This window comes from Talpa europaea, assembly GCF_964194135.1.
Source record: "Talpa europaea genome assembly, chromosome: 1".
Taxonomy (NCBI): Eukaryota; Metazoa; Chordata; class Mammalia; order Eulipotyphla; family Talpidae; genus Talpa; species Talpa europaea.
Window position 1 is genome coordinate 102,216,581 of NC_140073.1, and position 58,378 is coordinate 102,274,958.

Below are 58,378 nucleotides of genomic sequence, written 5' to 3' on the forward strand. Positions count from 1 at the left end.
GAGAACATTGTCTGGCTGACACCTTGATTTCTGCCTTCTGCCAGAAGACTCTGCCAGACCTGTGGTCGATAGCATCCATACAGGGATAAAGGGGATTGTTTGAAATCACTAAGTTTGTGGCAATTTCTTAAGCAAAAATAGAAAATAATGAAAATGAAGGCAGATAATAATATAGCCATTTCCCCCACAAAATGGCCCATATAGAGAGATGAACTATTTGCTGAGCTGTATTCTGAAATGAATGATAGCACGGCGATTGCTAGCTTGGCTCTGCCTATACACTCCAGCCTGCTGTCCACATTACTATAAGCTCCACACTAATGAGTATGATGGGTAGATTTTTTTTAACCTTTGCCCACCAATAAGATGTGTAATTGAGAGAATAATATATTGTCTTCCTCTATAAACAATTCAAAGCAGAGTAATGATTTATTTATTCTCACATTTGTTCTGTAGCACAATGAAATCTTTGATCAAAACCATGGCAAGTGTTAAGATGGTAATATTTGCAAAGAATATGGAATCAAATATCAGTACTCATTATTCAATTTATAATAGTTTGAATAGTCCAGCTGAGGAAATGTAATAGGCAGTTCGACCCACTTTTTGTATTGTTTCTTTGGTGAATCACTTCCGAAAACCACTACAAAATTCTTTATTTTGAGACAAGGCAAGTCTAAGCTTTTGTGTACCATCATTGTTCCCCAAGCCTGGAAAATAAAAGGGAGAATTAAATGCACATTTGATAAATTATTTTGAACAAAGTAAACTAAGCTGAACAGAATTTACTCACTTGGCCACATGTTTTGCAGATAATCTCGCCATTTATTTGATAGTCAGCAAACTTCATGTTAAGTGCTATGTTTTCTCTCACAATGTAGCGCTTCCTGAAATGTTCAAGGAGTCAGAATCATCCTCAAGAATTCACAAAAGACCAATAGGCAGCCCATGGGTACAAAGTGCTGGACCTGACGCTAATTGGTGAGCATACATAATCCCACACCCTATTCCGCTCCTCCTCCTACCTCCCCCAACTATCAGGGAAATGGCCCTGTCCACATACACCTCTCAAAGGGAATGGTGCCTTTTGTGTCTTCTCCCAACTGTTAATTATTTTATATAGACTGAAGTTGTTGGAATATTTGACAATAGATATGACTGTACATAACTGATGTACTTCGGACCAAAATGGTTTTGGATTTTACACATTTCTCTCCCTGTCCCTGTGCAGTAGCTTTAAGAAATTGACATTTGAAATAGGGACATAACTGGGGGAATAAAGGAGAGAAAGTTCTGGAAAATGAGTCTCATTTGTACTATTTTGGAAAGTGTGTACAATACAATCTGCTTCGCTCTTTATAAAGAAACTTAAAACTGAGACTTCCTAGACATACTTGAAATCTAGTGTCATATTGACGTGGTGCATCCCCTCAATTACGTGGATCTCGTCTGCAGAGCAGGCTACCACACTGCAATTTTTGCAGAGAAAATTTACTGATGGTAGGTTATCCTTGAATTGCTTTGCAATAATTTTCTTGGCTTTCATTTTCTTCTCCATTACACTTTGAATCTGTAATTCCAAAATCTGCATAGAAAAAAAAGATATCAAATTTTTCCCTAATAGTTTCACTGAAATGAATCTCATGGGATTCAGAGATCTTAGATAGTTATGAAAATATATACTTGGCCCTTGGTCTGGAGATAAAAATAATGAGGTGATGACCTTCAGGGAAACAATGAATTTCCCACCTAGTATTCATTCTTCCTAGGAACAGAACTATAATTTTATTCTGTGTGGAACCGTGCTAGCTAAATGACTAGATTCCCAGGTCAGTGTCCAGCAAAACTTAGGAAGATGTTGAGGAGGATTTCCAGAAAGTCTCCTGTAAGTACAGACAGCTGACACATATCCTTTTCCACCTTCTTCCTCATTCCTGCCTAGAGTGAACATACAGCATTTCGAGTTCTAAAAGCTATCTTTCATCTTGAGAATGGAAGCCAAATACTGAAAGGACAGAGAAGACAGGGAGAGAAGAGGCCTGGGCTCCTCATGCTATATCTCACAGCTATTCTATGGGCCCAGATTGCCCCATTCTTTAAATGAGAGAAGCCATTAAACCATTATAGTCTAGGCTTTGTGACTAGTGGCAACATTTTCTCATAACAGAAAAAATCTTGTTTATGAGAGATATAAAACTTGACCTAGGGGCTTTCTAGTGCTCATACCTACACAACCTAGCAGATGTAAAACCTATTTCTTAAATAATTTACCTTCAAACTGACCCTCTGACTGACAACAAATTTATATTAAATTGTGAAGGAGACCATTGTTTTTCTTAAGACCTAATTAATTGTTAAGTAAAACTCTCAGTACTGATGAGCAAAGTTGAATGGTCCATCTCTTTGATACCCTCCCCCTAGATCCCCCAGCTCCAAAGTTTCAAGCCTTGATTGAAGGCAATCAAATTTAACACAGAACAGAGAACAAAACCTGGCAAGCAAACTTATGGGCTATACAATAGTTTTAATCAGACAAAAAATAATTTCTTATGTAAATTATAATAATATAATAACAACATATTCTCTGGCCTTAAACATTAAATTAAGGCATTTGTGTAAGATACTTATTGTTCAGTGAGCTGATTAACAGATGTTTTGGAATAGGATCATATTCATGTAGGCAATTAAAAAACACCTATGTGTGCAACAGAGAAAAATAAAAATAAAACTAAGGTCAATGTATGGACATGTAAGCTAGACACCAGAAACTAAAGGGTAGTTCTAAAATAGTAAAGAATATAATGTAATTAGAGAAGAAAAAAAACCTTAATAAATATATGGGAGGCATAGCTACAATCAGACTAATTCCAATTAAAAGAGAGTAATTCAGCAAAAGCTATTGGGTCAACAGCAGGACAAGTGTCTCAGCTCTTCAACTTGCTCCCAGAAGTCTGTTCTGATTGACAAAACTTTTGGTTCTATATCCATTCTGTATGTGACAGGGAGAATGGATGTCACAATTACAGTCAACTTTCACCATTTACCAGCAGTTGCCTGAACACTGCATTGAGAAGGATTCTCAAATTAGAAGAAAGGAGTGTTGCAGGTCAGTAGCAACATCTGCTGGGAGCTCTGAGCAGAGTGCTGGTATGCCAAATCATTTCCACCTGCTCTGAATTTATCTACCTGGGGTAGTTTTCAGAGGGCAGGTCTCTTAGTCGAAAGAGATCTAAAAAGGTAGTTCAATCTGGGGCCCTGAAAGGGAGTATGTCTTGTTTCAGAGATTATGTCAAAAAATTTGACACATAAACCTCAGAACTAGTGTAGAGTTTACCCAAAACAAATAGTCTTGAAACACCGATCTTTGAAAATGTCCATTTGATTCATTCACTTAAGATGTTAAGTATAAGGCAATAACTTTCCAGTGGAATTACTTGGCCACAAATGTTTGATTTGACACTGCACAATGTTTAGTTTGCCTTATATTTAAGGGGGATTTTTTTAAATATAAGTTTGTGTAGAAACCTGGCCAGGAAACCTTGGAGTTGGTTATAGCAATGCACACCAATTTGAAAGCATCCCTTTCGTGAAACTCTATTTAGGGTAGAGCCAATTCCAATGTTAAGAAACTAACATTCACACCCATATGCAAGGGTGTGAATTTTCTTCTAAATGGATTGTTTGCTATTATAGTAGTTACAGTCTTTAATTCAGTGGTATGGGGGATTTCCTGAAATACTGTAGAAATACATTCTTCCCTCACTGCATTCCTCTCACAACTCAAATAACTCTAAGTTAGTAAACTGAGATGCAATTAGACATACTATGTATTTTCTTATCATTCAGCTATAGCCTCAAGGTCATTCCCTCCTAAAGACCTTACCTCCCTAAAAAGCCATTGGAAATATTCATCTAGCGAGTTATTTCATATTATCCTATTCTAATTCTTTAATATTTTTTTCTAGATATGTATTTCTTGTTTTATTTCTATTTATGTTTTCTCCCCTACAAATTTCAACATGTACATGCTGGAACATAAGCTTCATGCCACAGGGGTCTATCTGTATCATTTGTCACCATGTTCTGTTTCTAGAACATTGCCTGATGCACAGCCATTCCACAAAGGTTTCTAAAATGAAAAAAAAAAAAAAAACTGTGCTAAACAAACAGACTGGACCAAGATAAAATTACTAGGTTGGGTTGAATGAGTGAGCTGCACTGGTATTTCTGGATCAAGGGCAGTTTAAATTTATATTATCAAAATTCATGGTTAATTCCACTGGAACGGCTCCCTAACAATTTCTGCTCACCATAGATTTGATTCTCTGTATGTGAATCTGAATGAAGCAGAGTTCATCAAACTGAAATTTGTAACTCAGCACAATTTCCGTCTGGAGACTTAGCCACAGAGATACCAATGACAACCACATGCAGACATTTTAAAATGAAAAACTAAATTCAGAGAGAGGGCCAAAAACAATACCTTATGAGCATACTCCTTTCGTTCCATATTTTGAACACGTTCTATAGCTTTGTACATCATTTTTTCTCGGAAATCATTAACTGTTTCACGTTCAAAAACTCCTGAGTTACTGTCGCCAACCAAGACATAGGTGCTCTCATTGGCTCTGGCTCGACCACGGGCCTGAGAACATAAAGAAATGAGGTGTGTGCAATGCTGGGCTGTGCTGTGAACGTTCTCATTTGGGGTCCGACAAGGTATTTGTTGCTCAGTGTGTTCCAGCCTTCAAACAATCTCTTTATTTTCTGTCAAGTCAGTTTTCCATTTTTGGTTAAGTACTCAAAATGCACTTTAATGTCCAACAGTGTTCTAGAATGATGATGGTTAGGTCCCCGCAGCAACCTTCAAAAGCCCCAATAACCAAATATTGCTCTGCCCAGGCTTCTGATCTGTAGGGCCCTCTCTCAAACCCTGAGAACCATTACAGTGACTTGGACTCAGGAGCTTCACTCACAGAAGGGATGAAAGGCGAGGATGGAAACCTCTGACCTTAATAGCAGGGCTGGGGAGAATACAGCTCTTTTCCTGGCAGACTACATTGTATTTTGAGCACATTTTCCAGTGAAACCATGCTAACATGGTAATACTGACATTCTATAGCCCTGTTTATAAAACAACATTTAGGTACATTTTGAGTAACAGAAAATTTTGTGACCTAGTGCAGAAACCCAATTATCACCTTTAGTGTTATTTTCATGAAAAATACATTCTGAGTAATAATCCACAGACTAACAAGCAATTCCTGAAAAACAATTGCTTCTTAATTTGATAACTATAGGGTTATCTTAGTCTTCCCAGACTTCCAGTCAAGGACACAATTTTTAATTTATTTATATACACACACACACACACACACACAGACTTTAGTTAATTTGTAGGAAGAATAAGTATCTTTATCAATCCGTCTGCAAACAGTATGGGTAAGAGAAAAATTGAAATTGAATGAAAATTGGAATATTTCACTCCTTTTTCCTTTTTTCATTTATAAATCTGTTCTCTGCCCCCTACATTTATTATTAAAAACACAAAGAAACTTACAGAAAATTTGAAAGAGTAAGGGAGGAATATGAGGAAGCAGCAGGGCTCCCTAAGGTTGGGTTTGTTAATTTGTCAGACATTTGTGGACCCTGCAACTCAGATTCCTGGCCCAGTTGGGGGCTCACAGACATGCTAGAAATCAGGAGGCAACTTCTGACTCTGACAGATGGGGCCAGAGTCGTGTCCCTAAAAAGTCTTAGGACACAGAAATCATAACCAAAGAGGAATTGTTTAAAAATACAGCAGGAAGTTGGTTGTCATATGAATTAAACAACAATCTAAAAGGCACACAGCTCTTTAATATTGCTCTTTTAGCAGAAAAACAGATTTTTTTTTAAACTGAAGAGAAGCTTTATGCTGTTTTACTAAAAGAATAATTTAAAATAAGAATCCCGAAGCAAGAATTAATATATCAGAGGTATGTGAATGTACCTGGACCATGGCAATTTCATTAGTGACGAGGCCATACCGGATAACAATATTACATTCTTTGATATCCAGACCTTCTTCTGCTACTGTGGTAGCGATAAGCAGATTTATTTTTCCTGTGCGAAATTTACTAATGACTTCTTTTTGTTCATTCTGCAGAAACATTTTAATAAATTAAATCGTGTGATGCTAAACACATTAAATCTTCTAATTAGAAGAAATAATAAATTACAACTGGTCAGTGTAAATCAAAGGATTAGATCATACATGGATTTGCTGCCATCTGTTTTTGGCATTGAACAAAGACATGATGGTGAGACAACATTTGATTTCCAATCTGGGATTACTGCACAATAACAAAAATATTTCCATCCTCCAGTCTGGAGGTGGAAAGACCATCATTTATGCCAAGGAAGTGAATTGATGGACAACTTGGGAGGAAGAAAGAAGGAGACATTTTCAGTTAGAAGAGGAAAAGGCAATGAGAAGCCAGAAGGGGTTTTGTTTTCACGTCATTAACTTGAGAGTCTTTGAGAGACTCTGAGAATAAGATACAGTGACACTTTTTAAAGACTACTGAGTTTTGAGTCACACAGAAAATATATACTGTAGATTGCCTTTGGATACTTTAAGAATCATTCAAGCAATGAAGGTATGGAACATTCCTTAAAGGGTATGTGAAAAGTTGAAAACACTGGCAACTGCCAGGGTGAAGACCCTGAAGTCTGGAGATCAGTGAAACACCCTCTAGCTTTGTGATTTTTACTGAGGTAAATATGTTATCTGTCCACAGGATGACATAAATAAAAAAGAAATAATAAGTTATTAAAAACAATTTAAGTGCTTGCTCCGGCAGCACATATACTAAAACTGGAACGTTAGAGGGACGATTAGCACGGCCCCTGCGCAAGGACGACACACAAATTTGTGAAGTGTTCCATATTTTTCAATGGAATACTACTCAACAATCAAAAAAGATAAACTCATGCCATTTCAGCAACATGGATGGAGCTGGAAGGGATTATGCTCAGTGAAATAAGCCAGAAGGAAAAAGAAAAATATCAGATGGTTTCACTTATGGAAAGAATGTAGGGGGACCAAATAAGGGATCAGGAAAAAAATAATAACAAATAAAAAACCAAAATAAATCAGTGACATTCTGCAGGGGAGGGAGAGGGATCAAAACAGGAGGGGAGGGGGAAGAGCACAAGGGACTATGGTGATGCATCATGGGTGAATTGGTGGTGGGAATTTTATAGGGACGAAATCTGAGAGGAGAAAGCAAACATTGTACAAAAATGAACATGATGTAAAATATATATTAATTAATTCAAAAAATATAATTTAAGTTATTTAAATAAAGACGTCTGAGTTTTTGAAAGTCAATTTAAGTAAAGAAATTAAGTATGCATTCTTGGTAACCCTTGCAAAGGAGACATGGGTGAGCTTAAACCTATACTAACCTGGAGAGGGGTGACTTATGTGCATATCCACTCTCATCAAAGCTGTTGATCTAGACAGCCTTTGGTGTATTGACTCTATCTCTGCCCCTAGAGATGAAGCAACAATAAGACTGTTTGTTCTGCTGCCCTTTTCCCTTCTTCTCAGAGACTACATATTTGACTCTGTCCTGGGGAAACCTGCAGAAATCTCTCGTCCTTTCTAGTCATCTCTCATAATTTCTCCCTCTTGACTCATGTCCACTTAAAAAAAACCTTATGTCCTTGGATTTTAATAGAAGATGTTTGTGCCTGGATTCAAAATTATAACTTTAATAGTGAAAATTTCAAACAGTGTTAAACCCTCAAATCACAACAACTAGATGCCTAACTTCTTTGCAATTGAGTCAGTCATCTCAATTTACAAAGTGAGGCTTGAGGAGTATGCAAAGGGTTATGTTTATATTTTGGCATGCAGTTCTCAAGATTTAAATGGATAAAGAGCAAAAAAAAAAAAAGTAACCTGAAAATGTACTTTCCATTTGTACTCCACCTCTCTTTAAAGAACAGCTGTGGTCACATACAACCAAAGTTAATAATAGAAAGTTAAAAACAGGATCAAAAGTGAAAGAGTTTGGATATATTACTTGTAAGGATTAACACAGGAGCTGTGAGAAGGTGGTGGCAGAGTGAAAATGCTGGGCTCGCCTCCTCCACATACTCATAGCTAGGTTGCAGCAGAACAAAGTCAGTAACTCTTGAAGGAAAAAAAAGATGGTTGTAGTATATAAAGGCCTCTCACACAAACAAAACCTGAAGGAGTTTGCCAACTGTATACCTCCCCTACATGAAATGTTCAAATCTAAATCAAAGTGAATAAAATCTAAAAGTCAATAAAATCCACAAAAATTAAACATGGAAATAAATAGAGGCAGAAAACTAAAGACAAAATGGTAGTAGCAGAGACCCATATGTCAATAATCACTTTCAGTGTAAGTGGACTGAACTCACCAATCAAAAGGCACAGACTGGGTGGCTGGATCTAAAATCAAAACTCAACTTTCTATTGTCTCCAGAAGACCCACCTAAGCACCAAAGATAAACCTAGTTTCAAAGCAAATGACTGGAAAACAGCTGACCCCAGAAATAAACCCACATTTATATGGCCAGTTAATCTACAACAAAGAAGCCAAGAGTATATATTCAATATTAGAGAAAGTAAAGTCTCTTCAACAAATTGTTGCTGGGAAAACTGGGCAGCCACATGCCGAAAACTGAAACTGAACCATTCTCTCACTCCAATCACAAAAAGTAACTCAAAATGGATTAAAGATTTGGATTTAAGACTGGAAACTATAAAGTCCATAGAAGAAAACAAGGCAAGCACTTCACAACATTGGTTTCAGGGATATCTTGGGGACTCAACTCCAACAGTAAGGAAAACAAAAGTAAAAATAAATAAATGGGACCACATCAAGCTTAAAAGCTTTTTTACAGCAAAAGAAAATATCATTAACACAAAAAACACATTCCACTGAATCTGAGATGAAATATTTGAACATTATACATCAGACAAGGAACTTATATCCAAGATCTACAAAGAACTCATACAACTCAACAAAAAGAAAACAAATAACCCAATCCAAAAATGGAATAGCTAAGTAGGCACTTCTCTAAAAAAAGACTTGCAAGTGGACAACGGCACACGAAAAAATGTTTAACATCACTTATCAGAGAAATGCAATTCAAAAACAAAGTTAGATACCACCTCAGTCCAGTGAGAATGGCCCATATAACAGAAACAACAAATTTTGTCAAGGATTTGGAAAGAAGTGTGGTACACTGTAGGTGGGGATACAGACTGACCCAGCCCCCAAGGAAAACAATATGGAGGTTCTTTAAAATATTAAAAATTAGATGTATCATATGATTAACAATTCCACTCTTAGGTTTCTACCTGAAGAATACAAAATTACTTATTCAAAGGAATATATATACATACACATATATATACATATATATATAATCTTAATGTTCATTGCAACACTATTTATAATAACCAAGTTATGGAAACAAACCAAATGTCTATTAAGAGAGCAGTGGATTAAGAAGATGTATTATATATACACAATGGAATACCACTGAGATATAAAAAATATGAACTCATCCCATTTTTGACAACATGGATGTAAGTAGAGGGGATTATACTAAATGAAATTGTCAGAAGGACAAAGACAAATACTGGATGATTTCACTCATATGCAGAAGAGGTGGGGGAGTGAGCAAAGGAATTGATGAAACTAAACCAAACAAACCCTAGCAAAATGACTGCCTAACTGAGGCTACTAGAGGGGATGGGAAGGTGGGAGTAGGAACAAAGTGGGGAGGGGGAGCCAATAGTCTAGAGTAAAGAACTATGGGTTCTTTGATGTTGGGGTTGGTGAGGTAACATACATCTATGGAGATGTGAATCTGTTCTCCTAAATCATATATGTGTTGTAAACCAATTTTACCTCAAAAAGAAAAAATAATTAAAAATAACAACACAGGGGCTGTGAGAAGGAAATTCAATTTTGCATGCACCTTTCCTGTCAGTCAAGGCTAAAAGGGAAACATTACATACTCAAGCTCTCCTTTGTTCAAAAGAAAAGCAGTACTTAATCTGGGATAAATTTTAGAGGCAAACAACTTTAAAATGAGTACATATAGAGAGTATATTAAGAGTTATATTGGGGCCCCCCTGATGGCGCAGTGGTTGAGTGCTGGGCTGTGAGGCTGCCCGCAGCCTCTGCAGTGCCGGTTCGATCTCGGCCGCTGGCGAGGGTCCTACATGGCGCGCAGACCTTCCCCTCCGCAGTGTATTTCATCAGTCTGCCTGTTCTGTTCCCTGCTCTGGCTCTGGTGAATTATTTCTCTCTCCCACACTTCTGACTGTACCCAGTGCTTGTATAAATAAATAAATCAATCTTAAAAAAAAAAAAAGGTATATTGGATAATTTCAAGAAGACTTTTTTCCTAGCAAATACTAAAACAGATTTAATTTGTTCTATTGGTCTGAATGATCATGACAATTACAGAATGAAAATGTCCCTTCATCCCACAAGCTTCAGGATTAATATGACCTAAAGAGAGCATTCTATTCTAAAAATACATCATTGTTTATCCCATGCTTTCAATGTCTATAAATGCCTTTATTTCTTCTCCTAAATTTTTTTATTGTGCACACAATAACTTGTATAATGAAATGAAAACAAACCTAAACAAAAACTTTAAAAGGAAAAGAATATTGTTCACAGTCCAAATATCTTACATATCAGTATTTTAATTTTTTTCAAGCTCCTTTACAGGTCTCATCCCATTCAAAAGCACATTTTATGCAGTTCTAAATATAATGCACATATTTTTGTTGGGATTTGACTGTTCCATTTAATCTTAAAATGTAACTATTTTTCCATTTTGTTATTAGACTTAAATTTCAATCATTTTGCAAAGGAAATTCAATTTAAAGAGATCCTTTGAGTACGCAGGGAAAAAATGATTCTTAGGACATTGTTTAGCCCATCAAATACACAGATTAGATTGCGTTAAACTCACAGTATGTTTCCAGAATGACTCATTCTGTAAAATTATTTGTGAACTGGTGAGAGAATTGATTAAGAAAATACTATAGTTAAATTGGGAAGAATAACAACAACATAAGAAAATAAATTTAAAAGGAAATGTATACCTGTGTCATAGGCTTAAACTCACTGCTGTGTCCAGCTCCAATCAGATGGTGGGCTTTGACCCCTACTTCAGCAAATTTTTCATTTTCAGAAATCCACTGGGAAAGCGCATATGCACTTTGTCGTGTTTTTGTGAAAATTATTCCTCGTGCTGATTCTTCAGTCCTTGTGTATTGTTCCATTATCGTGTTTCTTAACTTGATCAGCTTTTCATTTTCATATTCTGTTTTTTCAGCCAGTTTTTTCAAACTCCTTTTGTTGCCTTTAAGAAATAGTTAATTAAAATTAGCAACTAATGTGATTAATTACACTGAAATATTTTTTGTAACAAGGAAATAAAATGTGATTCAACTACTGTTAGTCTTGTGCAATATCTAATCATCAACTCAGTTAATTTAATTAATTTATTTATTTTAATAGATAAATTGATTGCAGTCATTTTGATAATAAAACCCTATGAACAAAGGGACTGTGATCATATAACAGATGGCTAATGTGGTCACATTAAAAAAAAACCCAATATGAGAGGGATTTCTTTTTTCAAAATGATATTTTGAGAGGAACTTTTGAAAAATTCTTCAAATAGAAGTGGGTTCAGGTTGAAATGGTAAATGCATGAGACAATGTGATAAATATTATGTTGACTCTCACCATAAAATAAAGTTATAAGAAATTTATCTGTTTCATGCAGTTTCATAAGTTTCTCAGGGTTGTCTTCATCATGTCCATCTTTATTACCATCATCATGGCCACAGTTACCACCATCCTCATCACTGTCACTTAGAACTATAAACTTCTTTTGTTTCTCATCTTTATAGAAAGTTTTGAGGTGATTATATGCATCAATCATGCGGATCGTGTCATTAATTTGTAAGGCCTCATTGTACTTCCGCAAATGTTCTGCACAAACACGGTCTCTGCGATTTCCTTCTTTTGCAGCTGTGAAAGAATATAAGTATAGTGAAATGACCATAAAACATTCCCCTAAATGTGTGCTGAGGTCCTGAACATATTCAAGATATTGACTCCAAAATAGGCTTCCTGGGGCCTCTTTGGTGGCTCGAGGGGTTAAGACACAACCTATGAAGTTATCCATGGCCACTGCAGCAAGAGTTCCATCCCCGGCCACAGAACTACCCACATGGCGCTACCCCATTTTGCCCACTGCTCCCCTCAGCAGTGTATTTCAGTCAGTCTGCCTGTTCTGTTCCCCACTCTGTCTCTGGTGAGGTGAATCCTCTCACCCCCCACACCTCTGGCCTGTGCCCCGGTTCTTGTATGCATAAATACATAAATCTTTTTTTAAAAAAGTGTCATGGCTTCTAAAAGGGGGCAAGTTTTTCAGCTCCTAGATTTATTGCCTGAACTCTGCATCAGCAGAATCCATAGCTGAGCCATGCTGACTCTTAAGAATGACATGAAAAACATAGATGTGTTTGCATTTGGAGACAGGACTGTTAAATATTTACCTTAATATTTTAAATGTACAATATGTGAACGATTTTGGAGATAAAAAAAAAAAACATGAATTTGTGTGTCTCTCCCTAGATAAGGAATTAGCACTTGTTTATCCTTATTCTACTCAGAACACAGAAATTCCATTTAATATTACATTTGCTTTCTGTTTTCATGGGAATATATGCCATAGCAGAATTTTGGCATAAATACAGAATAAACCATTAGGTTGAAACACAAGTTACCTTTTTTTTCCATTTGAATGGCCCATTGTTCATAAGGTTGAGTTCCAAAATCTGACATTGGATTCATTTGGCAAAAACTCTGAATTTGTGTCATTATTTTTAGAATCTTGTCTTTAAAAGGATCCTAAAAAGAAATTATACACTACTTCTTATATGTCTGTATTGTTCAAGGAAGAACATTATTAAAATGATTTTAACCTACTAATAAATTTGATTCTGAATTTTTTGGGGAATGATTCTTTTTTTAATTTATTTTTGTCTAGACAAAGCAATTAGTTCATCTCTGATCATCACATGTACATTTCACTTTAAATTTAAAATGATATTGCTTGAATAATAGGTATAAACTAGTCTTTATCTCTTTCAATGTGTTATCACTAATCAAATAAATATAAGATTTTAAGCACATACTTCTCTAGGGTCATCTGCAATTTCAAGCTTTTTGCATGGCTCTTTTATTTGGTCTTTGAGTTGAACAATATTTTCTTTCACAGTTTTAATGGTAAATGCATCAAGATTGGCACATATCTGGAAGAGAGAAATTTTTTCAATATTCAAATAATTATTTCCCCAATTCAACTGTTCAGTGTTGATAATTCTTTTTCATGTGAGACATAGGTAGCATTACTTGCTAATTACAAATTTTTACTGTTGTTTTATTGTGGATCTGATAAACTAATAACCAATTAACATTTGTCCTAATATTAAAAAAAAAGTTTATAAATCAAGTTGGTGGGACAATTTCAGAAAAGAAGTGTACTTATTTTCATTTTCTAAATGCCATTTTCCAACTGGAAATCGGGCATGAGAAGAGTATAACAACTTGAAGAAATCTGCAGAGAATAGCTCTGAGATAATTATAGTGCATGGGGGTATATAATTAAAAGGGCCTTTTGACATCCCTGAGTCACATTACTATCCTCTTCTTTAACTAACACAAAGCAACAGTAGGACCTGTACCTCAAACTCATAAACCTGGACCTACATTGAAATTAGTTCATCTCACTAATAGTAAATTATATATTGGAACAAATAATTGTGCCTCTGTCTACACTACATGATTTTCACTGAATTCCATTTAAAGTATGGCACTCAAATTACAAATGCAGTTGTTTTGGAGACAATATACATTTTGGGTCACATTGGATTCATTTAATACTTGAGATCAACAGTTGTATGTGCTATTGCCACTTTGGGGTAACTAGCAAGTAATATATATTTAATTAAATAGTCTTATAGCTCCAATATTGCATTTAATTAGAATTATCTAGAACCTAAGAATCACGTAGAACAACAGAAAATTTGCAATTTTGAAACTTATGGAGTATGAAAATCAGAAGTTTTCAAGCATATTTCTGTATCAAATAGATCATTAAGTTTAATGATAGAAGTAGATATTTAAAAGATGGTATTTCATTTGCCACAACTTTTCATTAATTATATCAACTCTCCATACCTTTGGGGATACTGTTCCATATCATAGATATTTATTAATGTATTTATTTATTAAGGCATATAACTGTTTTGTAGAAGATTGAGTAGATTTACCTTAGCTAAAGGAAACATCACTTTACTGATGATTGTGGAACACTCCACGATATGTGGACCTAAAAACCCAGAAGCACCAGCATTCACCTCAGCTTTGGGTTTTTGTTGTTGTTGATGTTTATATGAAGTTAATGACTTACTTTTAAAATGTGCTCCTCAGCTTTGGCTTGCTTCTTGGCTTCTCCAACACCAGGGGAGGCTGTTAGTCCCAGTATCTGAGGCAGAAGAATCACTGGTTTGCCTGCTTTTTCAAGCGTATTGTTTCGCAATTTCTGTTCCAAATAGCGCCTCATGATGTTATTATAAACTGCTTCTTTGTTGGTGTGGTGGCATTCATCAATGATGATAAGGGAAAAGTCTTAAAAGAAAATTCAAATGGTTCATTTATCCAGGCCATCAGGACACAGTGGAAAAATTAAGTTAGTTGATTGAGATGTCACTGGGCCATCTTTTTTTAGGCACAATAATGGCACAGCCTCTTTTGACTTTTTAAGCAAGAAATGTAACTATACTAGTCACCTTAGTACAGAAATTCATACATATCAATCATGCAATGATCACCATTAAATTTTATGCCCATTTAATTGATGGATTTTGGAATTCAAACCCTGACTTATTTCCAGAAATTCTTGATAATACTTTAGTTCTTTAATAAAATTAATTTTAAATTGGAGGGTTTTATTTTTATGTCAAATGAAAACCACACCATTTAAACAGGGATAATTTTGTTTTAGTTTTACATTGCATTTATTATTATAAATATTATCATGATTATTTGTATTTCTCTCCCTATATATAAAGAACTCATCAATATCTAGAAATAAGTCAATATGAGTGCTTGATTTAGTAATGTATTAAGTGCTTGAATTAAAAATGTATCAAACTGTTTTCTCAAGGAAGCAGAGCAATTTAATAAAACGCAAGCAATGCAGGACAATCTAACCTAAGTTAATCCTTTCAAAATCAACATTTAAAATATTGGTTAACTAATACAGCCTCTGTTACTATCACTTATTATTATTATTACTTATTTTTCAAAAAGAAATACTTCAACCAACCTGACAACTGGACACCAGCATCTTCTCCTTTTTCTGAGTTTACAAGTGAGTTTTCCAGAATTTGAGCTGTACTGATAATAACATCACCGAATTTGACAACTTCTGGAAATGATATTTTCAACTGAGTATCACCACTTATTCTCTTTATAATGTACCATTTCTTCAAAAATGGATTGAACTCTTTGCGGAAAAGCTGTTCAACTAATGGAACCTTTAGAAATACCAAGATTTTTTTTTTAAAAAAAGAGGGAGAGAGCATGGTTAAAACTAAAGGATTATTGATCAAAAGCCTACTCTGTGCCAATCTTTAACAGAGACCTTCACATTACCAGTTAATTAAGCATAACAACCTATCCATCATTCCATTCATTCAGTTGTCAATAAATATTTATTGAATGCTTACTAAGCTCTGACACTTTGGGTCACAAAGATATTTCCCTTACATTGACCATGCTAAACCAAACCAAACAGTTATTACAACACAATGTAATTATTCTCCCATAGGAATATATACCAAGTATCTGCAAAGAAGAAACAACTGACTGCTCAAAGAAAGGGTATAGAAAGAAGTTTAGACTTGTAAGCCCTGGGTTAGTGAAAAGATCAATCAAAACTAAGGTTGGAAAAGAAACAGATTTTGAATTTCCAGAGCAGGGACAGTTTGTAAAGGGCAGTTAATATGGGAGTATTTTCAGTTTAGCACAAGAGCTCCCAGGACCCTTTTGAGTTATATTGTACAGTTGATCTACTCCTGTTATTTGTTTTGGGATTGGGCCAGGGGTAACACGCTGAAAGGATGGGAGGGAGCAGAGAACCACAAATGAAACTGTAAGGACTGCCTGGGAGAAGGGATGTGGGGTGAAGGAATGAACTAGAATAGCTTTAGTGGCTGAGCAAGAACTTGGCTAAAAAAGTGAAAACTTTTTCTGAGATAACTGGCATTGTCTAATGTGTTGGCATTGAGCTGTGTTGTGTTGACTTGAAGTAATTAATCCACCGTATCTTCAAATTTGCTAATAGGTCAATAGGAAAATCTTCACGAAGGCTCTCACCACTAGTAAGACCATCCCTGGAACTGGGAGAGTGACTCCACTGAGAACATGAAGGCCAGGGTCGAGGGTAAGGGAGGCATGACCCCTGATGAGCAGATTCTCATCTCTCAGGCAGGCAGCGGTAAAATGACCACATTCTTCCTGACTACACAATGCACCTAATCTGTCAGAGGAGCGCCTGTAAGTTCCTAAGTCTTGCATGCCGTTGCCTTGCATCATAGCCATCTGCCCCAACTTAAGTTCATAAATTAGCATTTTCAGTAATAGCTAAACCTGTTCAATGTGTTAACAAAGGTTTGGCTTCTTGTTAGGAAAAAAACTCAACTCCCTTCCCCCCCAAAATAAGACAGTTCTTTCTGCTGACTTTGTTTATCAGTGCCTTGTAAAGATGAATTGACAACACAATGCTACACATTACCAGCCATTCAGAATAACTCCTGGATTAAGGACAAAGAATGACTGAGCCTTCTTATCTTAGGAGAATTTACACAATGGAAGCCCAGGTACATACAATGTGGCAAATAGATAACTAGCAAGAAGAGTTTCAAAGGTAAGCATCAAAGAATACTCATTGTATTCCTTATGATGTAGTAGCCTGAAATGTAATCAGTGGCGCCCTTTCCGCTGCTCTGCCCATCATATGTTATTCATCTTTTCACTTGAGGTGAGAAATGAAAAATAAGTGAAAAGGTGATCCCCATGGCAGGAAAATAGTGTATGAAGAACATTGCTTTTGTATTATTATTTAGTAAAATGAAGGTTTCAAATGCAAATATGGAGGAGGAAGTGGAATCAGAAAATCCCAAGGAAGCAAGTGGACTTAAAATTAATAACCAGGCCTCCCTGGTGGCACATGGCACAGCCATGTGCTATCCACAGCCACTGCAGCACGAGTTGGATCCCCGGCCAGGGAGCTACCCATATGAAGCAGAAGAACTCTCCTGTCTTGCCTGCTGCTCCCTTCAGCAGAGTATTTCAGTAGATCTGCCTGTTCTGTTCGCCATTCTGTCTCTTCTGGCCTATACCCCAGCTCTTGCATGCAAAAATAAAATAAATCTTAAAAAAATAAAATAAAATCAATAACTAGGTTTGGTAAATAAAAGAACATGATATAATGGAAAGAACAGTAAGAGTGGTTACTTTTTAATTGCTTTATAATTTTTCAGTGAAGGATTTAGTCTATCTGCCACAAAATTGCCTGAGGGGCTTGGAAAATACAGACTCCGGGACCCCACCCCAAAACTATGAACAAAATCTTGAAACTGAACTTTTATGGGCTTCCAATGTGATATTAAAGTCTTTAAAATTTGAGAATCATACTCTTCTCTCTTCCACAAAGTGGTTTCTCATTCATTTTCCTGGAATTATTATTTTCAGTTTACTCATACAAGGCAAAGAAAATAATCTGAGAAAGAAATCAGAAAGAAAAATTCTGAGGAAGAAAATGGAAATTAAATTTAGTGGAAAGAGAGCATGATCCAGAAGAAAGTAAGTCAGTTCTAAAAACAGCTGCTCAGACTACTTGCTTATTGTGTGACCTTGGACAAGTTACCTGTTCATCTCAATTCTCTCAATTTCCACATTAATAAAATGAGAATAATGTCAACCCACAAGAGAGTTGTTGTAAAAGTTAATTGAAATAGAGGTTGACACACTGCCAGTACTCAGAAAACTTCCTAATATTTCACATATCTTTTTACTCTAATGGTGGAGTATGGTGGAAAGCGACCAGTTGACTTCAGGGAAAAAAGGTTCAAGTCTCAGATCAGCTGCTTATTGTCTGGATAATCCCTGGCAGGCCAGTTAAAGACTCAGTCTCAATTTTCTGATGGGTAAAATGGGGATATTTATGGTCCCTCAAAGACAAGCTGTGTGGCATTAATGAGATAAAAATAAAGTATAATAAAGTGTTGACTTAGATTATGAGTACACATCACTCATTCCCTGGACTGCAGATTCCTTGAGGATGGGATCTACATTTTTCTTTAAATACCCTCATGCTGCTGAATGATTAAGAATAGCTATACCATGGAGTGACAGTCACCTGAGGTTCTGCCCACAAAGGGTAAGTCAAGACCTTCCAAAGAAGTAGCATCTTCTGCTCTACAGAACAAAAATAAGTTGTGGCAGGAGGTAACAGGTGTAGGAAATGCTGATACTCACTCTGGGTGGTGTTGACGTCCTTTTGAAGGACACAGGGAGAGCCAGATGCAAGTCTGACATGGCTAATTGGGAGTGTGTGGTCCTCTTGGAGCCTTTTCCTGAGATGTGACAGAGTGCCTGCCAAGACTAATCAAACCCAACTGCTACCCACTTCTGCTGAATCATATGGGGCTGCATTACAGCATCTGAAGGAACCTGGGATTTATCTCTTGTGATGTTGAAGCCCTAGATAGGAAATAGAAAGTCTGGGAACACAGGTGGTGTTTTCATTTTTCCTGCGTTTGAAGGCTATAAGTTTGGAAAGGATGAAGGAAGGGAGATGGAAGCAAATGGTGTTAGAGTATAGGATTTTTCTTTTCTAGATCAAGGGTTATAATACCTTGTTATTGGGATAAACACAGAATGCAGGTCATGTTGACTAACTAGACCAGAAATTTTCTGACACAATCAAAAAGAAGTAGAGTTGAAATTACTTTAAAAATTCAAAGAAATAGGATAATAAAGTAGTGATGACATAGATGGAAAAATTAGTGGAGGGATTTTCCATAATTCTTGGGGAAAACAATAGAGAAACAGATCAGGAATCAGTTTTCTGTCCTTGAATGTCCACAGTACAATGCAATGAATATGAATAGTTATGAAGGATAATTTAATACTTAAACATAGCTGTGAATTGTGGGCTCATATCAATCATCTAGAAGCAATGGGATGAAAGATTTATGATCAGAATATGACATTAAGAGGAGTTATTATAAAAAGGAAGGTACATTACACTTATAACAAAACATGAAACTTGAAATGGCCTATCAACATAAAAGATATGAAAAATAAACATAAGTATTGTATTTAGGGTCAAAAGTTAACTACACAGGGCCTCCCCAGTGGCGCAGCAGGTTGAGCCCAGCGCTGTGAAGCTGTCTGCAGCCTCCTCAGTGCAGGTTCGATTCCCGGTTGGCCAGGGTGATTCCCACATGGAGCGGCGGTAGACCTCTCCTGTCTCGCCGGCTGCTCCCCTCAGCAGTGTATTTCGGTCCTTCTGCCTGTTCTGCTCCCTGCTCTGTCTGGTGAATTCTCTCACCCTCCTGCGCCTCTGGCCTGTACCCCAGTGCTTGTATAAATAAATAAATCTTAAAAAAAAAAGTTAACTACAAAAAGTTAACTACAGAAAAATAACTTACAAGAGTACTAGTTTAATGGACTTTCAAATGAAAAGGAACAGCAGCCCTTGATGAGTTTGTGGCTGCTGGCACTGGTGACAAAGGCAAACTCAGTCATGGACTAAATGCCCTATCTCACCAGTCCGATTGATAAGATCACATCCATAATACTTTGTTCAACCCTGGGCACTGTGTTTTGAGAGTTTCTTAGATAAATGTCTGGGAAATGTATGAGCACTGAGAATTATGAAATGTCTGGAAATCATATCTTATAAAGAACAGCTAAAGGAACTGGCAATATTTATTCCATGGAACAAACAGAAAAATAACATGGGGTTGACTGATACTATTTTTTCTATGTGAAAGGCTGTCACAGACAAGAAATACATATTACATATATTATATACATACATATATATATATATATAATAACAAAAGAAAGAACTAACCAATGAGTGAATTCTAGAGAAAAGATTTTGATGAATACATGTATGGCTTTCTGAAAGGGTCAGTTCGAAGAATGAATCCAGCTGTCTTGTCAGAAGAGGGATCTCTTTAATATTAGAGGTTTCTCAGTAGAGGTGAGAGAACCACTCTGCAATGGATGAAAACTTTGCTGGATCTTGAAGGTCTCTTTCAACTCTAATAGTCCATGACATTGTGGCTTGATAAGAAAAGTGAAGAACGCAGAGGAATCAAAACTATTTCCTAGGTTTTGAAACTACATGTTTTGGAAGAGATGGTGTAGCTAACAGAGAAACAGGTAAGAAAGGAGGGTCCTTTGCAAGGGTAGATAATGAAGATAATGAAGCTAAATTTTAGGAACTGCTTAAATGTTATGCTTAAGTGGTTTTGAATTAGTTAACTTCTTTTTTTGGACCTGGCACTGATTAAGGAATTCCCTTTCATTTAATTTGAAAGGTGAGGAAGAGGAATGGGCAAAAGGACTAATATTTAATGAATCATCCGTAGGCGGTAGATAAATATCCAGTTTACTACAGAACAACTATAGAGAATAGTATTATTTTATACACTCAAAATAAATGATACTTGTCTGAGGTCAAACTAAAGGTGGAAAGAGCATTCAAGCCTACATTCCTTTTATTCCAGAAGGTAAAAACCTTAATACAGGGAATATATGAAAAGTTACAGAAATTCAAATGTATCACCATTATGCAAAAGAAACTGATGTTCTAATAGTGGCATTCAAGTATATAGGAGAAGGTCTTTAGACTTTATAGATACATATAGAGTGCATTTGAATGCATGATTGAAAATATTCAGGTCAAATATTCTGACTATATTTCTTTAAGATGAACTGAGAAGTAACTTGTAACTAAAAATTTTGGCATAATAGAAATCCAAGAAATATAAGAATTGTATAGTCTATTACTACAATTCCTGTAAAGGAATAAATGAGGAAATAATTACAATAAGAAACAGGGAAAAAGACTGTCTGGTGATGAAAAGTATACTCAATTTTACTCCATGAATTGATGAAGATTAGTAACCTCCCATTTACAAATGTATCATTTAATAAATCCATTTATCTGAATAAACCTCAAATAACTAGATGTTGTTTTACACTGAAGGACACTTACACCTGTTTATGAAGATGGTCTTCAAATACCACAAGATATTAATTATTAAAGAAATCTCAATTGCATTTAATTTTTTAATTATATACTATGTATGTGCATACACACAAATACTTAAAATATTTATCTACTAAACTTGATATAAATCAGTCAAATATTTTCTCTTTATCTTCAAACCAATACACACACACACACACACACACACATACTGGATAAAGAGAACTTGTCACCTTTGACTAAGAACTAGCAGTTAAAGAAAATCTAAAAGGCAATATTTGATCTTAGATTCCAGTGATATTTCCAGATCAAATGCAATGATAAATTAGTATCCATCAACCTGAAAGAATATCTGAGTAAATATACTCTTTATACATAAATTGTAGCTATTTGATTTAAAATTCTGATTTTAGGGAAACATTCTATTTTAAAGGCTAATAACTTAGGTCTCAAGTATAAATGAAAAATCAAAGATGTAAAATTATTTATGCTGACATTACTTCCAATTAAACTTAATGTGTGCGATGCATTGTTACAAAAGTTATTATACAGAAGCTTCAAAAACTAAACAAGGTTAACTGCCCATTCAATACCTTGTTGACAAGAACTATAACTTTCCCAGGTTCAGAGGCTTTTTTCTTCTTGTCCAAGTGGTCCTTGGCAATGTAAACAGCCACTCTGGTTTTCCCACTACCTGTAGGGAGGCATATAATGATATTCTTCCCCTCCAACGCTGGTTGAGCAACTTCCATTTGGTAAGGCCTGAGCTGCAGTTCTGGCTCAGGGGATGATCTTTCCACTTTATTCTCTTCATCTGAAGGCATTTAAAAGAAAGAAAAATAAGGAAGGGGTCAAGAAAATAATCAAAGCTAGGAAGCCTGAAATTGGATATTGGCCTCTTGTCTTTTAAATTCCTCTTCATGGGGGTCTAAACCAATTCATTTCTATTTTCTGTACCTGCTGTCTGTTTGCATTCGTGGAATACAACCTAGGTGTTTTACCATTGACTTGGCTGGGCAAGGGGTGGTGAGGCCTGAATGAACAGGATGGAGCACTGGGAGGGGGAGACTTTTCATAAATGGGGTAAAACAAAGGGGAAATTTCAAAAAGGGCTGTGGGACAAAAATGGCAGCTCATGCATCAAACTTTGTGCTTTTTGGTTAACATTATGCCTCACTCTTTTCTCTTGGCCCTTTTGCCCACAATTGAAAGGAATTGGAAAAGTAGAAATCTTTACACCTTCTTGTTCTATATTCCCCTTACTTTTCTTTTTCACTTTGAAAGCACAGGTTCATTAGGGAAAAGAAAAAAGAGATAGAGGTAAGCAGAGAGTCACTGCTGCTGGAGCTCTTTTTATTATTTTTAATTAATTTTTAAATTTTTATATCATTGTTCATCTTTGTACAATATTTGATTTCTCCTCTCAGATGTAGTCCCCATAAGTCTCCCGCACTGCAGCACCCGTGAACTATCACCACAGTTGTTTGTGCTGTGGCTTTTGAAAGGGAAAAATGAAAAATGAAAAAGAGAAGCTTGCTTAGGACACAGGCAGATATTCTTGGAACATGAGCTGCCTTCCCTTTACTTTTTATTTCAGTAAAGGGGTAGCTGATGCTATGCTCCTTCATTTGCAGAAACTTTATCTGACAACCAAATACCAAATACCCATATGTAAGGCAACAAGATTAAGCAGAAGCAATATTTAGGGAGAAGTGTGAAATCTCCTCCCATGCTAGCCTTTAATTGGTAGATTTTCACTGGTAAGTGAAAAACAATTTTGTTGATTTTCACTTCATTGTGTCTAATTTTGCCATTTATAGTTTTGAATTGAGATCTTTATCACTTCATTATCTCTCTCTCTCTCTCTCTGGGAATTAATATTTTCCTAAAAGTCAAATCACAATATAATATTTCCAATTAACATAGATTTCTAAACTACAAATACAGATAAAGTGAATATTAACATGCATTCATTTCAAGTACTTTAAAAATCATTCTATCTTGGCTTAAATATATTTTGTCTAGAAGTGACTATATTTATTATACTAGCCAAGGGGAATATATCTAAAAATTCATAACTTATCATGTGGAATGCAGTAAAATAAATATTATATCAATTTAAAAACCCATCTTGCGCTTTAAGTAATCGCAAGAAAAAAATGAAATGACAGCACTTATCAGTATTTCATTACACATGAGGTAAGTGTTCTTTCTCTTATCAATGATTGCAATAAAACTAAACTAACATAATCCCATTAACTTCAAAAAAGTTGCTGATGATTCCATTTCAGCAACTGAATGACTCTATTTAACTGGGTTTTACCTTGTTGTGATAGTACTATCTGACAGGTAGGAAAATTCACACCAAATACCACTTAGTAAGAGTCATCTACCAATGTGACAGGAAATTTGCCTTCAGTATGGCTGAGTAAACACAGATGCAACCCATTTAAGTTATCACTGGGTCATCTGCTGATTCATTTGTTATGAATTTTAGGAAAATTCATTCAAGATCACCAACATTTAAAAATATGTATTTACAAGATTTCTTTCTGTGCTGTTTTGAACTCTGTTGCAATTATAATAATTCATCTTCAGTTACATTAGGTTCAAATTCATTTTAAATTACCACTACTTCTGTGCTAAGTTAACTCATAAAAATGATCAACATTCTAATATTCCATCTATATTATGTGCATTTATCATTTAATTTTTCCAAGTGTGTCTGAATATTAGCAAAGGAAAATGCATTATAAATTGAGTTTAGCACCAAGACCTATGAGCTTACTTTTGTTAAATTATTATTTGATCTAGGAAACTTGTTAAAAGATCTTAACAAATTCTCTTTGTCTAATTTTACCTTAGGTACATTTTTGCATAGATTTAAAAAAAATTATAAAGTTCTGCTACCTTCAAAATAGTTGCATGTTATTTTTTTAAAATAACCATTCTCTGCTTTTGTATTTTTATGCTTACTACTATTTCCCTGGGTAAAAACATTAAAAAGATAAACTTACAGCCATTTCTAAGTTTCTTTCCCAGGATTCTAAAATTAAGTCAAATGAAGTGAGTAGAACATCAATATCACTTATGCATGTTACTACTTGTTTGCTGTACTAATAAATTTAAGAGGAGTTAGAATGTTAAACAGGCTATCATGTTCAAAATTTAATTCTAGGACTGAAACTATGACATTTTATTGTTACTTAACCAATCACAGACCACAAATTCACTCTGCAGTAAATATTTACTGTCTATTACGTACAATGCACTCCCAATAATACAAACCTTGTCCTTGTGGCTTCAAAGTCTAGGGTACTACCTTGCTGCCCCAAAATATTGAGCTAAGTAGACAGAGAGTTCATAATTTTCCTTATTTTAGAATAAGGTTATAATGGGTAGCCCCAAGTTTAAGAGAGAAGCACAGAGTGAATATGGAAAAATTTTAGAGTTGGAATCATTGTGAGAACAGCATCCAAAGAAAAAGAACTGGGTGAGTGCTAAATATTCAGCCTGATTCTTGCCTTATCACATCCTCTGACATAGAGATGGAAGATTTTATCCACATAAGCAATGAAAGAAGATTTTCTGTTCTCTGTCACCAGAAGGAGAGAACTGGGCTGGTGTCAGTGAGCCAGGAGCCAATTTCCTTTATAGAAAAATGTTTGGGTTTTTATTTGTTTGTTGTTTGTTTCTTTTTGGCTCTCTTTGAAAAGCAAAATCAATTAAATGCAATAATGAAAATGGTATTTAAAATATGCACAAGCTTTGAATAACATTGTGCCCTTCCCCTACAACAAACACTGATTGAAGAGTTTAAAATTATACTGTACCATATAAATGGTCAAAAAATGAAATCAAATAGGGCTTAAATAATAACATTTTATTGGAACTACACCATGTGGCAAATTTCATTCTCACATTGATTTTGACAGCTGAGTTATTCTTGGAGAGAAAAGGTCTGTCACTGCATGTGTTTGAAATCGACAAAGTATTCCTTTACCTATAGTATGTAACCACGGAAAAATACACCATTCCAGCTGGACAAATATTAATAGGTATTACCTCGAAATAGTAAGGAAACACTTTATACATATCAGGCCAATGTGTATTGCCAAAAATATCATCACTTTGTGAGAAGCAGTGTGTATCTCTCTGAGAATGAGAAACAGAAAAACAAAAAGCCTTCCATGGTGTAATTAGAATAAAGTTCAAAGTACCACTAAATATGTTTTACTATGGTATAATCCTTGCACAAGAGAACCTCATGGTATGGCACTGGGTCATGTCCATAATTCTGGTGATTCATCATGGATGTTTTTGAAAGTGGGCAAAGAATATGTGGAATAAAGTTGCTTTCATGTCAACCTCAAAGGTTAAAATATAATCCCAAACATTGTAAGGTTTTTCGATGATTCAATATGTGCTTAACAATTCACACTCTCTCTATATCCTTATTTGAATTTTGATTCTGTTTCAGCCTACATCAGGCACCTGAGAGAAAGGAATTTCAGAATTTTATAATTTCAGAATTTTACTACCTGCTATGCAAAACAATTATTTGTTCTTAAGCACTAGCCCATCTCGAACTTCAATGGATGCCCTCTGAAAATGTGTTTGTCTTCAGATGGATTTGCCTTTGAAAATGTGTTTGCTTTTTAAAAGCAGGTTGCATTCAGATTTATCACGTCTTTCATGCCACATTGAGGACTGAAAATCAGTAAATAGTTATATTTGCTAACAGCTCTAAGTAGAACAAATGCCCAGCACACACAGAACACCCATTAAGAATTTAGTGAATGAATGCTGTTGAAAAGCCCTTACTTAGACAAACAAAACTTAGGATAATATCCAGAAGCTTAAAATAATCCATAAAAATGTTAAATATTAGCTAAAATATATATTGAGTTATAGCATCAACAGCATTTAATAGACATGTCAATTATCAAATTTAACAATTACATAATAAGCATAGAAAAATGAACATATTCATCAGAAATAAGCACAGGGCAAGAACTTAAGAAACACTAAGTGAACAATACATTATCCCTTTTAAATTAAAATTAAGAGTTAACACTTGGTGAATTGGGTTTCTTCAAATCAACTTCTTCAGGAGAAAAAGGGACATTTAAATAAAAGAGGCATAATTTTCCAACCTGGAAAATTTCACGACTAATGACCACCTTTATGTAAACTATTTTGCACCTCTAGGTATGCTGTGGATCTTAATTTCTAACATTCTTTGGAAACTACATGATAAGTTGAAGAATCTGACATTTTCTAAGGTTTTTCTAAAACTCAATCACAGAATAAATAAAGAATAAGGTAATTATTTCTTAACCTGTCAGTTAAAAACTGCTTAGCTGGTCACATTGCAGAGGAATATTTATTTTGTGTGTCATTTACGACTTTTAATTATGAAATATTTCAAACATACAGATAAATGTAGAAAGGATTCATCAACAGACATCCAAGGATTCATCAACCATTCCTGAAATATGTTAACATTTTAGCTCAGCAGTAGTCAAGGAAATGTACAAAGAGAACAGAAAGAAATGATTTGAATTGATCAATCTGACAAAAGTAAGGAAATCTGATAATATGAAATACTGCTGACGTGTGGAAGAGGCACTCTCTCACTTACTGCTGGTGGGGTATACAAATAATATGGAGAGCAATTTTGGAAATACCTAGTAAAGTTCTCATATAGTGATGAAAATATTTTGCAAACTCTACTCCTATGCCAGAGATATTTATACAAATTGGAACTCTTAACTATATGTATAATTTCTGGTTTTTCATTTGAAAAGGGACTCTTGTTATCTGTAGTTATCTACAGTCACATTCATGGAAGGCATTAAATTTTTACCTAAAATATATTTTAATTTTAAAAAAGGAGAGTTTGGGAATTAATGTAGAAAATTGGATGTAGAATTTAAATACAGTCAGATTAATTGAGCAGATCCTATAAATGAAATCGATGATATGATTCTACAGAATATGGCATATGCCAGACCCAAAGATATGTACTGGATCAAAATTAGAGCGCTTGACTTTGGTAAGTTGTACTTTTACAGAAAGTGGATGGCAAAGTTCCAAAACTACTTCAACTGTAGAAAAGAATTGCTTTAATTGCATAAATACATTAGGGAGGGTATGAACAGCCCCCATGCTTTCCACTATATGGCGTCTTATTTCACACTTTTTAAGGTTTACACAACAGTTAGGCAGTACCTGATTCACTTCCCATGGTGCCTGAATCACTGCCCATGTTGCTGTTATGTCCAAGACTTTCATCTAAGCAGCTGACACTTCCTTCTGCCAAACTTGTGTCTGATTCTGCAAAGGAAAACATTTTTAAATATTTTAAAAATATTTCTGAGAATAAACGTATTTTAACTGCACACCTCTACAGCACACAGTACATACAGTTCAATGCAAGTAGGGAAGGCACACCCAGACAATTATGAATAAAAGGTAAGAGTTCCTGGCAAGCTACAGTTAAAACCTCCACTACGGATGAGCAGCTGCTGGGGAGTGAATCAAAAACATATCCCTGCTTAAAGTTCCACACGTATAATATGAGAGCTAATGCAAATTTGTAAGGATTTATGACTTTTGTCTTCCCCCATGGGTAAATTTTATCCAGAAAGATTTAGGCTTGTTAGAGTCACTTAAATAAAAAGTATTATATATAAACTGTTGACTTATTATCCCAAAAAGTGGAGGGTAATTAATGAAATATGAAGAATTAATAAAGTACATGATCTGCTAATTGGTTATGAAAACAGCCGTTCAGGGATAACATCACTTTAAGATTTCAAAAAATAGTTTGCTCAAAAAGAATATTATTAATGTCTGCTATTGCAGTTGTACTAGAAGCTTCTGTGAGTTTGGAAATTTTTTTTTCCTTTGCTATGTTGAACTAAACTTCCATCAAAGTCTTAATGGCTAATATGAATGACAAGGGCATGCCCTAACTTACATATCCTGATTTTCTGTTTATTGTATTAATTCCTTTTGAAAACCTCTACCTCAAGAGAAGAATTCCTTACAGTTTATTTCTGTGGACTTACATACCCATCCATAAGAATTGGAACTACTACTGACCTGGGAAAAATAAGTGAAATGGGGTTTAAATTGTTGACTTTGGCATCAGAAGGACTTGTAAAATTTGTCCTTGATGTTGCACTGAGCCTAATTTCCTCTCATTTAAAATGGGTTAGTACAATTTACCTCACAGGATTAAAGTAATATTAGATACAATAATCTCATAGCACTGTTGCTTAATTGCTGGTGATTAGAAAATGATATAAAAACCAAGTAGTTGGTATATCACACAGGTTAAGAGTTTTACTTAATAATACTCTTCATACAATTCATAATATCTCATAATATTTATAATATTGCTAGATAAGTATTATTTCATGCCACAGCTCCCCAAAATACTGAATAAATGACATTAAAGTAGCTTTTAGCTATTTAAAACTAGCCTGAATGTCATACAGTTAAAGATGGGAACAGAAATGGGTAAAAATGTATATGCATTAATCAAAACTTCTCCGGAAAGAGACAACCTAAAAATTATCAAAACTATAAAGTATTTTTTATTCTTGAACCACTCAAATGTTTTAAGTGAGGTTAAAGTTACATATTATAAAAATCACTTTTCTTGAGTGTAGTTAGACGAATTTGACAAATATATGCAGTTTTGTAACCATCATCACATTCGAGATTTTTCCATCACCTCGAAAATCCTTTCAAGCCCTTTTGTTGATAATGTCCTCTTACTATCTCCTGGAAGTCACTCATTTGTTTTCTGTCCCCACAGTTTTGCCTTTTCCAGAAAGTCATATAAATGAACTCATATGATGTGTAACCTTCATGTTTGGCTTCTTTAACTTAGCATAACATGTTCAAGATTCGTTCATGTTTATATCAGTAATATGTTCCTTTTTATTGCCAACTTGTCTTCCATTGAGCATCTGTGGCATCTACGACATCTCCCTTCCAACTTGGATAAGTCTATTTAACTTGGGAAATATAATGGAATTATTGTCATACCCATCACATAAGACATCTTGCTTAAAAGTTAAAAGAAAGCTGATAAGAAATTTGTAGAAAAATTCTCAATGGACATACATACTGTTTAAGGATATTAGCACAACATAAATATGCTAATGTGAAAATACTGTGCTTATCAGTTGTCGTAGATTAGCTCTAAAACTCAGAATTTGAGGAATCCCTTATGATCACACGGGAAAACCTGTATATCTCACTGAGAGATTTTAAATATGGCACTTTGCAATTCCCAGAGGTATGGCTTGTTAGGAGCTCAGAGGCGAGTGTGGGATAGAACTGTCAAGTAGAAGAGCGTTTTGGGCAGATGTACTGATGAAAAGAGAATATGATTTGTAAGGAAAAGGCAAGGTGTAAAATGAGATGTGGAAAATGTCATTGCAGGGATAATTCTAGATTTAGAAATATAGGCCAAAATTTTGAGGCAAAGAAACAAATTTAGATGTAATTTTCATTTGTTGTTTTAAATGTGGTTTTGAGGATGAAAGACAATATCAAAAAAAATGAAAAATACCAACAAATATAATCTAAAAATCCACCCTGTATTCTTTAAGTTGCCCACTAAGTGTAATAGACATAGAAACTATATTTGATTTTCATTTCATTTTCTAATCACTAACAGTTAACCATAATCTTAAACCTACCTTGTGGATGTAAAGTCAAGATTTTCTGCAAGTTTTGTTCTGACATACATAAAGTCTGGGGAAGCTATTTAACACAACGTATATGAGTAATTTATGAATATTAAAGAAAGTTGCTATCAAAAATAGGATATTATTTAAGTCTATTATCTAGTTTATTTTGATATTACAAACAAATCTGCAATGCGTTAGGATGACACTGAGCTCAGTGTTTTCACAAATGTAACCTAAATTACTTTCCAAACTCTCAGCATCCTATGTGGTAGATACACATTATCCCCTCCGTTTTGCAGTATAGAAACCAAGGTTCAGAGGGGTTAAACGATCTATTCAGGTCACACAGCTAGAATGGGGCAGAATTGGGAATCACTGTTTTTCAAACCCAAGCCCAATATTCAAATGTTTACTACCTGACAGCAAAGGTGGCTGATAATCTGTATGAAGCTCTGTAAACAAGCAAGCAATCCTGTATCTACAGTATTAAGTGAAATCAAACTTGAGTTTTTAAAAAGCATATAGACGTTTTCATTATAATGGCAAGCAGTCTATCAATCTTGAAAACAGCTTATCTTTCCAAGAAAGAATAGATTATTTTATTTTGCTAACACTTCTAATTTCCCCAACTTTCATTTACTTTAAACACCCACACTTATTTTAAACCTTTCTCTACACACCAATAAAAGAGGAACATTTCTATCTTGTGGAATAAAATTAATTACAATAATTTTGCTAGAGCTCATTATGAAAATGAAAGTAAATATATAGAGATCTATTTCGTTGTCATTTTAAGGATATATAAATCTACAGTTTCTAAACACAGAAATAATTTTGTTTCCTAGGCAGCAAATTCGTATGCATTGGATATGTTTTTTGAATTTCATAGATATGGGAGTACTAAAAGAAATAACTCTAATAATAAAAGATAATATATTGTATCTCCCATAATATTGAGAATGTTTTTCCCAGAGATTTCACCTCTCATTCACTTTTTACGTCATGTACACACGTGTACACAGTGCACATGTGTGTGCATGCATGTATACACATGTGTGCACACACATGCACACACACACAAAGCCAGATTGAGAGAGTTCTTATGTGATGCCAAAATATTAAACCAACTTATTGAGTTTTCAAACCAAAAATTCCTGCGATTGATTTATAGAGAATTATCTTGTTTCATTCTTTGTACTTTTCACAGTATGTAAATCTGGACTCATGTCCTAAGGAGTAAAGTCATGTGTCTATGATTTTAAAATATAAGATAAAATAGTGTCAACTGAGGACTGGGTGTGCCCATGAACTCACTGTAGCCTATGGTGTCAAACAGACCTGGTATCCAGATGGGAACACGTCCGCCGATAATAAGTACCTTCAGCTTTAAAAAAATCGTTAAATATAGATAGCAATTTTTACTTTCTCAGTTATTGTGAGAATGATTCTGTAAGATCTGGAAAATGAGTCTTGAAGAGAAATAAATCTTAAATTCTCATAAAGTTGCTGCTTAAAAGGACTTTGAATATTGGAGTTAGATTATATAATAAGTTGAGTTAACTTTTTTATAGGTGTCATTTCCTCTAGGAAAAATATCAAAGCTGGCTATAGAACAGATTAAAAAATGCTGGTGATTCCTAACTGTTAAAGAAAAGCAGTTATTCATCTCAAACTCATTTGGAATGAAGGAAAACTGTAATCATCCACTTAAAAGTAGAATTTTCTGTAAGAACTATTTGTAAAGAACACAAAAAAGAACAGCTTTGCTTATTTGCTTACAATGATAGTGTCTAAGACCATTCCATATGTCATGGGAAAAATCGCCTCATTTTGCAATCCCATCTTGAATATTTTACTAATAAGTTAGAGATATTAACTAGAACCCAAGGAATTTCATATTTAACATCTTTTGGGCCTTAAACACTTAAAAATTGTTTATCTAGAAACCAGAAATACTGAAGTTAATTTTTTTTTTCAAAAAAAAAACAAAACCAAAAAACCCTCTTAGTTTAAGGCCTTTTTAGATCTATTCCAATGTAAAGTATGCCCTCTGCTGGAAAATGTTATAACTCTTAGTTTATAAGTATCATTTATTTAACCCAAGACCTAAGATTGATTAGGTAAGATACAATTGGTTCTTATTTCTATTTCTGCAAAGTAGTCTCCCTCCCATTTTCAGCCCAGACCCATCTCTAGGCCACAGAATACTTCTCCTTTCTTACCCCTTGCCTTAGGCAGTCCTGCCTTCTCTTTCCAAAATGTTCTGTGGATCATAGCAGGGAGCAGTGCAAAGGGCTGGGGCCTCTGCATGTGGAAAAAGAAGGGCACCCACAGATGCTGTTTTGTTGAGGGAGTGCTTACAAGGTCTTCCAACAAATTTCATATGTCTTGGTAATTTTATGCTTATTCTACTTCTGACACCTGATGCATTTTAGCTTCGCCCCCTTAGCTATTCCCACCTCCCATCTAATTTCATGATCCCCCCCCACCCCAGCCTGGAATGTCAAAACTACCCTTAAAGTTTCAATTGCATGTGCACCTATGGGCACTTACAAAGAGTATAAGTTCTCAAGTGTGCTTATTTTCATACTACTAACAATATTTACTTCCTTTTCTTTTGAAATCACTTAATATTTTTGAGAGGAATTAGATGACTTTCATTTTCAGCTCTATGTATATGAATTTGTGTGTGTGTGGCACATGCGTGCACACACACAGACACACACACTCACATTTTGGTCTGTCAGATTTTGCTCTCTGTGCCAGGGAACATGTGTTCCTGCAGAATGGAGAGAAGCCACCTCCACCCACCTTGCATATTCTCTCCTGGATCCAAGCTTCGAGGAAATGAGTTCCCCAAAGAGGGGAAAAAAAAAAAAAACACAAAAACTCTGCTAGAGCCACAGACCTACATGGCTGTCCATGGAGCACCTCTATGGCTGTTTACAGAATTTATATCACAGAAATGTTTCAGGCAGATTTAAATTGGAGTTGCATGCAAGAATGTTGAGGCTTTGCACGTGGGCTTCAATATTGAAAGGTAGTTATTCAAGGATTGTGAGGATAACCATATCCAGCAGTATGACCCATTCATTCATTGCCAGCCATTAGCAGAGGCAAAAAGTTTAAGAGTGGAATCAGCTAGGAATGATAAGCCACATGGGGGTGTGGGGGCAGGGTGCGGTTAACTCTTGACAATCACAAAGTTTAGGAATGGCAATATAGAAGAAAATGAATAGGAAATTTATTTGGCTGGTAGGCACCCTTCAGAAAGAACTATGCAAGTTAAGTAGATTTAATCAGGTGTGAGGAAAGCATGGGAAGAGATACAGTTAAGGGTTTCTTGGAAATTGGTTAAAGAATTGACTCTGGCAGAAAAAAAAAAGAAACATGACTCAAAAGTTCTTTGCAGCCTCCAGGATGTAAATATTCCCACTAAAGTTGATTTCAAGCATGAGTTTACCAGCGTGATGTCACCAAGTGGAGCTGCAGAGGTGACACACTCGATTCTGGTAGGTCACTATGATCTAGTTCCAGGTCCCCATCACTTCCTAAGTGCCCTTCTACCAGTCTCATCTGTAATGATCACACCTGCATTGTGCCACTATGTCACAATTTTCTAAGCAACATATGACAAACTTTTAAGAGTATTTTTTGGCCTCAGGAAAAACATTTGTAGAACCCATTAACTCTCCCTGATATCAAAAGTCTTCTTTACTATTACCTTCCTCTGCAAATGATCCCCTCAAATCAAACTCTTCCCCTACTTATATTTTTGGATAAAATTTTGCTAAAATTACTATAGTTGGATTTTGAGGGCTTATTGTTAGCTGGATTAATTTTGGACTTTTTCTTTTAGAGCAGTGTTAGATGCACAGCAAAAGTGAATGGGAGGTACAGCGATTATCTATTTACCCGCCTCCCCTCCATTATCAACACTCTCCACCCTAAACACATTTTGAGCTTTCCGATAGCAGAATTTTTGCTCATGACGTCACATAGCCTGGAATGTCACCTGCCCACGTGTTCACTCCAGCGCAGGCCCTTGAGCCTCAGACGACATGGCTCACTTCTCCTCTGGTAAACTTTCTCTCAGTTTTCCTTCTTTCACAAGTCCTCTCCTCCTCCTTTAATATTTTCTGATCTGCTGAAGATAACTCAGAGCCTCTCTTTAAGAGCATGTACCTTGTTTACTCGAACTGTTTTATAAACTTTGGAGGGGAAGGAAAAACCTCAGTGCTTGGTGCCTGATGTGACTTACTCCTGGCTTCTGGTCTTCATTCACATGCCAAAATAGAGATTGTAAGGTCTAATATCCAATTCAAATTCAAATAAAAACCTTTGTTAAAACTCTGCTAAAAAGCTCTAGGTTGGCAGCAGAAAGGGAAGTCATGACACGATATCCAGCATGTATTAATTACACATTAGGGAGATTTCATTCCATCAAAATTCTATGTCCTCATTCTTGGATAAAAAATGGTAACTTATCTCCTCATACTATTATCTCCTCAGTCATAAAACTGACTCTATGGCTCCTGGCAGGTTTTCAATAAAATTACAAGGCTATATCCTCCTTTAACAAACAGCAACATTGGCCACATATCCCTCTCTCTGTTCTAATTAATATCTGCCTTTTGCACTGCCTCAGTTGTAGTTAATGTAACGAAATTTGGAAAGATACCAAAGTACAGGAGAGCAGTCTTAATTCAAACCAATCCTGTAATTGTATGGGTGATCCTGCCCAATCTTATCTGATACTGCTGTTACAGTTATCTTTCCATTAAGTTCGCAAATGCTCTATGGGATTTATTTCTAGAGATTCTAAAAAATCTTTTGATTTCTAGAGGTTAGTGCTATACAGCATTATTCTGGGTTTCAAGTGCAAGGATAAATTTTGTGACATTTTTACAGAAATTAGTATAGACCAAATCTAAGATTGGACTTTGGTCTATAAAAAGGCAAAACAAAACAACAACAAAAAAGTGCTATAACAGATTGGGCCAGGGAGAAGGAGGCTGTTTTATAAAGGTCAATTTTTAAACCCCTCCTACAGAACATGATCTATGCAAAATATATCCACAATATATTCCAAAGCATAATGTCACCGGATAAACCTAAGGAGTGGAACATATGGGGGAATATGAAAAAGAAGGTATTAAAGTCTGAAAACAAGCAGGTTGGTAAGCTCATTAGCTGGGGTGGAATTTTAAAATCTTCACGTGAACGAATATATAAATCAAAATATACACATGCATTCACAGTCATGCGCACTGTACAGTCACACATGGCACAGTCTTAAACTGTCATATTATAATCTTCCACTCGGGAACAGTGAAATAACATTCTCTTTCTAAATGTAAAGGCGCCCTCTGGTGGTCAATATGGGGTATCGGCATGCTCTAGTTACACAAGGGAGAGAGAAAACACAAGCGAAACTGGGAATTTATGTGGAACCCTGAGTCAAAGTAAGTTTATTCGAAATACAATAAATTTTATTTAGCTTTACTATTTTATTTAATTTTATATTGTTATAATTCATCAATCCCTAAAATAGTATAATAAATATTTTGATGTAAAATAATAGCTCACATGTGACAAAATAGTAGAAACTAAAAATGACTATATGACCAATTCTATAAAACTAAAATTCTAGATAACTGAATATTTTCTATAATTAAATTACTTTTAATAGAAGAAAATGAGGGCTTTTTGTCCCGCTATTGTTTTCTAAGGAAGTTTGAGTTAGAGAAACACGAAGTTTCCCAATACTTTCCTGTGAAAAGCTCTCCAGTGCCTTCAGAAAGCAGAACTGTAATATCCACCATAAAATCCTTCTACTAATAATCTGGTAACCACTTTTTAATGAGAAGCAATTGGGAGGAGGAATAAAGAAGAAATATCAGCCCCCAAGGTGAAGACATCATGAAATCATTCTCCAGAAATATCCACTAGAGAATTCTGATACATAACCCCTAGGGTAAAGGAGAGATGTGATTAAAATTGTTGTTTAAGGTGAGCAGCTCTTACTACTGCTAGTGTGTCTTATCCACCAGTTAAATTGAGAAATAAAAAGGGCTACAAAACAAATAAATATTTGAATTCAAACTATAAATAATTAACATTTGTTGATACCAAGACTATTATGCACTGAAAAATAAATTTTAGAATCTCTTTCAGAAATAGAAATTAGAGAATTCATTTAAAATTAGAAATAATTTGAGTCAGTTTTTCTTTCTGCATGTGAAAATTCCTACATATAGAATATGTGCAATTTAAGTAGCAAGTTTCTTTCTATGCCACTTTGTAACTGCATTTAAAACTGTATTTGAAATCTTTATCCAATATATTAGAATTCAAAATATACATTATACACTATCAATATCAATAAGAGATACAAAAGAGAATTATGTGAAAGCATATTAAAGACAATGGAATGCCTCCACACGTATTTTGATCATTCTGTCACAGAATGCCAACATACTCAAAATACTTCTACATTTTAAATTTTGCAGCAAAAACTTCAATCATAACAACTCCAATAATATCTTTGGACTAATAGCACTTTATAAGTTAGTTATACTCATAATTCTTGGTTTGGAAAAGCAATGAGAAAGTGGACAGGCCCTTGGTGCAACCCAGAGCATCTATCAGCAATGATGTCTAAGGTCTAAGGCAAAGGCACTGCATTTTCCTAAATAAGTTCCCTTTTATTATTTCTCTGGAGAGGGCCAGAATGGATTGGACTAACCTGCTCCCAAATCCACAGAAGTCAACAGCACAGAAATCTCACAGACTGGAAGGTGGGTAGTCTGTCAATTCCATGTGTTCTCAGCTGGCTGAGCAGCTTTCTGTACACATGTGCACTCACTCACACACACACACACAGACACACACAGACACACACACATACACACATACACACACACACACGGTCATACCACTTACTACATTGCTGTTACGTAGCACTTACTGGGCAGCTAAAGAGTGACTGCTATTTGGTTGACACACTCATTACTTGAAAGTTATGTGGGGGAAGAAGCTACTTCTGTTATGTCGCCTCCCCCCAGGTTACCCCCCATTACATGTACAGTGTTGAACAGCAAATGCCTAGCATGTGACAAGAGTTTGAAAAACATTGAAATGAAAGTAGTGAACAGACCCCAAGAGGGAAAAAAAATTCCTCTTTCCCCTGAGGCCATTATTACGAAAGGTGGGACCCCCCACAAAACTTAGAAATCAAAATCTACATTTCAACAGCTTCTCCAGCTGTAAGCACATTAAAGCTTCAGAAGCATTTAATTAAGAAAAACAAATACTTTAAGCCTGGCTAAAACAAATAGACGATAAAAAATGACAAAACCAGTCAAAAGACTAAAAATAACCTAACTCAAAAATTGCTAAGTCATTAGTAACAACAACAAGAACTTGTAAAAATGTTTTTCTTAGAAATCAAAAAGTTTAAATTGAAGCAACAAAATAGCAAATTGGTAAAGTGTGAAAACAATATGATCCACTTGTGCATTAGAGACTTTGGGACAATAGACACTGTCCTATACAGTTTTAGGACACATAAATTGATACAAGTTCCTGGAGTGAAAATGGACATTGCTTCAAATGTCTTAAAATTGTAGAAGTCATTTGACCTAGAAATTCCAATTACATCCTATCTTTTTCTGAGACAAAATACAAAGGGAGGCATTATAGCGTAATTCACCAAGTCATGTATCTCACAAATAATAGAATATAGTGAATTTTCATTATTCATAAAAGTTGCAGATATCATAAATGTTTGACTAATTAATTATAATGCATCCAAAGAAAGGAACTATTACTCAATCATGAAAAACCATGCAGTAGAAGAATATCTAATAAACATAAGAGATATTCTATTATAACCAGGTATGTAAAAAGACCAGAAAGAGAGACACCCAAATGTTAAGAGTAATATATCTAGATGATGAGAGTCTGGTGACTTTTTCTTGTACATTTCTATACTTCCCAAGTTTCTTGCAATGCAATGTAGAAAGTAGTAAACTTTGCAGTGGTCTGCTAAAGTCAGCTTATATTGGCCCACAAGAACCAACTGTTAAATTTTTGGCAGTTGTTAAACACATTCACTAAAATAATCAAATCATGTTAACTAAAAGTTCAATAAATTATAGCAAAATAAAGGTAAGGAATACTTAAAAACCATCACTTCCTAATCATTTTACTAGATTTTGCTCTTATATATGATGAGGCTTTATTTATATTGGTTGATCTGCAGGGTGGAAATGCTGTTTAATGGTGAGTTACTGTGCATCTCTTCCCTAATTCTGTGTTCAGTGACATTATATTAATAGTGTGATATCAGTTTTACTGGGAGTATTTACACTGTGGAGATTGGAAAATGCAATAAATCAGGACTTTTTTCTTTTCCCCTGAAGGATTACTTGTTAAACATTCAATAACACCCAAAAGATTTCCTGTGAAAACAGAATGTGACCATTTGCAGAGGAAGAGGAGGGGAAAGAATCTCCTATTATGGGAGAATTAGGATAAATAACTTTTCATTATCTCATGTCAAAATGGTAGACATGGTGGTACCTAGTACTCACACCAACTAGTTACTAGAGTTCAAGTCAACCTCAGTCTCGAACCTTTCACATCACCTCTCATAGTCCTTTCTACAGCTTATGATTTAATTTATAACTCAGCAGTACCTCTCTGAGACACTCCAGTCTGTAAAATAGGGTAAAGGGGAATGACCTTACAGTATTTAATTTTCAGAACTTTTACTTTGACAACTCAAACTAATTAGTGTTACTGAAAGCACTTTCAAAGCCATGAAATATCAGGCATGTTTATGATACTTACAAGAGCCATGGATAACTTATACAGCAATATCAGAACCAATGTGTTCATATTCATAACATATTGATATTGTATCAGTTCTAAAAACACTTTTAGTGAGAGAATTATTTTAATATAATCTCCTCTAGAAATATTACTTTAATAAAAATGCCCACTAAATCCCAAAGCCCAAATTTTCTCCCTGTTTAACAGACCTTCATGTCATCAAGCACCAACTGTCTTTTTCTGCAAGTAGTAATAAGAGAATGTAAAGTGTATCTGTCCCAAGTACCTAGAGCTATAGAAGAATTTGCAAGAGATGATTCCAATGAGTTATGCTCCGTGTACAGGTTTTCTTCCTCTGGACTTGGCTGATCTATGGCCAAAACAGGTTGCTCTTTGACTTCTAGACCATCTTCGGGGGATAAATTCTTAGTCTCTATGAATATAAACAAAAATGCAATGCAAGTTTTTATACTATACATAACTGTTCTCAGTATTTTTAAAAATGAAATGAGGATTCTTAATATTTACTTGAAAATAGTAATTTTTCAAATTATAGTTTTGGGGGTTACACGTTTACCTCTCCTTATGTGCACTTTACAATTCTAAATACAATGCAAATTTTTACACAATATAAACAACTGTTATTGTTATCTTGTCCTTAGTAGAGATTTGCCTGAATATACTTCAGTACTTTGACATTTTGAAAGGCTTGTAACATGTTTTTCGTTATGACACAGTATTTTTATTTTCAATGAACACAGTAGGTAATTCTTTTGTAATATGCTAAATTTCTTCTAAAAGGACAACATAGTAAGTATTATGTTAATCACAAGAAAAGTAAGATGATTTCCTATCTGACCATCACTTTTCTGAAGCAAGTCAGTTATTCAGTGATACAAAATTACATTTAAGGCTGAATTAATGGAAATGCAAATGTGCTAGTAGCTTTTCTTTAGCTTGTGCTCTTGCCATTTTGTTCCTTTGCTGTGAGTTCTACATGAGATGTGCATATGCTTTAATGTCAGCCTAAATTCAAGTAATCTGAATTTTTGTAGGTCTTTTTTTTCAATTCAATAAAATATTCTATATCTTTCTTTTCTCCTTCCCTCCATTTTTCCCAACAATTCTTCCTTCAACCACACATGTATTGAGTGTTTTATTAAAGGCCTCTGTGGGCTACAGAGAAAAACTAGAGTTTTTGTTCTTCTGAAGCTATAATCTGTCAGAGAAGACTGATGTCTGAAAGTATTGCTTTGGATTAACCATCAGAGGAAACAGGAGGAACATTTATCCTGTACATGGACAGTTTCCTGAAGAAAACTTGTGACTTTGGACCTTGTCTTTGGCCAGACATCTTAACAATGTGTACAGCTACCTGATAAGTACATCTGGGATTTATAATCATAATTGACTATTTTGTGCTTCTCATATAAGGAATTAACTCAGTTGTTTAATTCTCAAAATCATTCTAGGTAACAATATTATCATTCAAGGGGAGTGAACTGAGGCACAGAGCACATGAGTGCCTGGCCAAAGCCTCACATCCAGGGACGTGAAGGAGTCAGCAGCGTGCAGTAGGTGCAGGATCCTGCCCTGAGGCTCCTGTATTAGTCAATTTGGCCACCCTAACAAACTATCACACACTGAGTGGCAGAAGCAACATAAATTTATTTTCTTACAATGTCAGCAGGTTTGGTATCTGGTGAAAACTTCACTCTTAAGTGTCAGAAGGTGACCTTATTTTGTCCTCAAATGGTGGAAAGTGACAAAGATTGTTCTTTCTCTCCTTGTAAGGCCACAGTCTTATCAGATGAGGACCCATCTTCCAACGTTAGTTAACCTGAATGACCTCCCAACACTCAACTGCCATGTACAGACACATAGGGGAGTTACAGCTTCAACATATGAATTTTCTGGGGATATAATATAGTTCATTGTAGCTCCTAACTACAAGTATAATCACAACTAAATTTGTTCTTGTCATAAGGTCTGCCAGAAAATTTCTAGATTCTCATAATAAGGTATTCTGTTCTACAAACAATACTTACATCTCTGACTACCCTGACTGGATTTTCTGAGGAAAAGTAAAGTCCTACTTCCTTAGTATAAGTTGGGCAGGAGCAACATAATGGATGGCAGAGAGAGGTGGTAGGAGAGTATAAGAATGCTGGTCCCACACAGGGACTGGCATTTCCCCTTCAGCCCTCAAAAGAAGCTTAGAGACCCACATCTGCTCCACTCTCTGCCCTCATATGAATTCATGTATCTGAGTCTATCTCACTATGGTCTAAAGAGGGAGATCCCCAACTGTGAAAGGACCCTACCTGGGACCAGGAAGAGAGAAAAGGGCAATGGATGGTTAAGCATTTTTCTCCCTTTTCACAAGATCTTTCACTCCTTTATAAAGTACTTGACCTTGGCCAGACAGTAACTGTGTGGACCGAGAGAGTTTGGATAAACTAGTCCCAAATCTGTTTGGAAACAGATACTGGAAGACCTAGTCGCAATACAAAGTACAGCATATAGTTGGGTGTATGCGATGGGTGTATGTGATGAGATGGGTTACAATACAGTATTGCATGATATTTATTATATATGCACTTCATGGATTTCTTTTGTTCAAAGAATTATAATTTGATAAATCTCAAATTTCTGAAAAGGCACTGTGTAAAGTAGAATTCAAAACATCTTAGCAAGAAATATTGCCAGGTATGTGGTTCATGTAAGGAACTTGGAGCAGATCTTCTAAACTCTCTCCTAAACAAGTAAGTCACTGCAACAGTAAAATGGGCAGGTGCCACTAATTTGAATGAGGGATAAGATGAGGTCTTTTGAAATTCAAGAGTCAGTCATTTCTAATATAGATACACTGAAGCCAAAATTTCCTAGCGCCTAGAACAGTGTCTGGCACATCACTGGCACTCATTAAATGTTAACCAAATGACTGAATGGATTGCATGAATAGAAGTAAAATAAGCTAAAATGAGTATAATTCATTTAAATCATTTGTTATCAATTTCTTTCAATGAATTTGTCTCTATTCAAAATTAAAATGATCTTGATAAAAATTTCTGGCTATCACCTTGTTTCTTAAATAGGTATGGGTAGAGGAAAGAGTGTTAAGTAGGAGTGAACTGCTAACTAGGACTCAACTAGGAGTCTAGCCCAGTTTGCTGAGTTTTGTGGTCTTTGGCACATTCTTTTCCTCATTTATATAGGAGATAAAATAGGTGCTCTCTCAGACCCCTTTCAGCTTTGAAATGTTCGTTCTAAGTATCTTAGCTTTTGGCATTGTATCTCTAGCCTCATTAAACTCTCAATTACCAAGAACAATGCACACATTCTTGTTAGCGAAATCAGAATTACCTGTACTGCTTTCAGAGCAGTTTGTGCCTGTTAACTCTTCCACAACTTTGTAGTTTTCTGTTTCCCTCAGAACTGTGAGAAAAGTAGAAAACCAGTTTTCTTTCTGCACGATCCTTCTCAGTAGCTCTCTGGCAGCTGATTCATTTCCATGATTATTGTCTTCAGTATTAATCTGTTTAAAGAAAAAAGTAGATTTAAAGAAGATCAAACATCTAGTAAATAAGTTTAAAAAGGAACTAGTCTTTTGAAAAATTGAGCAATTAAGCATATATACATATATATAAACAAAAGTCTGTATTCAAACATTAAAGAAAACAATACAACTTGTAGCAACTCTAGAATCTAGGGAGAAAAAATCTTTGGGTCATGTACCCTTTTAAATACGCACTTTTTTTTTTAGCCACTGAGCTATTTAAGCCTGATGTTTAAGAAATAAATGTTTTACCTCAGTCATTCTGAATAAGGAGTGTCTGTAATCGCTAGCCACATTGTGTCCATTTGTATCAGCCATTTCTTTTCAATTCATATCATATCTGACTCCACATTCTTCTCTATTATTATCATGAAGTAATTTGTTATTGTATATTTATATTCTTACTTCTTTAATATTTGCAATATATATTTGTAGGGTAAAGAAAATATCAGGGTTTTCTGCCCTTCCGCCATCAGGATAGATGATGGATCCTTGTCCTGAATGCACGCCTGATGGCGGGCACCTGGAATAGGGTGTGAGCATAGGTAGATGGGATTCAGCTGAGTTAAGACTGTGCTTTTGAAGGGCGGCGTCACGGGGACGCCAGCAGCAGCAGCAGCAGCAGCAGCAGCAGCAGCAGCAGCAGCAGCAGCAGCAGCAGCAGCAGCAGCAGCAGCAGCAGCAGAAGTCGAAGCAGAAGCCAAGAAGCAGCAGAACAAGCGCTAGAGAGCCCAGATAGAGTGAGGACTTGCTGGGGGCTGGGAGGCTAGCAGGCCTCCCAGCCCCCCCCCCAGCCAGCGCCCCTGCCTGCCATATGCCTGGTGAACCCCAAATAAAAAACCTGCAAAACTACTGAGGACTCTGACTCCTCCTTTACCCGGTCTGCATGGGATCAGAAAACCTGCACTGTGCCCGTTCCTGCCCTTACAATATTGCTATAATATTTTTCTCATCTTTGTGTTTCGCTAACATCATGAGATATTTATTTTGATACCTATTCCTGTTTTAAAGTTTGGGGCAGAATTATTTCTAAACCTCTTCATCACAATCTTTAGCTTTAATTTTATTGCCCTTTAGATTAATCCAGAAAATTCCATTAAATGTGGATCACAATAATAGTGATTACTGTCAAAGTGACTTTCCCCAGTTTTTAATACAGCACCAAACATTTGAAGAAAAGATGAATGCAAGCCATATTTGGCCCAGAAAGCAATTAGATGGGACAGTTATCTCTCTGGGCCTCAGTTTCTATACATGTAAAATGAGGCAACTGAAACACAATTTCAAGGTTTCTCCATTCTAGTGCGAGGTCAGAGTCAACTGGGGAGCTTTGATATCTTGGATCTCCCCAAAAGATTCTGATTCATCTTGCTTAGGAAACCAGAAAGATTTTTAAAGTATTTCAGGGTTCTACTCAGCAGTTCAGATGAGAAATTCTGACTTAGTTACTGGGGTCTCCTTGGTGACACAGGGTTTAAAGTCTCACAGCTTTAAAGCTATATCCAGCCACGGCAGCCTGAGTTCGATCCCCGGCCAGGGAGCTAACCCACATGGCACAGCAGGCCTCTCCTGTCTTGCCTGCTGCTCCTCTCAGCAGTGTATTTCATTGGATCTACCTGTGCTGCTCCCCTTTCTCTCTCTGGTGAATCCTCTCATCCCCACATCTCTGGCCTACACCCCAGTTCTTGTATGCATAAATAAATTAAAATAAATCTTACCAAAAAAAAGAAATTCTGACTTAGTTACTTTTCAACGTCCACTCATCCTCAAAATGGACAATATGTGTAATTTGGATTGCTTAGCTAGAGTAGGTATTTCTTACAAAATGTATATAGTTTTGTAAGTATATCCCGTAACATTTTAATATCAAGAATGTATTTGCATTTTTTTGAGACAATATCTGGCACAAACTCACTACTATAAGTGAAGTTATTCTTTCTGTTATTTTTATGGATGGGGAAAGCAGTAACCTTTACAAATATTTTGCCAAGTGAACACTATTTAGCATGAAAGTGTGCAGCCTGAATTTCTACCTGAAGGATATTTTAATTCTATTAGCTAAAAGTTAGTAATATTATCAAGTCTTTGAAAATCCCTGAAGAAGATACCAATATTAACCCATTTTACAGATCAGAAATCCAAACACAAAAGGCCCCATCATCGTTCAAAGACCAATAAATGGCAGAGGCAGAATCTGATCCCAGACAATATGGCTTCAGAGGCCTTCCTAAACAATAATATAAGTAATTATCTCCAATTTTAATTTCATTTTCTGGCAAGAAGTGGTTAAAATCACTACTTAAACCTTCCCAGCCTGAATGCTAGAAATACATCAATTTCTTTTGAAGCGACCTACATAATTTTTTTTTTTGTAACTTGTCTCCTAAAACCTAGTAAGATATTATATCTTAGTAGATACATAAACTCAATTAGTGAAGTTCTTGCAAGGTGATTATTTAGACTAAAGACTGCAATAGGGCATCATAATGATTCTCATTCATGTTCTTCTCCCATTTAACATTTTCTTTGAATCTGAAGTGAAATATGTCCATGGACACACTGTTAATAATTTATGGAATAAAAGTAAATATGAATTTGTGAGTAATATAATTCAGTGCTTTAATATCTTAAATTATTTTATGCAAGTTTTTCTTTCCAACAGAACTCAGTGAAGAAAGCAATGACATTTCCATCAAGGACTGGTTTGCCAACACAATTGTATAATTTGATAAAAATGTTTTCTTCCCCTCATCATAACTTTAGATATAATGGTGGATAGTGAATACAGCAGAGCTCGGCTCTCAGTACAGTAGTTTAGAGTAGTTTTCACCATGGGGGTAGTAGTAAGATCCTCAGTGGATGCCTAAAACCTCATATAGTAGCAAAGCCCACCTATGCCAATAAAGTTTAATTTATAAATTAGGCACAGTAAGAGATTATAGGTGACTAATAAAATAGAACAACTATAGCAATATATTGTAATAAAAGTTATGAGAATGTGGTCTCTCTTCCTCTCTGTCTGGAGGACTAATAAACCAATAAATCAGGAAGTTATGTTAAAATAAAGAATTTTAAAGAACTAGTTTCCTCAGAAAATTTAATATTCTTGATGAGTATGTTTTGACAAATTGACATAACTAATTTCTTATCAGTGCTTTCTCTTACTACTAAAATTCTTATCCATCCCTAAATTACCTAAAAATATAATGAGCTAGAGGATACAGGGAAACTTGAACTAGAGGTGCTCAACCTTATGTAGGGAAAACTGGACTCAGTTTCTAACTGGTATCTCTGATTCTTTTATGTAAATGAAAGGTGTATAGGAATTTCTAAGACTACAGATGTTTAAAGCTTTGAACTGGCCAGGGCTGAATCAGATACATCTCTTCAGCTGTTCAGATTGGTATTAAAACACAATAAAAATGTCTATATTATTACTTTTAAAGGACATGGATATACCAATATGTCACTAAGCATCCTGAAACAGGAGGAGGTCAGAGCAGGGTACTATTAGGGATCCTTCTACTACAATGATCTATAAGGCAACTCATATGTATTGCTGAGTCTTTAATGTTTACTTTATGCCTCACACACAATAGATATGTTTAACTATTTGTTGGAAGAGAAAAAGTTGATTAACTCTGCAACATTAGTTCCATGAAAGCAATGGCAGTATCTGCAATATTCTCCACTCTTCATTACCAACACAGAGTTTGGTACAAAGGTGCCACTGTATAACAACAAATGAATGAATAACTCAATCAAGTAAGTTTCTTTGGGTAGTTCCTGGACACAAAACTATCTGGGATTATTTTCAGAAACTCTGATTGATATATGAAGGCAGGGTTTGGGATATAGAAACTGCAATCCTAAAGTAAAACAACAGCACAAATAGAAAATATCTGCGGAAAACAGAAAAAGAATAAAAAGATCATTTTAGAAGTCCTGGTTACTTAGTAAACACTAATTTAAACTGAAAGGCAATCCATTATATCATCGGTTCTCATCTCTTGTTCCAGAAAATGTTTTCAAAATAAATTCAATCAATCTACCAATATATATAAAGGACCAGCCCTCTCTCTAGTCTTGGCTAGTTTATGGAAGGTTAAAGTTGAAAGGCATAGTTTCTCCTTAAAATCACAGTTAAATCCAAGAACATTAACATAGATCTCAATAGATCTCAATGGAATATTTACCTAAATCCCTGAAACTTTAAATTCATAAGAAAATGAAACCAAATGAAAGATAACAAAAGTTATCATCATATCAAAATGATTATTATTTATAAAGTTTTCATAAACTCTTTATCTCAAACATGTTAATTAAAATACTGTAATTGAGAGGAGAAATTATTATGCCCACTTTCATGGGTAAACTTAAGATAAAGTAACTTAAATATCTTGGTCCCAAATTATTTAACATATATAATGCATATATAGTAAGAAATATAGATCTCAAATCCAGGCCTTCCCATTCTAAATTCTCACTACATTGTGTTGTTATAAGACAAACATCCATCTAGATTCCCACATCAATACAGATTCTTCTATAACAAATCTAGAGCTTCCTTCTTATCATCCACCCTAGCTTATTTTTGAGACTAATGATATATGTAAACTGATGTACAAAAAATATTGCAGAAATCACAGACACTTGATACTTTCCTAGACAGTCTCAAATATATGGCTCCTCTATCTTTGGATCCTCCTTGGAAATATGAATCTGAGGGAGAGTTTGGGTTGCTTTGGCCTTAACTGCTACCAGTACACAAATGTCCGTTTACTCTATATCTTCTGTGTGTCAAATCCCTTGCATCCTATACTGTTAACTGCCTCCAAGCTTGCCAGAATCAAGAACTTGGATAAAATCTAACTGGCGGAAATTCAATCCAGGCAAGACAAAAGTGATGCTGATAGGCAGAAGTATTTAGAGTAAATAAGGAGAAGTGCTGTTTCGCTGGCAATCGGGACATCATACCCACCAAACATAAACAGCTTTGTGGTGTTACTGGACTCTGTTGCTTCTGGACTTCCTAACAGCTACTGTGGCTGGAAATGCCATCTTCCATCTCCAGCTGGCTTGAAGGCTGCATACTGTCTTCCAAATTAAGATTCTGCCACAGTGATGTACACATTTGTCATATCCAGCTGGACTACTATAATGCGTTCTAGCAGGTTCTCAATACACAAAACTACATAAACGTTACAGACAACAGTGTAAAGTAATTTACTTGTTGGGAAAACCAGTCATCAAAATGAATTGCATGCTTGGGTCTTTGGACAGGCCTTATGGCTGCCAAATCTATAGCCAGGAACATTAACTTTAGTCACTAAAAACCAAGTCACATCACAGGCTGATGTGAGACCAATGCCCAGAAATGCATAATGAGGGCACAAACAATTGGTGAATCTAAAAGAAAGACAGAAAGAAGCAAAATGTCAAGATCACAGCATGTTAGACAAAGTCTTTGGCTTTTAGCGATGGATGTATTTGTCTACATACCTTTAAAGATTAGATTTTTGACTTACAACCTTGAATAAATCATATTCAAATAGGTTAGCATTTTTTATATATCACAGTATATCTTCAATCATTGAAAAACAAGGAACAATAAAACATTACATTAAAATGTGAAGTCCCCTATAAAATTTACTGTCGAAATGCTATCTTAAAAAAATACTAATATGAAAAACTGCAACTGGTGACATATTTCCTCCATGACTTATGCCTAACTTTTTTCTCCTAGAGGATATCAAAATGTTTAGAAATGGGAAAAGAGGGGTGTGTGTGTGTGTGTGTGTGTGTGTGTGTGTGTATTCCCCATCTGGATTAAGATTAAATGGCATAATGTTTAATAGAGGCGGCCAGATAATAAATATTTTTAGGTTTTGTGGGCTATCCTGGCTCTGTTCAACTGTTCTTAAAACAGACAAGCAGTCATACTATGTAAATGAATGAGCATGGCTATGTTCCAATTAAACTTTCTTTATAAAGACTGAAAATTTAAAAATCTTAAAGCCATTCTTAATCCATGGATCTGCAAAACCAGTAGCAAACTGGAATTAGCCCCATGGGTCATGGTTTGCTTTTCTCTGGTGTAAAGAAATATATTAAAAAAGAAATAAAATTCCACACTATCAGGACCTGAGTCCCTACCTCTGCTGTGGTCTTGCTAGGAGATCCTGGGCAAGTTATTTATCTAGCTTTAGGTTCCCTATCCATAAAACAGAGTTAACATTGAACACCTCAGTAGATTATTGCGGGTATGAGCTATGATCATAGATATTGTAAATGATAATAAATATACACAGTAAGTGTTCAATAAACCTTACCTATTACTATACGTTATAATTGTGGCATTAACACCTGTTTAACTTATTTAGTGAAAAGATTACAAAAACAACTCTTCCGAGTTTAAATTTTCAAAATTATCACATGCCTAGTAGTCTCTTCGAAAAAAGAAAAAACCAGATTTACTCAAAGATGGCCAAGAAAATTTGGAACGAGGTAAAGAGTTAACAAACCGGAGTTGCAAAACCTGTCCAATGCTCAGCTCCATCAGAACTGACACCTACCCGATTTCTGTCTTCATCTGTCAGCAGATCCGACGCCACGCACTTATCCAGGACGTCGCTGACCTCAAGTTTTTTCACCACAGTAGGCTGAAGGAGGTTCAGCAGTTCGAAACACTCATCATGAGCTTTCTCAAAGGATGGTGAGGGCAAGTCTGTGAGGTCAGGGTTCGCATAGCGCGCGGCCAGCGTGCTGCCAGATTGCCGGAGAGCTTCGACAAATACCCTTGTCCAGCCTGGGGGCCAGTCCCCTTTTTCCAAGGTTGTCAGAAGCAGTTCAACTCCCTCGGTGTTCCCACTGATCTTGGCCTTGCTCTGAATCCGGTCCTTGACTTCAAAAGGCAAAAAGTTCAGGTAGTCCAGGGTGGACTCCAGCTTGATGTTCCTCTTCAATCGGGTCCTGAAGCATGAGAGAAGGTAGCAGAAATGCGCGTCTGTGGAACACTCACTCGACATCTTTCTTTCTCAGAGAAGGGGGTGGATTCTGCAAAGTAGACAACCGAGGGCTGTTCTCCGCTCAACAGGTGAGAGTGAGAGGCTGCCGGCTTTCGTCGCGGTTAAAGTGCCAGGGGCTCGGAAGAAGCGCGAGGCTGCGCGCAGGATCCTTAGGCTGGCTCGCGGGGGCGCGCCCTCACCTGGGCAGGTGGGCCGGCGAGCAGGAGGGTGAGGGGCGCAGGCCGGGAAAGCGCCCCCACGGGGCTTTGAGTCTTGGGCGCCTGACCGGAGATCCGGGCGCCGCCGCAGCTGCACCCCGGGTGGAACTTTGAGTTCAGCTTTCCGCCAGCCAGTTTTTATAGTCGGCCAGCCTTAGTTTCAGTTTCGTTTCTCTTCTCAGAAACTTTGTAAATAATCAGCTGAGGGGAGTGTCTGGTGGGGAGGAGTCAACAAGTCACCCTTTGTCAGTTTTCATAAGAGTTCTTTGATCAAGGGCACTGCAGGAAACAGAAAAGAAAAGTGAATTCTCTCTCTGACCGAGTAAGACTGCCTTGCTCCAGCAATGCTCCTTCAGTGAGCATTTTGGCTTCCTTAGAGGGTTCTGCCCTCTTTCCTCCTGAGAAGTTAAGAATGAAACTTCCTTTGGAACTTTGGAAACTTCCTTTGGAAGTTTCATACTGGTCTATGGAAGTATATTAAATAAGAAATAAAACTTAATAACACGTAAATAAGAAATGAAACTTCCTTTGGAACTTTGGAAACTTCTTTTGGAAGGTTTCATTCTTAACTTCCCAGGAGGAAAGTCCCCAGTCATGCGATTTCAGGCCCTCCACATTTTGCTGACAAAGGGATGGTGCAAGAAGACTGTGGGAAAGGAGTGATTTTCGAGGGAGAACCCTCTAAGGAAGCCAAAATGCTCACAGAAGGAGTATTGCTGGAGCAATGCAGTCTTACTCGGTGAGAGAGAGAATCCACTTTGATGGCGCTGGAAGGGATCTTGCTCAGCGAAATAAGCCAGAAAGAAAAAGAAAAATACCGGATGGTCTCACTCATAGCAGGAACTTAGAAAGCCTAAATAAGGGACCAGGAAAAAGACTAATTGCAATAAAGTAAAAATCAAAACCAACAAGCAACCAGAGACACACTAGAGTGGGGGTTTGGGGGAGGAGAAGAGGGATTGGGGTCAGAATAAGGGGGGGGGTGGAATTGTATGGGGAATAGAACCAAAATGAAAATGCATACATTATGCAAAAATGAAAATGATGTAAGAATTATATAAAATAATTTATTAAAAAAATAAAATTAGGCCTCCCCGGTGGCGCAGCGGTTGAGCGCTGGGTTGCGAAGCTGTCCAGCAGCCTCTGTAGCGCCGGTTCGATCCCCGGCTGCTCCCCGGCCACCGCAGGAGGGTCCCACATGGCGCGCAGACCTCTCCTGGCGCCCGCTGCTCCCCTCAGCAGTGTACTTCGGTCCTTCTGCCTGCTCTGCTCCCCGCTCTGGCTCTGGTGAATTCTCTCACCCTCCCGCGCTTCTGACTGTACCCAGTGCTTGTATAAATAATAAATAAATAAATAAATCTTTAAATAAATTAAAAAAATTAAATTAAATTAAAAAAAGAAGAAAAAAAAAAAAAAAAGAATGAAACGTCCTGACCCTGACGACCGTAACGCCAATAGGGAGTTAGTTACTCAGGTTACTGAATGCAGACAGGCTCTGGTCTTAACAGAGGGGGAGAGACCCAGAGTGGGGTAGGGAATGGGGGAAGGGGAGATTGCAGGGGACACGTGGAGTGATGGAGCTAACCTCTTAGCTCTTTCCAGATATGTGATCTCAGATGCCATTTGGAGGGTCCAGGGAAAACTGGCATCTTTTTAAACTGTTTAAGAGAAATACAAAGTCTCTATTTACACTGGCATACATCTCCATCTGAACACTTTATAGCACATCCTTTACCCCGGATGAAGTGACCTCTGTGCCTTTTCCCGTGGTTCCTCAAGAATGAATTTGTTCCTTTAGGAATTTGTGGATGAGTATGAAAAAGAGTGAGTAATAATAAACAGTAACTGGCTTTATGCACAGTTTGTAGTATTTATTTGGCTTTGACCAGGACGTAGTGACAGAGGCAGAGGGACATTCACCACCAGTTCAGCTTAGGCGGAAGCCAAGAATAAAGGTTTCCTCTCTCCCAGTATGTAAGATCGCCATATCTTTTATTTATTTATTTATTTTAAAGATTTGTTTACTTTTATATAAGAGCTGGGGTACAGGCTAGAGTCGCAGGAGCGTGAGAGGATTCACCAGAGACAGAGTAGGGAGCAGGACAGGCAGATGACAGAAATACACTGCTGAGGGGAGCAGCGGGTGAGACAGGAGAGGTCTGGCACGCCATGTGGGAATCTCCCTGGCTGGCCGGGGATCGAACCCGAGCTGCAGAGGCTGGCTGCGTACAGCTTCACAGCGCTGCGCTCTACCCGCTGCGCTACCAGGGAGACCCTCGCTATATCTTTTAATACATAACTTTCCTTTAATAAAACAACACAAAATCCCCACAACTTATTTTTGATATAATTGCCATTCTTTTCTTGGATTCAATACAGCAAGTTTTGGCTGAAGCCGCTAGGAACTTAATTAGTAACTAATGTACCAACTTGTAGTAAACATCAACATTTGTCTATGTCATAAGGGAAAAAAGACACCCACACTGAAAAATGGCAGCTTCATTTCAGTACAAAAGTCACATAAATATGAATCCTTTAGGTTGCTACTAGCTGAAGCATTTTGTAGCCTGGGTGACCTTGGGTGGTAATACATATGTATCATAATGAGAACCTTATGATCCAGAATTATATGGAAGATAGAAGGGTCATTTAGGTTATCAATAAGATATATTTAGGAATAGTCATCCATTAGCAAAGCACATTCAATGACGTTTGGATGGTCCAGAAAGACCTGGCATAGTTTTGAATGGTTTAAGAGAACACAGTCTCAAGTATTTACTGCTCCCAAACAACATTTCCAACTGAACGCTTTAGAGCAAATTGTCTTATTTTCTAATTTTATTACAAGTAGCCATGCCTTTTTCTTCCCCAAGGGGTTGTAAGCTTCTTGAAGAAAGGATATGTTTATACACTAACCAGTACAACACTACAAATAATAGGCCCTTTCTTTGCCTTAACTTCACAGCTGGTATAATGTCAAACACACAGTGAAAGTCCATTGCAAATTTTTTATTATTAAATATTGAAGCAATATGGAATCTTGGCCTATTTACACTATTCTTTTTCTATTTCCTCATGAAACATCACTATATCTTTTTTTAATTTTGGGAGCTGGTCTTGTAGCTAGGTAGAAGATAATCAGATTAGTGTTTCCTGTAGAAATATTCAAATTGTAAATTTTAGTTATTGGGTTTATAAAGACATCTTTTAGGTCTAGTACAAGAAAGTCTCTCCCTTTCACCCCCTCAAGTGCCAGCAGATTTCATTCAATGTATTAAAGCAAAACCAACAAACCAAACAACACTTTGTCCTCTGTTTCCCATACTGGAAACAAGAAGAGATTGCTGATTAATCATGAGGAAATAATGTGCATTTTCTTAGCACCAAAGAATTGCTGTCCTGATGAGAGAGGGTTAAAAGCAGAAATTTAAATGTTTGATATTTGGATTATTTCATTCATTCAATGAATCATTTAAAAAAATATTTGATAAGTAACTGCTATATGACCAATGCTATTCTAGTTGCAGTTAATAAAATGGAGCCAACATTTCCTACTTTCATGGCAGAGAGAAGATGCAATGTGCCAGGTTAGGATGAATGTGGACCATGATAAGATTAGATGTAGATAATAATGCTCATATAGTTTCACTAGTGGATTTTCTTCTAGACACACTCTCCAGCCCTTATCATTGGCATCACATAAGACCCATCAATAACAGGTCATCTCTAATATCAGCTATGATTCACTTTGCTGGACAAAAAGTGAGTGCTGAGGACTGAGCATAGGTAAGAGTGCCTGAGGGAAAATATAAGGAACGAGTTTTATAGAAATCTTGGAAGGACACTGGAGGAAGGAGGCTGAGAAAACAAAGACCAAGCCACAGTCTCTCACAATATATCCTTTTTCTTTATCCATAATTTTGCATGTTGACCTTGTTTATTTTTTGCATTTGTTTGAGTAAATATTTCTTCTGTCAAGTTTCATCTAATAACTTTCATTTTTAATCTTCCTACTTTCTTCTAAATGTAAGTTTCTGTTTTCTCTCTTCTTTGAATAAGCAATCTGCTCATCTGTATCTTTTCCTTTTTTCTAGACCAATATTTTCATTTCAAAACCAAAAGAAATCTCTGAGTCTCCATCAGTTTTAAAATTCTCCTTTTAGCCTTTGTTCTACAAGTAGTAATTCAGGAAGCTGTTGTCCAACTTTTTTCATTTGCATTTTCTATGAAGAAGTGATAAAAGTCATAGCTGTCACTACTTTGACAAATTAAACCTATAAGATTTGATGGTAGTAATGCCTATTCTAAAGAAACTGACAATGCATTTAATTTAATGAGGAAGTAATTTTTATTCTGTATCTGCTTTTAGTTACTAAGTTATATCAACAAGCAGACTAGTCTGTGTAACTTGAAAATGAGATTCCCTTAACCAAGCTGTGTGGAGTTGTGGTTAAGCATAGAGACTCTGAGCACTGGTTATCAGGATTCACATGTCAACACTGCCTCTTAATTGCTGTGTCATCTTCATTCCTCACTTGTGAAATGAGAATGATACTAGTATCTTGTCATAAGGTTGTATGAAAGAGCATGCTTAAACCCTTGGCTTATCATGCCCTTTAAGTGACTGACAGCATTCTTGCACTGATAATGTTTAAGACATGGTGCTAGCTCTCACAGAATACTTGCAATGTATAGAAGAAATATATCAGTTAAGTACATGAGTAATATGTGGTAAGTAGTCACATGACTAAGTTTTTAGAAAGGATTGATTTTTGCAAGAAACTGAAGGGGGCTGATAGTTAAAAATGTTTATTGAAATGATACTGTTACAATTTCGATTTTAAAAACCTAAGTGGATACAAAATAGAAAAAGAAACTCAGGATAAGCTTACTAGATCATAATACTCATTTCTTAAACAACTCAGTTGTGAAGTTCTTGTTTTAAGTATACAATGTAAAAGCTTTTGTATGTTTTAAAGATTTTTTTTTTAATAGAACCATGTTTTATTTATTTATTTGTTTGTTTGTTTTGTTTATACAAGCACTGGGTACAGTCAGAAGTGCTGGAGGGTGAGAGAATTCACCAGAGTCAGATCAGGGAGCAGAGCAGGCAGAAGGACCAAAGTACACCGCTGAGGGGAGCAGCGGGCGGCAGGAGAGGTCTGCGCGCCATGTGGGACCCTCCTCTGGTGGCCGGGGAGCAGCCGGGGATCGAACCGGCGCTGCAGAGGCCGCAGGCAGCTTCACAACCCAGCGCTCAACCGCTGCGCCACCGGGGAGGCCCAAAAGCTTTTATATGTTACAAAGTGTTGGCAAAGAAAAAATTAGGTGTCAGTGGAAAAATTTTCCAAACATCCATTTTTCCAAATGTTTCCCACATAGCTCAAGTCCATTCAAAAAGTTACTTGCACATTTATGCATTTTTTTTTTAAACAGCACCTTTACCTCCAGGCATACATTTGCTGTGCTTTTGAAATTTTATTTTAAAATAATTGCTTAAGAGCAAACTAAGTCAAACTTAATTAGAGTGCCCTTCTCTTATCCTTAAATTCATATAGTTGACATTTAGCTGGCAGACACCTTGGGGTCAGATGTCTCAGCCTATGATTGAAGGTGGATGTTCTAATTGCTTAAGACTCACACTATATGAGTTAAATATTTTTTTTGTTTCACCTCTGCTCATATTATAATTGACAAAGTTTTGAAGTAGGAAAAGAACTGTAGAATGAGTTATTGAAATCAAATGAGATCAACTGCATCTGTCTTTTGACTTATTAAATCATAAAGGATTAAACTTCTTAAAAAATAATAAAGCATTACAAATTATACTTTTTTATTATTAATGCACTGGATTATATCAGTGGCATTTAACAATCTAACTTCATCTTTATCTGATCCTTTACTATTTAATTTTTATTTGTATATATGATATATTTATTTTAGTTGTATGTATAAGCATATTCTAAACAAACACTATACTTTTATTGAAATCTTTATTTTTATTGGAATCCACTTGAACATAGAATCCATGTTTAAGTATTTTCACTGATAGAAATCAAGGAAAAGCACTTGGAGATTATAGCCTGAAAACCATCACAACTTAGAGGTTGTGATGAATTCGAAGACATGGATTAATAAGAATGGGGAAGGAAGAGGTATAGGTGAAAGGAATGAGAGCTTTGAGAAGAGATGTGCACTTTAGCATTGAGATCTTAGCAGTAGAACATGTGAAGTTACTAATACCATTATTTGTGATAAATATCAGTAAACTAAGGCAACACAAGACACCAGAGCTTATTTCATATTTTATTACTAAAATGTTGTCCATATTTTTTCTTGAACTAGATATTTGAATAAAATTCATTTTTTATTTAAAAAAAGAATTTATATTCATTGTAGACATTTTTGGAGGAAATCACATGATGTTGAAGAAATTAACTATGATTAACTATGTATTTTGTAATCCCATTACTATCGGTTTAAAAGAGAGACTGTTAAGATAGTCTCAACTGTAAGGAAGAGCTCTCCATGGGGAAATTGTGTGGCTATGCCAAGGGGAGAAAGAATCTATAAGTTCATGCACATGTTGCATTTGTTGAACAGATTCTTCTTAGTCCTGGATCTTTCATAAATATCTACCACATATAATACACTTGTGTTGTAGTGTTTTGTTAATAAGGGAAGAGAGGTAGTGATGCCACGTGGTGAAGCAGAGATGCAAAGAATGAACATACACATCTGTAGAAACAGGAGAGGCCTCCCTGGTGGCACAAGGGGTTAAGTCGCAGCACTGTGAAGCTATCCACAGCCACTGTAGCACCGAGTTAGATCCCTGGCCAGGGAGCTAACCACAAGGTGCAGCAGACCTCTCCTGTCTCACCCACTGCACCCCTCAGCAGTGTATTTCAGTCAGTATGCCTGTTCTGCTCCCCACTCTGTTTTGATGAATCCTCTCATCCTCTCACACCTCTGGCCTACACCCCAGCTCTTGTATACATAAATAAATAAAATCTTTAAAAAAGAGAGAGAGAGAAAGGCAGGAGATGGATGGAAAATTCTCTCTAAGGAAGAGGATGAAAATCATAAACCCTCAAACATATTCAGGACAATGTCTGATTTATCATGCTTGGGGGGATGGGAAAGGTCATTCATTATGCAGTCTTTCAGCTGCCAGGTAAGGAATGCCTGATTTAATGTTGCCTGATTTAATGTGGTTTTTCTCATATTAACAAGAATAGTCAGTGATTCATTAGGTCAGAACTCCGGTATGTGTCCCATCATTTTTTTGGTTTTTCTTTCATGGTTTCAGAATGGCTACAATAGCTTAAACATCATTTCTTCCTCCAGCTTCAGTTAAAAACAGATTGTAGAGGGATGGAATATAGAGTTTCTCTCATTTGCCTTCTCTCAACAGTGAAGAAATAGAAAGTCCCAGGAGTCTCTCAGCAGAATTTCTCATAAGCTCATTGTCCCCTTCCTCTAAAATATGCACACAGGCACGCAAATGCACATTCTAATTAAGAATTCAGAAGAAAAATGTAATTCTTTTAGTGGTTATCAAAAAAAATTTTTTATATAAGTGCAGAACTTATTTAGCATAGGGGATTTCATTTCATTTCCCTCAACTGCAATAAAAAACTTTAAGAGTTATTGAAGATTTTTTTTTATATGGTAGAGTGGTCTAAATAATTTTATTACTACAAATTATGATGAAATTTATCATTTTAACAGATGAATGTAAATGAGGCCGCATGCATGGATTGTGACAGCTGACTTCATACATTTCAGATACCTTTCGCTTCTCAGGAATACAGTTTATGTGCACATCAATAGGCTGTGTATTGTTAACTAGGAGTTAAGAAAAATATTAACATTTAATATATGTGGGACACCAATATGAACACTGGAAAATAACCTTAATTTCTTTACAAAACGAATTCTGGAAGTTGATCCAGTTTCTCAGGTGGGGCTTGTTCCTAACAGAGTGGCTCTGGAGTCAGCCTCACAGCAGCTGAATCCAGACCATTCTCAGAGAGGTACCAAGTGGGAAGGCTTCCTTCCTTCCCTAGGCAACTCTGTACTGCTACCTGCAGATGATGTTGCCTCTGCCGCCACCTTGTGGGGCTCTGACTATCAAATCTTTATTGTATTGCAACTGATTGGGCTGACTATCAAGAAAGTAACATATAACAATATGAAATTTCAGGTTTTTGGACAAAAAGAGAAAGTAACCCACATTTCCCAGGGAGCAGATAAGACCATGGCCGTGATTTAATGTAAATTTTATATCTTATAAAAGCAGAAAATAATAGAAAAAGGAATCATTCATCTAGTAGGTAATATCCCCATTTTGTAAGGAAGTGTAGGGGCAGGGTGTTCACAGGGCAGGTTTTCTAGGACCCAAGCAGACGGGGGTAAGTGTCCTGGAGCCCTCGGTGGCTTTCTTTTTTTTTTTTTTTTTTTTTAAGATTTATTTATTTATTTACACAAGCACTGGGTACAGTCAGAAGCGGGGGAGGGTGAGAGAATTCACCAGAGTCAGAGCAGAGAGCAGAATAGACTGACGAAGTGCACTGCTGAGGGGAGCAGCGGGGGCGGCAGGAGAGGTCTGCGTGC

At 36.1% G+C, this 58,378-nt stretch overlaps 1 protein-coding gene across 1 annotated transcript; it reads right to left on the bottom strand.

Moving 5' to 3' along the window:
* Nucleotides 1-530: 530 nt before the first annotated feature.
* IFIH1 (interferon induced with helicase C domain 1) lies at nucleotides 531-49,565 on the bottom strand (the record flags this gene model as incomplete). Its single annotated transcript, XM_084257328.1, has 16 exons — nucleotides 531-710; nucleotides 794-887; nucleotides 1,395-1,585; nucleotides 4,484-4,645; nucleotides 5,993-6,142; nucleotides 11,156-11,415; nucleotides 11,805-12,092; nucleotides 12,854-12,977; nucleotides 13,265-13,381; nucleotides 14,542-14,759; nucleotides 15,460-15,670; nucleotides 22,020-22,240; nucleotides 27,661-27,765; nucleotides 39,265-39,411; nucleotides 42,345-42,516; nucleotides 49,113-49,565. The coding sequence occupies 16 exons, from the start codon at nucleotides 49,563-49,565 to the stop codon at nucleotides 531-533; spliced, it is 3,093 nt and encodes a 1,030-aa protein (XP_084113454.1).
* Between the last annotated feature and the right edge of the window lie 8,813 nt (nucleotides 49,566-58,378).